We start from the raw sequence: 68124 nt of genomic DNA, 5'->3' as shown, positions 1-68124 counted from the left end.
CTTCCATCCAGGGATGCCATCTTCTCACAACGACCTTTGGCAGGATTGTCACATGGATTAGGTATAACCTCGGCTACCCACAGCACCGGAGATCAGGATCGATCCCGGGTATCTGAACTCATGAAGCAGTGGGTCTACCCACTGCACCACTGGGTCAACCCCTGTTCCAGAGGTGGGAAGACCTCTCATAAAGTCTCAATGATGGAAGGCACAACTTAGGTGGAGTTTTTACAGGAGGGAGGGAGGAACTGTGGTCAGTATAATCTGTGGAGTGATTCATGATATTGGTCTGAACCTCGTCAAAATGGGCTCCTGTTCTCCCTCTAACACACTTCTCCACTCCTTAACGATCCTCAACCAGTGTCTATGATGCCTTCCCATAGTAAGTGTGCAAAGCTGCAGGAGATGCCTCTCAGGGTTGTACTCTGATAATAAATTTACTTTGGACATTGAGCTGGAGTTGGAGCTGGACTGACATTAGATTGTCTGGGACGCTGAGAGCGCCATTGACCAGAGCTTTGGCGAGGTGGTTGCACCCAAGGTGCAGGCTGCAAACAGATAGGTAAGGGGAAGAGACCGATGGTGCTGGGTATCTCTGCGGCCACTCCTCTCAGCAACAAATATCAACAATCCCCATCGTCCAAGGGGTGCCACCTTCTCACAGATACCATCAGGCACGATTGGTACAGGTTTATTAATGTCGCATGTATGGAGGTACAATGAAAAGCTTGTCTTGCATACTGTACACACAGATCAAATCATTACCCACTACATTGAGGTACTTCTCTGTGGATTGTCACCTTGTCGCGGTGGAGAAGCTTGTGTGGTCCTGTGATCCCGAGAGCAATGCTGTCTGGAGCCATGCTCCTGGTAGGGTCACCCATGGTGGTAAGGTCGAGTGTGAGGTCCCTGACAAAGAACAATCCAACCAAGACCTCAACGGTGGAACAGGTGGACGAAGTTACTTTGAACTCAACGGCTGTGAAGGCGGACGAAGGCTGCAACAAATCCATCAGCTCCAATCATCGTGGTTTCCATGCCACTGGAATCAGTTGGTTGATTTGCAAAGTATCACGAGCTTCTTGGAGTGCAACATCAAGTACACGTTAAACAAATACACACACAGGCATCTTCACTCTGTGGGCCACTTCTTCAGAACGAAGACCATCATCCTCGACCTCGAGGGATAGCCACAACATTGAGGTAGAACAAGGTAAAACAGTAACAGGATGCAGAATAAAGTGTAATGGCTGCAAAGTGCAGTGCAGGCAGACAATAAGATGGAAGATCATAACGAGGTAGGTGGTGTACTAAAGATTCTGTCCTATCATGCAAGAGATCCATTTAAAAGTCTGATTACAGTGGGATAGAAGCTGTTCTTGAGCCTGTTCAATTGGTCGTGTCTACAGGAGGTGCTCCCTCAAGAAGGCAACGTCCATCATCAAAGATCCCCACCATCCGGGCTAGGCCACCTTCTCACAGAAGCCAGGAACAGCTTCAACCATTCAGTTCTTGAACCAGCCGGGACAACTCTAATCACCACACCAGTACAGCAACATTATGACCACTTTGCACTAAAATAGAATGTTTTTTTTTGTACTAGTTGTGTTTTCTCATAATAACTGCATGTAATTTTTTTAGATTATGAAGACACGTAGTCCCCTTTTATTGTCATTTAGTAATGCATGCATTAAGAAATGATACATTATTTCCTCCAGTGTGATATCACAAAACACAGGACAGACCAAGACTGAAAAAACTGACACTAGTTACAACAGTGCAACAATACCATAACTTGATAAAGAAGTTCGTAAGCACAGTAAGGTTCAAAGTTTCTCAAATGTCCCACATCTCACGCAGATGGGAGAAGGAAGAACTCTCCCTGCCATGCCGACCACAGTCCGACTCTGAGTCATCCGAAAACTTCGAGCTCACATCAGCTCTCCGACACCAAGTACTGAGCACCATCTCTGTCCAAACGATTCGACGTCCTTCTCGGTCGCCAAAAGCAGGCAAGGCCAGGGATTTTGAGGCCTACCCTCCGAAAGTTTCCCGACCACACAGTAACGACAGCAGCGAACGGGCGTTTCAGAAATTTCTCTAGACATTCCTCTGTGATTTCACGTCCATTCTCCATCAAATCAGAATTGTCCACAGCCCCTGTTTAACAGATACGATATCATTTTTCACCAGAGCGCTGCGCACGCGCGCCATCTTCTCCTCCCTACTTTAATTTATGCTTTTCTTATGACTGCTGCATGTATGATGCTGTTGCATTGTCTAATATTGCACCTGTGCACACATGGGCCTGTACAGATGACAATAAACTTGACTTTAGACCCCTTGGATCCCCGCTGGACAGAGAGGTAGTAACCAAGTGAGTGGCACTGAAATTGGTTCTGAGGCTCAGATGGAATTTGGGAGTTCTGCAGGAATCCCTGAAGGTTGAGTCAGAGGTAAGAAATGCAAATGCAGTCTGAGTATTCATTTCAAGAGTGCTAGAATATAAGAGCAGGGATTGGTGAGGTACTGGCCAGACAGCATGGAGTATTGAGAGCAGTTGTGGCACCTATTTCCAAGAAAAGATGTGCTGGCATTGGAGAGGGTCCAGAGGACATTCAAGAGAATGATTCCGGAAATGAAAGTTGGATGGGCCTGCACTCGCTAGAGTTTAGAAGAATGAAGGGGGATCTCATTGAAACATATTGAATATTGAAAGGCCTGGATAGAGTGCATGTAGAGTAGGTGAGTCTAAGACCAGAAGGCACAGCCTCAAGATACAGGGATGTCCATTTAGAATAGAAATGCAAAGGAATCTCTTTAGCCATGGTGAATTCATCACCATGTACAGTTGTAGAGGCCAGTCATTTAAAGCAGAGGTTTATAGGTTCTTGGTTAGCCAGGGCATCAAAGGTTGGAGGGAGAAGGCAGAAGAATGGGGTTGGGAGGGACAATAAATCAGCCATGGTGGGATGGCAGAAGGTCTCAATGGGCTGAGTGGCCTAATCTGCTCCTATGTCTTATGGTTGGACCAGACTATATTTGGGAAGTTAAACTCTCCCACTAACACTGCCTCATTATGTTTACCTCTTCAAACACTTGCTCCCCCAAACCTCGCTGGCAATCGGAGGGCCAATAACCCCCCCCAATCTTATTCCATACGGCCTCAGAGGATGATCCCCTCTCTAGATCATTGTTATTAAAATTCAAACTTCAAAGTACTTTTTCCTACAAAAAGTAGTGAATACTTTTACCAGTCCATCACAGGTAAAGCGTGTCTACACCGAGTGGTGTCACAGGAAAGCCGCATCCGTCAGAGACCCCCACCACTCAGGACACGCTCTCTTCTCACTGCTGCCATCAGGAAGATGATACAGGAGCCTCAGGACTCACACCACCAGGTTCAGGAATGGTTATTACTCCTCAACCATCAGGCTCCTGAACCAGAGGAAATAACTTCACTTGTCCTATCACTGAAGAGTTCCCACAACCTAAGGACTCACTTTCAAGGACTCTTCATCTCATGTTCTCCATATTTATTACTTATTATTTATTTTGTATTTGCATGGTTTGTGATCTTTTGCACACTGGTTGTCCGCCCTGTTGAGTGCAGTTTTAATCGATTCTATAATGGTTACTGGATTTATTCAGTATGCCCACAAGAAAACAAATCTCAGGAATGTATGTGATGACATATAGGTGGCAGTGGCATCCGTTAGTCTCATGAGACCATGGATCTGTGCCTGGAAGGTCTTGCTTCAGTCTCTCCAGGGCGTAGGCCTGGGCAAGGTTGTATGGAAGACCGGCAGTTGCCCACACTACGAGTCTCCCTCTCCACAACACCTCTCCACAAGGGCCGATACAGCTTAGCACCAGTGTGGTCACAGGAGTTGCCAGAATGAGGTTGAAGGCAACGTCGGGCTGCCTTAGGGACTCCAGCTCGAGATTTGTCCTCAGGGTTTACTCCCGAAGCCTCTCCCATCAGTGGGTATGGCCGCAAGGCAGCGGAGGTTTGAAGTCAGAGTTTTCCCTCTCTTAGATGGACTGCCCTCCCAAGCTGACAAGCTTCATCTACCCGAAGCATTGGTTTTAAGGAGCCAGAACCCGCTTTCGCCCCTTCTCCTGTCGGTAGAAACAGTTCTGCTGGGCTTAGAGGCTAAACCACACGAGAAGGCCAGGAGTTGGACTTGGTTGTCAGAGGCTATTTGAGGCGCATGCCATGACTTTGATAATAAACTTATTTTGAACTCTGAACAATAACAACCCAGGGACCAACAGATAGGTAGTGGGTAAATTACTGGAGCAGGTTCTGAAGGACAGGATCTACCAACATTTGGAGAGACTGGGTCTGATTCAGAATGGTCAGCATGGCTTTGTGCGTGGGGATGATGCGTATCACGAAGGTCCCTCAGGGCAGGCTAGTCTGAAGTCAAATCACATGGGATCCAAGGAAGACCGTGGATTGGATTCATAGTGGTAAGAAGCAGAGGGTCAAAGGTGTGGGCGCCTTGGTAGAGTGACACTATAACAGCTCGGGATGTTTCTGAGATCAGGGTTCAATTCCGGAGCTGTTCACGAGTTTGTACGTTCTCCCTGTGAATCGTGTGGGGTTCCTCCCAAATTCCACAGACGTGCGGGTCAGTAGGTTGAGTCGGGAGGGCCTGTTCTGCACTACACTTCTAAAAAAATGAATAAAAGTTTGTGTGTAGTGATGTGGCTGAGGTGTTCAGTGCTGCGACTTTAGTTGTAAACAATTTAAATATGAATATTCAGGGCATGTGGAAGACAGTGCAGAAGGTAATGAAATATTACATCTGAGGATCGGCAAGTGACTTCCAATTCAGAGAAATAATGAGGTACTGTATTGTGTTTTGGGAGATCAAATCAGAGTAGGACTTGACCCTGGGAAGACCTGTGAGTACAAGTGCATAGTTGGCTGGAAACAACACCACAGGTAGACAGGGTGGTGAAGAAGGTGCCTTGCCTTCTTCATCAGTCAGGACAACGAGTGCGGGGAGTTGGGATATTACGGTGCAGTTATATGTCAGTGAGGCCACGCCTGGCGTATTGTCACCCTGTTATAGGAAAAATGCTAGTAAACTGGAAGAAGTGCAGAAAAGATTCACCAAGATCTTGCCTGAGTTGCAAAGAGAGGTTGGGTAGATATGGACTTTGCCTGGAACGTAGGAGATTGAGAAGTGACCTGACAGCCGTGTATAGATCATGAGGGGCATTGACAGGGCGAAAGCACAGAGTCTCCTCCCGGGGGGGGGTGCTAAAACAAGAAGTTTCAGATCAGATGGGAGATTTAAAAGGGACAATGGAGGGGGCAGCAGCTTCTTCGCACGGAGGGTGGTGCGTAATTGGAACGTGTTACCAGAAATTGTGGTTGAGGAGGGCACGCTCGCAACATTTAAAAGGCATCTGGATTAGTACGTGGATAGGAGAGCTTTAGAAGAGGGTGTCAAAGATGGGACTAGTTCACTGGGCAACACAGTCAGCATGGATAAGTTGGGCCGAAGCGTGTCGGTCCGCGCTGTGTGACTCTACAAGGGCCTCTTCCCCGCAGACGCTGTCTGTTGGCAGAGATTCCTGTTTGGCTGCATGTTTTTCCTATTGTTTTGAGTTTTTTTCCTGTAAGTGTTTGCGTCGAGATAAGGACAGCGAGCCACTGGCGTTGGTAGAGTCCGAGCACAGCGGTCTGGGCAGGAAGCAGGAAGCCGGGAGCCGGGCTGACGGGTGTTTACGACCGGAGTTGGACCCTCGGCCGATGACTCAGAGGTTCCCCGTCAACGCTGTCGGCTCCGATTTATTCCTGGCTTCCTGCCGGTTGCCGGGAGACGATCCCAGTTGCCTGGAAACGTCATGGGACCAACATCTGGCTGCTGTGGAAGCGATGACAGAGAGATGGGGTGGGGGAGAGAGGTGTGACAGAAGGGGGGAGATGGGACGAGTACTGACGGGAGAAACGAGGAAAGGGTAAATGGGGGGGGGGGAAGGAGGGTAATGAGGAGAGGGGAGCAAGGGGAGAAGGCGGAGGGGGGAATCGGAAGAGCAAGAAAGGAAAGGAGAGATGGTAAGGGGGAGACATGGGAGAAAAGAAATAAAGAATAGAGTGAAGAGAGAGCGGGTGTTCGGTGACACTCTCCCCAGTCAAAACCTTTCACCCACAGGTAACACCGCCTGTCTCTCTCTACGTTACATTCCCCTCTTTGTGTAACTGGGAAGTGGCTCCTGTAAATTCTCTTCTTCAATAAAGCAATGCATTTGTTGAAATTTCAGACAGTTTGATCGGCAGGCAATTCTCGGAGTCCTGCTCCGGCCCAACGTTCCCACAGACACCTCCCTATCCAAAGGCTCATCTGCAGGACAATTTCCTGGATGAGGTGGGATCCCAAACCAGCCTTCCACAGTTCTCTGTCAAAGCCCAGTTCACCTCTCCCTCCCATGTATCAGTGGGTTTAGGGAGAGAAGCCGGGAGAAGATGTTCCCATTAGGAATTATTCCCAGCTGTCAGGGTGAATACTACAGATAATCTTTTCCATCGTCCCCACTATATGGGGCACATTCAAAGAGCGCGGGTATGTCCCCGGTGTTTACTGATGCACCATAGAAACCATCCTATCCGGAAGCATCACGGCTTGTTACGGAAACTGCTCTGTCCGAGACCACGAGAAACTGCAGAGAGTTGTGGACCCATTTCAGCACATCACCGAAACCAGCCTCCCCTCCATCGACTCTGTCTACACTCCTCACTGCCTCGGTAAAGTAGCCAGCAGAATCAAAGACCCCACGCACCCCACACATTCTCTCATCCGCGCCCTCCCATCAGGCAGAAGGCATAAAACCTTGGAATTACGTTCCATCAGGGTCAAGGACCGCTCCTGCCCCTCTGTTATCACTCTTGAACGGACCACTCATACACTGAAAGGTGAACAAACATTGACTGTTTAATCCCCTCCACAGATGCTACCCGACCTGCTGAGTTCCTCCAGCATTTTGTGTGAGATTTCCAGCATCTGCAGAATCTCCTACTGGGGCATAGGTCATCGACAGCAGCTCGCCAGAGTCTACTGGCCTGGGCCAGTCTTTCAAGTTGTCCCCAGGTGTGGCCCATTTTCGAGGATCCTTCCTTTCCCAGGGATGAGGTCTCTGGAGCTTCTGTAGTTCTGGCTTTTTAAGGGATGGGGTTGCTAACGCCATGGCCAAACCTCCTGTCACAGCATGGATTGGAATGGTCCGCGGCAGAGGTAAATCTTTCCTCTATAACGCCCAGTCTACTTGCTGTGGCCCTTGAACTTTATTTGTCTGCCTGCACTGCAATTTAACTAACACTTTAGTCTTCATTCTGCTTTCTTTTTCAATACCTCAATGAACAGAATGCCCACTGTTCTCCTCTGCACCCACAGCCGTGTGGCTGGGTACAGCTCAAACACCATCGCAATTTCACTGATGACACAACCAATGTTGTCAGAATTTCACGTGGCAACGAGGAGGCATACAGGAGTGAGATACAGGTTGAGTGTTGTTGCGGCAACAACCTCGTACTCTCAAAGTCAGTAAGACCAAGGAATTGATTCTGGACTTCAGGAAAGTTAAGACGAGAGAATGCACACCAGGCCACCTACAGGGAAGTGGAAAGGATGAGCAGTTTCAAGGTCCTGGGTGTCAACATCTCTGAGGATCTATCCTGAGTCCAACATATTGATGCAATTTCAAAGAAGGCACAACAGCAGCAATTGGAGTTTGAGGAAACTTGGTAAGTCACAAAAGACACTCCCAATTTTCTACAGATGTACCATTGAGAGCATTCTAACTGACTACATCACTGTCTGGTATGGGGGGGGGGCACTGCACAGGATCAAAAAAAGCTGCAGAAAGTTGTAAACTCAGCCAGCTCCATCATGGGCACCAGCCTCCCCAGCATCAAGGACACCTCTAAGAGGTGATATCTCAAAAAGGCGGCATCTGTCATTAAAGACCCCCATCACCCAGGACAGGTCCCCTTCCCATTGCTACCACCAGGGAGGAGATACAGAAGCCTGAAGGCACACACTCAATAATTCAGGAACAGCTTCTTCCCCTCCACCATCAGATTCCTGAATGGATGTTGAACCCATGAACACTACCTCAGTGTATTTCCCTCTCTTTTTGCACTACTTATTTATTTTTATATAAACTTACTGTAATTTATAATTTTTATTACCATGTATTGCACTGCTGTAAGACAACAAATTCCCCAACATATGCTGGTGATATTAAACCTGATTCTGATCTGCCCAGACAGTACACAGACAAAAGCTTTTCGCTGTACCTTGGTACACATAATAATAAACCAATTACAGTATTTCCAGTTAGCATAACCACACGCTAGGCGAGAGTAGATATCGGGCAGCTGGAAAATTACGCTGCAGAGGTAGTAATGGGGACAAGGAAATGGTGGACAAACTGAATAAGTATTTTGCATCAGTCTTCATTGGGGAAGTTCAAGGTGTCAAGGGGCAGAACTGAGTACAATTGTTGTTACTAGGGAGAAGGTGCTTAGGTCACCCGGACCTGATGGACTACACCCAGGGTTCTAAAGGAGGGTCATGCACTTCGACAGAAGGAATAAAAGCATAGACTATTTTCTAAATGGGGAGAAAATTCAAAAATCCAAGTGCAAAGGGATTTAGGAGTTCTCATTTGGGATTCCCTAAAGGTTAATTTGCAGATTGAAGTCAAATGCAATGTTAGCATTTGTTTCAAGAGGACTAGAATATAAAGGCAAGGATGTCAGGAGGGGAGGAGAAGATGGTGGCGCGACACAGCGTGCGTGGCTGCTCTGAAATGATATCGTATTTGTAAGTAGGATGCCGTGCACAATCCTGATTTGATGGAGACAGACATGAGAAGCACGGAGGAACATCTGGAGAAACTTCTGAATGCCCGCTTCGCTGCTGCTGCTACTGTGCGATCAAGAATCTCCAGAGGGGAAGGCCCCAAATCCTCGGCTTTGCCTATTGCCTGTTGCTGGGGCCGGGATCGAAGCGCTCGGCAGAGATGGTGCTCGGTGCTCGGTGTCAGAGAGCTGGTCGGAGGCTCGAAGTTTTGGGACGGACTCAAGAGTCGGCTGCGGTCGGGTGCTTCCAGGATGCTGCATCGGCAAGTTTGCGGCGCTGGAGGTTCATGGCAGGAAGAGTTTTTCCTCCTTCTACCGTCTGCGTGAGATGATGGGACTTTCAAGAGACTTTGAGACTTTTTTTTACCGTGCCCATGGTCTGTTCTTTATCAAATTACGGAATTGCTTTGCACTGTTGTAACTATATGTTATAATTATGTGGTTTTTGTTAGTTTTTTTTTTAGTTTTGGTTTGCCTTGTGTTTCTGTGATATCATTCTGGAGGAACATTGTATCATTTCTTAATGCATGCTTACTAAATGACAATTAAGGAGGACTGCGTGTCCTCATAATCTAATCTAATCTAATGCTGGTGAGGCCTCACTTGGAGTATCATGAGCAGTTTTAAGCTCCTTATTTAAGAAATACGTGCTGACATTGGGGGTTCACGGGAATGAAGCAGTTATCACATGAGCAGTGATACGGACCTGTACTCGCTGGAATTTAGAAGAATGAGGGCGGATCTCATTGAAACCAATCGAATGTTGAAAGGCCTAGATAGCGCGGACGTGGTCGAAATGAGATCACTGGGCGCAAAGAAAAGGCTGGAAATATCAATAACTGTAGCGCTTCTCTTCCTGACAAACTTAACGTATTCTACGCAAGATTCGAACAGAAGAGGAGCATTCCACTCCCTCCGGATGAACCGGACCTGGTGGCATCGAGATTCATCGTCACCAAGGAGGACGTTAGAAGGGCCTTCCTGAAGATAAATCCAAGGAAAGCAACGAGCCCAGATGGCGTCCCGGGACAGGATCTCTGGGCCTGTGCAAGCGACCTAGCAGGAGTGTTTGCTGACATCTTTAACTGCTCCTTGCTTCAGTCTAAGATCCCCTCGTGTTTTAAGAAGGCGACGATAATCCCGGTGCTGAAGAAGAGCAAGGTGGCATGTCTGAATCACTATCGACCTGTGGCTCTGACATCAATTGCTACGAAGTGCTTCAAGCGATTGGTTATGGCACACATCAACCACAGCCTACCGGTCAACCTGGACACTTTGCAATTTGCCTACCGGAGCAACAGGTCAATGGCAGATGCCATCTCTCTAGCCCTACATTCCTCCTTAGAACACCTGGAGAATAAAGATGCATATGTAAGGTTCCTTTTCATTGACTACAGCTCTGCCTTTAATACCATCATTCCAAATAAACTGATTCCTAAGCTCCGGAACCTGGGCCTTAGCACTCAGATCTGCAGCTGGATCTTCAACTTCCTCACAGACAGGACCCAGGCTGTAAAAATAGGGGACAAGCTCTCCTCTGCAATCACTCTGAGCACCAGTGCCCCACAAGGCTGTGTAGTCAGCCCCCTGCTGTACTCACTGTACACCCATGATTGTGTAGCCAAGTTTCCATCGAACTCAATATACAAGTTTGCTGATTTCACCACAATTGTAGGCTGCATCTTGGGTAATGATGAGTTTGAGTACAGAGAGGAAATTAAGAACCTGGTGGCATGGTGCAAAGACAATAACCTATCCCTCAACGTCAGCAAGACGAGGGAATTAGTTGTTGACTTCAGAAGGAGTAGCGGACCACACGACCACATTTACATAGGTGGTGTGCAAGTGGAACAGGTCAAAAGCTTTAAGTTCCTCAGGGTCAATATCACAAATGATCTGACTTGGTCCAACAAAGCAGAGTCCACTACCAAGAAGGCCTACCAGCGCCTTTACTTCCTGAGAGAACTAAAGGAATTTGGCCTGTCCCCTAAAACCCTAACTAATTTTTATAGATGCACTGTAGAAAGCATTCTTCTAGGGTGCATCACAACCTGGTATGGAAGTTGTCCTGTCCAAGACCGGAAGAAGCTGCAGAAGGTCGTGAACACGGCGCAGCACATCACACAAACCAATCTTCCGTCCTTGGACTGACTTTACACTGCACGCTGTTGGAGCAGTGCTGCCAGGATAATCAAGGACACAACCCACCCAGCTAACAATCTTTTTGTCCCTCTTCCCTCCGGGAGAAGGCTCAGGAGCTTGAAGACTTGTACGGCCAGATTTGGGAACAGCTTCTTTCCAACTGTGATAAGACTGCTGAAAGGATCCTGACCCGGATCTGGGCCGTACCCTCCAAATATCCGGACCTGCCTCTCGGTTTTTTGCACTACCTTACTTTCCCTTTTCTATTTATAATTTATAATTTAAATTTTTATTATTTACTATCGATTTGTACTCCAGGGAGCGCGAAGCGCAGAATCAAATATCGCTGTGATGATTGTACGCTTTAGTATCCATTGTTTGGAGACAATACAGTAAAGTGAAGAGGATGTTTCCTTTGGTGGGAGAGTCTAGGATCAGAGGAGACAGCCTCAGAATAGAGGGATGTCCATTTGGAACAGAGGTGAGGAGGAATTTCTTTAGCCAGAGGATGGTGAACCTGTGGAGTTTGTTGCCACAAATGGCTCTGAAGACCAGGTCACTGGGTGCATTTAAGGTGGAGGTTGATAGCGTGTTGGTTAGTCAGGGCGTGAAAGGATATGGAGAGAAGGCCGGGGATGAGGGTGAGAGGGAAGTGGATTAGCCATGATGAAATGGTAGAACAGATTCGATGGGCCAATTGGCCCAATTCTGCTCCTATGCTTCATGGTTTTGAAAGGCAACAGTTCCTCATTGACATAACTTGAATGCAAGATGTATCTTGAACCAGTAGATTTCTGACCAAAATGAGCAACCCTGATGGGCCAAGTTTCAAGAACAGTTACTACCCCTCAACCATCAGGCTCTTCAAAGAAAGGGATTTGCTACACTCATTTAAGGAATCTGTTATATTGTTATTTCAAGCTCGTCATTTATTGCTATTTATATATATCTGCATTTGAAGTTTGTTTAGTTTACAGTTCCTGATGTTTAGTTACCGCTCTATAGATTTGCTAAGTATGTCCGCAGAAAAAGAATCTCAGGGTTGTATTTAGTTACATGTATGGACTCTGGTGATAAATTTTACTTTGAACGTCGATTGATTTCAACCTGGCCTGAGTTCTTGATAGGGTGCAGCTGCCCTCTGCTGGCCCGGCAGCTTAAAGCAGCCCCAGAACCTAAACTAAACAAGACAAACTGTGCAATTAATAATAAAGAGAACATGAGTTGAAAGTACGTCCTAAAATCAGTTCAGAGTAGTGGTGAATGAAGTTATCCATGTCAGTTCAGGAGCCTCATGATTGTAGGGTAATAACTGTTCCTGGATGGGTGCGACCCAAGGCCTGGATGGATGGTGGAGGTCTTTGATGAGGGATGCTGCTCTCTTGTGGCAGCACTCCACGTAAACATACTCAGTGGTAGGGAGGGTTTTGCCTGCCATGGCCTGGGCTGTGTCCACCACTTATGATTGCTGTTTCCATTCCAGGGTATTGGTGTTTCCATACCATACCAGACCTTGAGGTAACCAGTTAGGATGCTCTCCACTGTGTATGTATAGAAGTTTGTCAAGCTTTTGATGGCAAAATGGGTGATTCCAAACCTCAAACTGCCTCCCTTCTGAACAGTGGACCATGTCTACAGTGGCTAGAAAAGCTTGAGCAAGACAACTAAAAGTGAAGAAGACATTTGACACATTCATCAGCCACTGAGTGTAGGAGTTGGGATGTTGCAGTTGTATAAGATATTGGTGAGGCTGCATTTGGAGTATTGTATGCAGCTTTGGTCACCAGCTGTAGGAACGATGCCACTAAGCTGGAACGTGTGCAGAGGAGATTTATGAAGATGTTAGGGCTTGGTCTGAGTTATATGAAGATGTTAGGACTTGGTCTGAGTTTTAGCGAGAGGTAGGATAGGCTGGGACTTTATTCCTTGGAGTGTCAGAGACTTACTGAGGTTATAAAATCACCAGGAGGCATGGATAGTGTGAATGCAGTTTTCCCCCATGTTTGGGAAATCAACATTAGAGGGCACAGGTTTAAGATGAGATGGAAAGAGTTAATAGGACCTGAGGGAAGAATTCTTCCACACAGAAGGTAGTAGGTATACAGCACAAACTGCTGGATGAGGCAGGTACATTAACATTGGAAGGACATCTGGGCAGATACAGTATGTGGATAGGAAAGGTCAAAAGGCAACGCAGCCCAGCTCAGATAGGAGCATGGATGAGTCAGTTCAAAGGGCTTGTATCTGCTGTATAACTCAATGACTTCTTGCAATTCAAGCAACATTCCCTTATCATGACACAGAGGTCATTCAGTCCACAAGCAATGCAATCCCATTGGTCTTGTTCCTCTATAACTCCTGCACCTTTTTCTCTTCTTTCCTTTGATTCTTTTCAACATTTAGTTTCCTGCACTGTGATTAACTCACCGGCCCCCACCCACCCCACATGTCATTTGGATGAGGGAGGAAACTGGAGCACTTGGGGAGTGACCCACACAGTCACAGGGAGAACGTGCAGACTCCACACACACAAAGGGCCGGAGGCCGGAATCAAACCTGCATCCCTGGGAGTGTGAGGCAGTGGCTCTGCGTCACCCCAAAGTACATCCTGAGTATCCCCCTGATGGCACTTCTAGGGGGAGAAGATTCTAGAGATTCATCCCAAGCCTCCCCCTAACCCCCGTGAATAGCTTTCTCCCCATCTCTGCCCTCAATGCCCGACCCTTTATTCTGTGACGGTGCTCCCCGGTCAGCCAGGAGAAACATCCTTCCTAAATCCGAGAACAGCTTCTGCCTCACTGAGATCTGCTGAAGCGTCCCCTCTCTCACATCCGCAGACTTTGAACACTACCCCCTCCCTGTTAGCACAACCTTGGCCAGTCTCTGTACGGTTCAGTTGCTGCATGCTTGTTCATGAACTTGCTGCTGCCTGTGCTGTTTGCTTCATGCCAGCAGGGAATTTCAGTGCATCCTGGTGTAAACTGATCTGAATCCAAACTGGTGCAGTGTTCATCCTGGTGTCGCCGAGCCAGATGACAACTCCCAACCCCTGCAGAGCAGACTCGCTGGTAACGGTGAGACACTGACCGTGCCAGCACTGTTGAGCACTTGCCAGGAGCCGGCCTCGCACCTTCTGCGTCTCTCCCTGGGGACCTGGACCCTCCGTAATGTCCTGCCGCACCTTCAGTCCATGGACCTGTTCTCTTGCTGGAGAGTCCCACATTCCCTCTCCCCCATCCACGCTCTCCACACCAGCTTTGCTGTTCCACACCCCCCCCACCACCACTTTCTTTCCCACCGATTGCCTAGTGCTCCTGATCCACATCGACTGCTGGTGAAACACCTCCACTTTCACATTCTCAGCCACACGTTCCAATCCCTCTGTGGTCTCACCCCCACCCCCCCCGTCCACAAATCCTACACCCCTCCCTGTCTGTGTAACACCCTCCCATCCCTATCAGCTCCTCCCCACACCCCATGGTCCTCCCCAGCTCCTACACCCATCTCTGTCCTGACCTTGTCCTGATCTACACTCCTTCCCATCTAGACCTGCTCCCCATCCCCACAGCTCCACCCTGTCCCCGTCACACACCCTCCAAACCCTTACAGCATTGCTTGTCCCCTACACTCCCTACCTGACCCCACCATCCCTGCACCTCTCGCTGTCTCTCACTGAGCTAAGGAGGGAGAGATGCAAGGACAGGAGATTGAGAGAGAGGAAGGAGGATGAAGTGAGGGTCGAGAGAGGGGGAAGGGGAGGGGACAATGTGACCCCACCCCTTCTATCTCCAGTGAGTGGCAGGGACGGCCTCCAAACCCCACCCCAATTAAGCATCTCACCAACTCTCTGAGACAAGTTAAACCGTTCTTTATTTCAGCAAGGACACTAACAGCGGGGACCAACCAGGGGCTTGGAAGGAGCGATGTATTCCCTCCCCACCCTGTCCCCACCCCCCAAGCACCAGGGCAGGACCTCCCCACCCTGTCCCCACTCCCCAGCACCAGGTCAGGACCTCCCCACTCCCCAGCACCAGGGCAGGACCTCCCCACCCTGTCCCCACTCCCCAGCACCAGGGCAGGACCTCCCCACCCTGTCCCCACTCCCCAGCACCAGGGCAGGACCTCCCCACCCTGTCCCCACTCCCCAGCACCAGGGCAGGACCTCCCCACCCTGTCCCCACTCCTCAGCACCAGGGCAGGATGGAGGCTCAGTTCTTCTTCTTCTTGGGTGTTTTGGTGACAAGTGGGGGTAGGGGGGCCACCTGGTAGAGGGCCGCTGATAGCCGATTCAGGTAGTACAGACCCAACATGGAAAAGATGAAGCTGTGGGAAGGACAGAGAGAGTGAGGTCAACCATAAGGGCCACGAGTCCTGACCATGCTCCACCCCGCTCCCAACCCCAGTTCACCGCGGTATTGCGGTCTTTTTTCTTACACTGCAAGATCCCACCAGTCGGAAGGAGGATGGGGTGAAACAGGAGCAGGTGCACAGACCACTATTCAGCTGGCTGCAGTAGTGCGGGGCAGCCGTTGGGTCCAACTGCCCCACCACCAATCCCACCTCAAGACAACTCTCTGGAGGTGTACACTAGTGAGACAAATTGGCTGCTCGCAGCAACAACCTCGCTCTACATCAGCACCACCAAGAAACTGAGTGCGTACTTCAGGAAGGGGGAAGTCAGAACACACACCAGTCTTCATGGAGAGGCATCGGCAGTGGAAAGGGGTCATCATCTCAGAGTACTAACCCTGGGCCCAACACATCGATGCTATCACAAGGAAGGCACCAGCGGCTCTACTTCATCAGGAGTTTGAGAAGATTTGGTAGGTGACCAAAGATTCCAGCAAATTTCTCCAGATGTGCAGTGGTGAGCATCCTAACTGGTTGTATCACTGCCTGGTGTGCAGGCTCCAATGCAGAGGGTCGCAAGAGGCTGCGGAGGGTTATAGACTGGCAGCTCCATCAGGGGCACAACCCTCCCGTCCATCGAGGACACCCTCAAGAAGCTAGCATCCACCATGAAGGGCCCTCACCATCTGGGGCACGGACTTAAGGTGAGCAGGGCAAGTTCAAAGGAGATGCACAGGGCAACGCTTGTTCCTTTTTGTGTCTGAAATGCACTGCCAGGGGTGGTGGTGGAGAGTTACGATAGAGGCTCTTAGGCACATTAGTGAACAGGGAATGCAGGGATATGGACATTCTGTCAGCAGAAAAGATTAGTTTATCAATTTGGTTATTTGGAGATACAACATGGAACAGGCTCTTCAGGCCCAACATGCCGCACTGCACAGCAACCTACCTATTTAACCCTAGCCTAACCACAAGACAATTTACAATGACCAGCGCATCTCTGGACTGTGGGAGGAAACCCACGCATTCACAGACGGTGCTGGAATTAAACTCCGAACAGGTTTGGCACGGACATTGTGGCCACAGGACTTGTTCCTGTGCTGTGCAATCCAAAGGAATATCTGACTGATGTTTCAGAGCAGTTGCCACTCCTGGTACAAGAACAGTGATTGAAACAGGGTTGGTTAGGAGGACCCTATTATCACTGGTCATTTTCCAACAAAGGTACAAGATACTAGTGTTAGAGTACACTGAGGGTCAAATTCTATCCGTCTCGTTAATCCATCAAGACAATTGATGTAATAGCTCAGCAAATGTACCAGGTGGGAGGCTCCAGCTGCTCCCAATGATTCCTGTCACCGAGGATTAGCACACGGGTGTACTTACCAGGTGGTGACGCAGACTCTGTGAATCAATGCAGAGGCAAACAGGGACAACAGCAGGCACAGTGTGACTGAAGTGGGGGGGGGGGGAGAGAAGGTCAGAGTAAGGTTTGTGGATGGTAGCAGCACTGGCAAACAAGGCTCATAGTAAACCACTGATCTCCAGAAAATGTAAACACTAAACACCCTCTCCGAGACCCCCACCGATACACTCCGAGGCCCCTGTAAATACCAACACACTCCCCAGGACCACTTGTAAATACCAACATGCTCTCCGGGACCCCCCTGTAAAAACCGACCTGCTCCCCGGAACCCCCCTGTAAAAACTGACATGCTCCCCAGGACCCCCTGCAATTACCGACACACTCCGTGGGACCACTTGTAAATACCAACACTCTCGCAGGGAACCCCGTAGCCGCATTCCCCAGGATGATGCGTAGATACCAATACACTCCCTAGGACCAACCCACCCCCCCTTTCAACATTGACACACTCCTCGTGCTTCCATTTAAATACTTTGTCCATCCCATGGTCACTCCCACAGGTATCTCTCAGCCCACGGGGTACAAGGAGAGAGTCTGACACCAGCTCTCCTGCAGTATCTTGTAGCAATCCCACACCCTCCACTAGCAACCGCGAGACCGGGACTTACTTTCAGGGAATATCTTTGCCTGGAATCCTTTGCCAAACACCACACTCTCCAAGTTGTTGAAGGCCTGTGTCAGTGGAGTTAAGGGTACGCTGTGCCGAATTGTCCCACTCACCCAACAATGCCCCACCCTGGCAACGGTACCGCCCCACCCACTCCGAACACTGCAGTACTCAACACCCACTGCCCTTGCCTGGACGTGAATGGGAACACCAGTCAACAGTGGGGTAGGCAAGAGAATGCAGCGCCAGGCCAGGCTCGCCAACCTGTGTGAATGGAGAGTGGGCAGTGGGTGACCTGCTGACACAGTAGATCCACGAAGTGGGAGAGAGATTCGGCAGGAGTGCAGTGTACAGTTCTCTGGGGATTCTGTCAGAGTCATTGAACAGTACAGGCCCTTCAACCCATGATATTGAAATCAACGGATCTGGGGTTGAGAGGGTGAGCAGCTTCAAGTTGATACTATTTGATCAATCACCCCTCCCTCCAACACAGCCCAAAACTCTCCATTTTTCTTAATCCATGTGTCTATCAAAGAGTTTCTTTAATGTCTCTATTGTATCAGCCTCTACCACCTCCCCATGGCAAAGTGATCCAGTCGCACAGCACTCTGTGTAAAACAACTTACTTCTGACAGCCCCCTAAACTTCCCTCCACTCACCTCAAACTGATGTTCTCTGGTATTGGCCATTGCCACCAGGGAAAAAGGTGCTCACTGTCAACTCTGTGTCTCTCATATTCTTGTACACATCTATAAAGTCACCTCTCGACCTTCATCGCTACAAAGAGAAATGCCCTCACTCGCACAACTCTCATAAAACAAGCTCTCTAATCCAGGCAGCATTCGGGTAAATTTCCTCTGCACCTTCTCTAAAGCTTCTACATCCTGCCTATCATGTGGCAACCAGAAATGAACACAATACTCCAGATGTGATCTAATCAGAGATTTATGGAGCTGCAACATTACCTCCCGGCTCTTGAACTCAATCCCCTGGCAAATGAAGGCAAACACACTAAACGTCTTCTTAACAACCCTATCAACTTGCACAGCAACTTCAAGGGATATACAGTGCCTTGAAAATGTATTCAGCCCCACACCTACTTTACTGTCTCATTTTCTAAATTTAAAATATATTGCAGTAGGATTTTTGAATTCATCTACACACATTTTGTATCATGTCAAGTCATAAGAAAACCTGTCAACAATTTACTAAAAATTAAAAACCAAAATTGAGAGGCTGGAAAGGCATTCATTTTGCTTGTGATTCCTATGCTAACTTTCCTCAGGTGCAATACTGTATATCACCTTACCAACTTAGTCATAGTCATACTTTAATGATCCCGAGGGAAATTGGGCTTTGTTACAGTTGCACCAACCAAGAATAGAGTATAAATATAGCAATAGAAAACTATAAATAATTAAATAGTAATATGTAAATTACGCCAGTAAATAAGTCCAGGACCAGCCTATTTGCTCAGGGTGTCTGACCCTCCAAGGGAGGAGTTGTAAAGTTTGATGGCCACAAGCAGGAATGACTTCCTATGACGCTCTGTGCTGCATCTCAGTGGAATGAGTCTCTGGCTGAATGTACTCCTGTGCCCAACCAGTACATTATGTAGTGGATGGGAGACATTGTCCAAGATGGCATGCAACTTGGACAGCATCCTCTTTTCAGACACCGCCGTCAGAGAGTCCAGTTCCATCCCCACAACATCACTGGCCTTATGAATGAGTTTTTTGATTCTGTTGGTGTCTGCTACCCTCAGCCTGCTGCCCCAGCACACAACGGCAAACACGATCGCACTGGCCACCACAGACTCGTAGAACATCCTCAGCATCATCCGACAGATGTTAAAGGACCTCAGTCTCCTCAGGAAATAGAGACGGCTCTGACCCTTCTTGTAGACAGCCTCAGTGTTCTTTGACCAGTCCAGTTTATTGTCAATCCGTATCCCCAGGTATTTGTAATCCTCCACCATGTCCACACTGACTTGCCCAACTTGTTGGTGTAGAAAATTGGAGGATCACTTGTTTTCAATGAAGTCATAAGAACAAATACCGCCCCCCTCTCTGTAAGGTCCAACATATAGTAGATTTTCAAAAGAGCGTTCAAAACAAGCCAGGAAATGATAATGGAGAAGCACAAATCTGGGTAAGGGTACAAGACCATCTCAAAGGCACTGAATATTCCTCGGAGCTTAGTGCATTCCATCGTGAAAAATATGAAACCACACTGCCAAGGTCAGGCTGCCCCTCTAAACTTAGTCACCGGAGAAGAATTGCACTTGTAAGAGAAGCTACCGTACTAACACGCCAAAAATCATTGGGTGAGCTGCACAAGCCAGTGGCTGCAACTGGACATGAAGTTCATGGCTCCACAATCTCCAAGGCCTTGCACAGAAAGGGCATTTATAGAAGAGTGGCAGGAAGCAGCCTTGGCTAAAAAAAATATCCTTGCTCACAAAGATTTTGCAAAGCATCACTTAGAAGATACCGAAAAGATGCGGAAGATGAGACTAAAATGGAACTTTTTGGCCTCAACACTAAGCGGTACATTTGGCATAAATCTCGTACTATGCTTCAGCAAGGTAACACCATCCCTACTGTAAAGTATGGTGGAGGAAGCATCACACTGTGGGGATGCTTTTCAGCAGCAGGGACTGGATTAATGGGAAGACGAATGCTGCTAAATACAGAGAGATCCTGGATAAAAACCTGCTCTCCTCTGCCAGAAAGCTTAAACTGGGGAGGAAGTTTGACTTTCAGCAGAATAACGACCCAAAGCACCCTGCCAGAGCAACCATGGAGTGGCCTCAAATGAAGAAAATTAATGTCCTTGAGTGGCCCGGTCAGAATCCTGACCTTAACCTGACTGAACATCTCTGGCAAGACCTCAAGATTGCTGTCCACCACCGCTCCCCGACTAACCTGGCACAGCTTCAGCAATTTTGCAAGGAGGAATGGGCAAATCTTGCTCCAATTTGCAAAGCTAGTAAAGAGACTTATCCAAAAAGACTACTGGCTGTAATAGCTGAGAGAGTTGGTTCAACTAAGCATTGAGCAAAAGGGAATGAATACTTTTGAACTGCTGACATCTCAGGTTTTCAGTTTTTTGTTTTTACATGCTTTATAATTTTCCTTGCTTTTCTGGACTCTACTGTGAAAAAGGAAACATCTGATTCACAAATAAAAATTCTCAGTTATCTTGATGAAAATCCCTGGTTGTGATACTCATTATGTGAATAAAGGCTTGGAGGCTGAATACTTTTACAAGTTACTGTTTGGATTTGGACACTAAAATCCCTCTGTTACTCCATAATGCTAAGAATTTTGCCATGAATCTTATACTGTGCCTTCAGTTTCAATCCTACAAACTGCATCATTTCACTCTCTTCCAGATCGAACTCCAACTGCCACTTCTCTGCCAAGCTGTGGAACTCATCTATATCCCTTCCCAGGACCCCCTGTAACCTATGACAACCTTTCACACTATCCATAGCACCACCGAACTTTGTGTCATTTCCAAATGTCCCATCCCACTTTTCCACTTCCTCATCTAAGCATTTATAATAAGGATCACAGTTAAGAACAAGGAAACACACATTTCAGGTCAACTAGTCCATGCGAGCCATGATTCCTAGTCCCAATGGGCTAAGCCAGTCCCATTTGCCTGCAATTGGCCCACAAGTGTCTTTTAAATATTGTTCATGTCCCTCCCTGAACCACTTCCTTTAGCAGCTCGTCCCATATACTGGGTGAAGGAGTTGCCCCTCAGGTTCCTACTAAATCTCTCCCCTCTCATCTTAAACCTGTGCCCTCTAGTTCTCCCTTCCTCAACCCCAAGATGAAGACTGGGTGCATTCACTCTATCTCTGCCCCTCATGATTTTATCCTCCTCTATAAGTTCACCCCTCAGTATCCAACACACCAAGGGATACAGTCCCAGACTGTCCAACCTCTCCCAATAAACAGGCCCTCCAGTCTTGGAAGCATCCTTATAAACCTCTGCACTCTTTCCAGCTTAATGACATCTTACCTATCCAAACTGAATACAATACTCCAGCAACGGTTTCTCCACATCTTGTACAAATGTCCCAACTCAATGCCTTGACCAATGATGGCTAGAATGCCAAACAACAACTTCATCAACTTGTGACATTGTATTCTCAGAGAACCATGTGCCTTTAGGAATGGGGTATGAAAGGCAGGTCCACGGAAGAACCAGAAGGGGCGGGGAGGTGGGAGTAGGTGGACTGATGGACTTAGGGGGTACTGGCAACTGACAGCAGGTAAATGTCCAATCCTTGCATCAGTACTGAGATGGTAGGGAGAAGAGATCCAGGAGCAGCGAGATGGATATAAACAGGTGATACATGGATCCAGGTGAGACCAGGGGAAGGTGATGAGCCTTTATTATCAGTTTTTCCTATCATCTACCAATTCCACTCCTCCCTAGCTGGTTCCGCCCATTACCTACCAGACCCTGCTTCACCTCCTTCCCTCCCAACTCTTTATCCTGGCCATCTTTATAGGGAGGCGTGGTAGCATAGTGATTAGCACAACACTTTACAGTGTCACTGATCAGGGTTCCATTCCCGCCACTGACTGTAAGGATTCTGTACATTCTCCCTGTGACCGCTTGGGTTTCCCCAAGGTGCTCCAGTTCCCTCCCATATTCCAAAGGCGTACGGGTTAGGATCAATGTTCCCTCTAATTTTTAGTAGTCAGTGTGTGCAAAAATCTTATGTTGTGCAAATTTTTTTCCTGTGACAAAAGTATGTGTGCACTGAATGCACACATGGGACAGTTTATGTACGTTTACAAAATATTTGACATAAAACTGCACAGAATAACAACAAAATAACATACATATTTAAGTCACTCAGTTATTTTTTCTCTCTCCTGTCTTTGGCATTTACCCATTCTTTGTAAACTCTACCAAGACTAATAGAACTCCCATCCAATTGATAGCTTTGATTCTCATTAACATATCGAAATGACATTCACCTAAACGGTTTCTCAGCTTGTTTTTGAATTGGTTCATTAGGCTAAAACCTCACTCACAGTCCGCACTAGACGCAAGAAAGGTTCTCCCAATGTCCATCAACTGTGCAAGGTCGCAAAACTGTTCATTTTGAAGTATGCCAACATTTGAGCGAAGTTTGAAATCAGTTTGGATTTAGTTTTTTCTTGCACGGAAAATTTGAAATCATTTAACTGTCTAACTATTACAGTATTTTCAGCTAGAAAATCATGATATTTTAGACACAAGGCATTAACTTTTTTATCGCCAAATGTGAAGCCATAATTTGCAATTGTGGAGAAATCAAAAGCTGACCATTCTTGTACCTCATCTTCAGGAAACCTTACTTCTAAATGAACACAAAGACTATAAAAGTCAACAGCGAACTTGTATTTACTGTGACATTTTCTTCATGTTGTTGGCTTTTGATTTCTCCGCAATTCCGCATGTGTGTGACAAATAAAGCAATTTTTAATCCCCTTGGCGGGAGGTATAAAAGCCTGAAGTCCCACATCAATAGGTTCAGGAACAGCTACTTGCCTTCAATTATTCAGTTCATGAACCAACCGGCAGAGCCCTAATCACTACCCCAGCAACAGAACACAACAGACCACCTCTTGCACTAGCATGGACTTCTCTCTGATTGTGCTTTTTGCACTAATATCTTGTCTTGCACAGACTGTTTGCATGGAACTAATGTGCCCTGTACCCACATGCCTGTGATGCTGCTGCAAGTTTTTCATTGTACCTGTAACCTCACTGTACTTGTGCACACAACAAAATTACTCCTGATCCTATCGTCAACCGTTCCTCTGCCTTCACAACTGCTGCCTGACTTGTGAGTTGACCCAGCAGTTCGCTCCAGATTACGCCGATTCCTGCTGTTCAATTCCTTTGAGGCATTTCGGCGCCATCACTAATTCCAACGGGAAGTAGGGGTCCGGTTAAAGGATACAGTCAGGGAGAAGATGAAGAGGACCGACCCCAGGAATCCGCCCAATATGGTCAGCCACTCAGAAGAAGCCAGCTGCCGACTATACATCTGCATCCCGGCAAAGAGCAGGAGGGTGAGGAGGGATGACAGCACAAGTGAGGACTTAGTGCTGACCGCTGGAAGCAAAGAAAAAACCGTTAGCAAACCCATGGTAACCCCAGACTGCACATCAAAAAATCTACCCGGACCCAACACATTAATGCAATCAGAAAGAAGGCATGCCAGAAACTCTATTTCATTAGGACTTGAAGATTTTGAATGTCAGCAAAGACTCTAACAAATATCTACGGACGTACAGTGGAGAGCATTCTGACTGGGGGCATCACTGCCTGGTGTGGAGGCTCCAATGCTCAGGATCGCAAGGGGCTGCAGAGGGCTGTAGCCTCAGTCAGGTCCACCACAGGCACAACCCTCCCCTCCATCAACATCATCTTCAAGAGGCAGTGACTCAAGAAAGCAGCATCCATCACTAAAGGCTCTCACCACCTGGTAATTGCTCTCTTCTTGTTACCACCGTCAGGAAAGAGATATGGGAGCCTCAAGATCCACCGCAACAACTCAGGAAGCTTGACCACCAGATTTCTGAACAGCCCATGGACACTCCTCATTACAGTACACCCTATTTTTGTTGTTTATAGAAACCTTATGATCGGGCTACTGCTGCAAAACAAATTTCAAATCATTTAAGACTGTCTTTGACATTGCTTTTAATTCATACAAGGGTTGTGAGTGTTTAATTTCCCACTCCTAGTTGCCCTTATGACTTGCCTTCTTGACCTGGCAAGATCCTTGAGGTGTCCCCACAGTGCTGTTGGGGAGGCAGTTCCGGGACCTTAACCCAGTAACAATGAAGGAAAGGGCAACGTACATTCAGTGGCCACTTTATTAGGTACAGGAATGGAACACGTTGTGGTCTTCTGCTGCTGTGTTCCACCCATGTCAAGGTTCAATGCAGTGTGCAATCAGAGATGCACTTCTACACACCACTGTTGTACCGTGTGGTTATTAGAGTTACTGTCGCCTTCCTGTCACTGGAACCAGTCTGGCCATTCTCCTCTGACCTCTCTAACAACCCACACAACTGCCACTCACTGGAGTTTTTTTTCATTTTCCCACACCATTCTCTGTACAATCTAGAGACTGTTGTGCATGAAAACTCCAGGAGACCTTCAGTTTCTGAGGTATTCAAACCACTCCGCTTGGCACCAGAATCAGGTTTATTGTCACCGGCATGTGATGTGAAACTTGTTAACTTAGCAGCAGTTCAATGCAATACATAATATAGAAGAGAAGAAAAATTAAGTAAAATAATAATACTAGTAAACAAGTAAATCAATTACAGTATACATATATCAAATAGTTCTTAAAAATGTGCAAAAAACAGAAATACTGTATATTAAAAAAGTGAGGTTCATAGGCATCCGCTAGTCTCGTGAGACCATGGATTTGCGCGTTGGAAGGTCTCCAGGGCGCAGGCCTGGGCAAGGTTGTATGGAAGACCAGCAGTTGCCCATGCTGCAAGTCTCCCCTCTCCACAACACCGATGTTGTCCAAGGGAAGGGCATTAGGACCCATACAGCTTGGCACCGGTGTCGTCACAGAGTAATGTGTGGTTAAGTGCCTTGCTCAAGGACACAACACGCTGCCTCAGCCAAGACTCGAACTCACGACCTTCAGATCACCAGACGAACACCTTAACCACTTGGCCACATGCCAACACTAAAAAAAAAGTGAGGTAGCGTTCCAGGATTCAATGTCCATTTAGGAATCGGATGGCAGAGGGGAAGAAGTTGTTCCTGAATCGCTGAGTGTGTGCCTTCAGGCTTCTGTATCTCCTACCTGATGGTAACAGTGAGGAAAGGGCATGCCCTGGGTGCTGGAGGTCCTTAATAATGGACGCTGCCTTTCTGAGACACCGCTCCCTGAAGATGTCCAGGGTACTTTGTAGGTTAGTACCCAAGATGGAGCTGACTAGATTTACAATCATCCCATGGTATGGCCACATTAGTGGGATTGTATTACAGACCACCCAATAGTCAACAAGACTTGGAAGAGCAAATCTGCAGAGAGATAGCAGGCAACTGCAGGAGACAAAGTTGTGGTGGTAGGGGATTTTAATTTTCCATACATTGATTGGGACTCCCATACTGTTAGGGGTCTAGATGGTTTAGAGTTTGTAAAATGTGTTCAGGAAAGTTTTCTAAATCAATATATAGAGGGACCAACTAGAGGGGATGCAATATTGGATCTCCTGTTAGGAAACGAATTAGGGCAAGTGACAGAAGTCTGTGTAGGGCAGCACTTTGGTTCTAGTGATCATAACACCATTAGTTTCAATTTGATCATGGACAAGGATAGATCTGGTCCTAGGGTTGAGGTTCTGAACTGGAAGAAGGCCAAATTTGAAGAAATGAGAAAGGATCTAAAAAGCGTGGATTGGGACAGGTTGTTCTCTGGCAAAGATGTGATTGGTAGGTGGGAAGCCTTCAAAGGGGAAATTTTGAGAGTGCAGAGTTTGTATGTTCCTGTCAGGATTAAAGGCAAATTGAATAGGAATAAGGAACCTTGGTTCTCAAGGGATATTGCAACTCTGATAAAGAAGAAGAGGGAGTTGTATGAAATGTATAGGAAACAGGGGGTAAATCAGGTACTTAGAAAGAAATCAGGAGGGCTAAAAGAAGACATGAGGTTGCCTTGGCAGTCAAAGTGAAGGATAATCCAAAGAGCTTTTACAAGTATATTAAGAGCAAAAGGATTGTAAGGGATAAAATTGGTCCTCTTGAAGCTCAGAGTGGTCGGCTTTGTGCAGAACCAAAAGAAATGGGGGAGATCTTAAATAGGTTTTTTGTGTCTGCATTTACTAAGGAAGCTGGCATGAAATCTATGGAATTGAGGGAATCAAGTAGTGAGACCATGGAAACTGTACAGATTGAAAAGGAGGAGGTGCTTGCTGTCTTGAGGAAAATTAAAGTGGATAAATCCCCGGGACCTGACAGAGTGTTCCCTCGGACCTTGAAGGAGACTAGTGTTGAAATTGCGGGGGCCCTGGCAGAAATATTTAAAATGTCGCTGTCTACGGGTGAAGTGCCGGAGGATTGGAGAGTGGCTCATGTTGTTCCGTTGTTTAAAAAAGGATCCAAAAGTAATCCGGGAAATTATAGGCCGGTGAGTTTAACGTCGGTAGTAGGTAAGTTATTGGAGGGGGTACTAAGAGACAGAACCTACAAGCATTTGGATAGACAGGGGCTTATTAGGGAGAGTCAACGTGACTTTGTGCGTGGTAGGTCATGTTTGACCAATCTGTTGGAGTTTTTCGAGGAGGTTACCAGGAAAGTGGATGAAGGGAAGGCAGTGGATATTGTCTACATGGACTTCAGTAAGGCCTTTGACAAGGTCCCACATGGGAGGTTAATTAGGAAAATTCAGTCGGTAGGTATACATGGAGAGGTGGTAAATTGGATTAGACATTGGCTCAATGGAAGAAGCCAGAGAGTGGTGGTAGAGAATTGCTTCTCTGAGTGGAGGCCTGTGACTAGAGGTGTGCCACAGGGATCAGTGCTGGGTCCATTGTTATTTGTAATCTATATCAATGATCTGGATGATAATGTGGTAAATTGGATCAGCAAGTTTGCTGATGATACAAAGATTGGAGGTGTAGTAGACACTGAGGAAGGTTTTCAGAACCTGCAGAGGGACTTGGACCAGCTGGAAGAATGGGCTGAAAAATGGCAGATGGAGTTTAATACTGACAAGTGTGAGGTATTGCACTTTGGAAGGACAAACCAATATAGAACATACAGGGTTAATGGTAAGGCACTGAGGAGTGCAGTGGAACAGAGGGATCTGGGAATACAGATACAAAATTCCCTAAAAGTGTCGTCACAGGTAGATAGGGTCGTAAAGAGAGCTTTTGGTACATTGGCCTTTATTAATCGAAGTATTGAGTATAAGAGCTGGAATGTTATGATGAGGTTGTATAAGGCATTGGTGAGGCCGAATCTGGAGTATTGTGTTCAGTTTTGGTCACCAAATTACAGGAAGGATATAAATAAGGTTGAAAGAGTGCAGAGAAGGTTTACAAGGATGTTGCCGGGACTTGAGAAACTCAGTTACAGAGAAAGGTTGAATAGGTTAGGACTTTATTCCCTGGAGCGTAGAAGAATGAGGGGAGATTTGATAGAGGTATATAAAATTATGATGGGTATAGATAGAGTGAATGCAAGCAGGCTTTTTCCACTGAGGCAAGGGGAGAAAAAAACCAGAGGACATGGTGAGGGGGGAAAAGTTTAAAGGGAACATTAGGGGGGGGCTTCTTCACACAGAGAGTGGTGGGAGTATGGAATGAGCTGCCAGACGAGGTGGTAAATGCGGGTTCTTTTTTAACATTTAAGAATAAATTGGACAGATACATGGATGGGAGGTGTATGGAGGGATATGGTCCCTGTGCAGGTCAGTGGGACTAGGCAGAAAATGGTTCGGCACAGCCAAGAAGGGCCAAAGGGCCTGTTTCTGTGCTGTAGTTTGTATGGTTCTATGGTCAAAATCACTTAGATCACATTTCTTCCCCATTCTGATGTTTGGTCTTATAAACAGCTGAACCTCTTGACTATGTCTGTATGCTCTTCTGCTGATTAGATATTTGCATTAATGAGCAGGTGTACTGCTGTCCCTAATAAAGTGGCCACTGAGTGCATTTCAGAGTGTGTGACTAAAAGAGCCACTTTCAGGTTGCCATGTTCCCTGAGCTTCTGCTACCCTTCTCCTTCCAGCTGGTGGGCGTGGTGGGTTTGGAAAGTGCCACCGAGGGAAATCTTTGCGGCACTGCGTCCTATCAGGGGTGGTGTGCCTGAGGTGGGACATGCAATACTTTCGCCGGCACACGGCATGCAGTGCGGCTCCTCAGACCTTTAAACTCCACGCTTAACAAAAATGTACGCAATGATTATCTTTACTGCCAAGTGAAGCAGCAAATGGTTTTTCTTACAAGCCGCGAGCAGGGAGATGTTTTCACAGGAGAAAACATGACAGAAGATGACACATTTCGAAATCCTCACAGACCTGATGTACACATTTGGTATTTGGATAGTAAACAGTTACAGTAACAATACTATTTAGAAATGACTTGCCGAGTTGCTTCAGCATTTTGTCTGCGTTGCTCTGCATTTCCAGCAGCTACAGAATCTTTGGTGCACTGTTTTTCAGCGCTGACTGTTCATTCCCTTCCATTGACGCTGCCTGACTTGCTGAGTTCCTCCAGCATTTTGTGCGTCGAGACCATTCATCAGGCAGTGCTAAGAATCTATCTTATTGTACTAGGGAACCTTTCAATACTGTTCTAACAGTGGGAATGTGGCTGTCTTGTTGGTGTGTGCTCTCAGGCTTTTGTACCTTCTGCCAGTCCGGGGAGAGAGAAGAGAGATGTCTGACGTAGGATCTTTGGTTATGCTGACCGCTTTACCAAGGCAGTGAGAAATACAGATATGATCGTCCTTGTTACTCCTGATTCCAGAATCTGCCCTCGTGTCTGCCTTGTTCAGTGAGATCATGGCTCCACTGCTCCCTACCTCTTCGTGTTTTCATCACCCTCCACCCACCCCAATTCATGGCTCTGGTCTCCTTCAACCTGCAAGTTCCAAGTCTGGCCCTCACTAACTTGACCTCACTCTGCTTCACTTCTTCCTGCCCATGAAATGCTGGGGGAGGGAACTCAGCAGGTCAGGCAGCATCAACGGAGGGAAATAAACAGTCAACTTTTCAGGCTGAGACCTTCCATCAGGACAGGAAAGGAAGGGGGCAGAAGCCAGGGATAAGGTGGGAAGAGGGGGGAGGGGAGGGGGGGGAGGAGTACAAGCTAGCAGGTAAGGGATAAGGCGTGAGGGTAGGGCTCTGGATTGAAGTAAGTGGATAGACAGAAGAATTGACGGCTGAAGAAATCTAATAGGACAATGAACCTTGGAAGAAAGGGGAGGAGGAAAACTAGAGGAAGGTGTTTGGCAGGTGAGAAAAAGGATGAGAGGTGAACTAGAAAGGGGAATGGAATAAGAAAGAAGGAGGGGGTGAGAAATTACTGGAAGTTAGAGAAATCAATGTTAATGCTAACAGGTTGAAGGCTACCACCTGAATTGTTGCTCCTCCAACCTGAGTGGCCTCAGTGCGCTGGTAGAGGAGGCCACGTACAAACAAAAAGGGCCAAGATGCTCACCAGAGTAGTCCCCCCGATCTGCACCGGGTGTAGATGAGGCCACATCAAATAGATGAACCCAGCAGGCCCAAGAGGTGTCACCTCACCTGTAAGGACCGTTTGGGGCCTGAATGGTGGTGGGGAAGGAGACGTAGAGGCAGCTGTAGAAGTTGTCATGCTTGCAGGGATGAGTACCGGGAACCAAGGAGAGGGATGAGCGGGCAAAGCAGTCACCCATCCCCATGGAACGCGGAAGGGTGGGGTCAGGAAGAGAAAGATGTGCTTATTGGTAGGACCCTGTTGGAGATGGTGGAAATTATGGAGAATAGCATGCTGGGTACAGAGGCTTGTGGAGTGGTAGGTACGGACAAGGTCATCCCTTTCCCTTTTATGGCGACAGGAAGGTGAGGTAATGGCAGATGGAGGAGCACAGGTGAGTGCAGCGTCCATAGCTTATCTGTGAGAGTCAGTAGGTTTGCAAAAGATGTCAGTGGATTGTCTGCCTCCAGAGACGGAGAGATCGAGTGAGGGCTTAGAGACCTATCCCACCCCCTGCCCTTTCATTCTGGTTTCTGCTCCCCTCCTTTCCAGCCCTGACGAAGGGTCTCAGCCTGAACCACCAACTGTCCGTCCCCCTCCATTGATGCTGCCCGATCTGTTGAATTCCATCAGTATTTTGTGTGCTCCAGTATCTACAGAATTTATGGAGGAAGTGTCAGAGATGGATCAAGTAAATTTGACTGCAGGATGGAAGTTGGCGTCAAAAGTGGTGACACTGGAGAACTCAGCATGGGCGCAGGAAGCAGCGTTAGTGAGGTGGTCATTGTAGGGAGGAGAAGTTAGTCTCACCTATTACCTGCCTCCTTCCCCTCCCCCCACCTTCTTATTCTGGATTTCACCCCTTCCTGATGAAGGGTCTCGGCCTGAAACGGCGACTATTTATTCCCCACCTGACGTGCTGACATTATAAATTATGTTTATTATTTGTCGCCCCTTATTTAGCCCCCCCTCCCCCACCTCTGGTTCAGCCCTGTTACCGGTTCGCTCAACCCCCTCAGCCCGGGCACTCGGAGCGGCCCAGACTCCGAGCCTCCTACACAATGCCTGCCTCCCTCCCTCCCTCCCTCCCTCCCTCCCTCAGTCCCTCAGTCCCTCAGTCCCTCAGTCCCTCTCCTCACACTCACCCATTGCCTCGGCCGCGACTCTACCCGGGGGAGGGGGGGGCGGAGCTTGAGCACGACCCCCACGTGACCTCCCGCGCCACGTCGCGCTTCGTCTTTGGCGGCCACTCGCGGCTTCACGGCAGGCGCATGCGCGCGGATTGCGTGGGACAGGCCTGTTGAGGAGTGCGCAGGCGCAGGAGGCGGCGACCATCTTGATGAGGGCAAAGCCGACGTCGTGCCCCGTCCGATTGTTGTCAGTCCTGCAGGGTCTCGGCCCGAAACGGCGACTGTACTCTTTTCTATAGATGCTGCCTGGCCTGCTGAGTTCCTCCAGCATGTTGTGTGTGTTGCTTAGATAATAGGCATGGTGTTCATGTGATGCTGGATGCCTTTGAGGCCCACTGTCTGCATCTCTTCTGAACCTTCCCGATCACTAACAGTTTAAGCTGGGCCAGCCCTATGGACGCTACAGTCAAGGACGCACAACAGCTCCTCAGAGGGTTTAAAGAATCTTTTCATGCCCCCGAAGACCCTCACCAATTTTTATAGGTGCACCATAGAAAGCATCCCATCAAGATGCGTCACAACTTGGTATGGCAAGTGCTCTGCCCATGACCACAAGCAATTTCAGAGAGTTGTAAATGGATATCTGTCCATCACACAAACCAGCCTCCCCTCCATGGACTCGGCCGACACTTCGCGCTGTCTCCGCAGAGCAGCCAGCGTAATTAATGACTCTCCCACCCTGGTCATTCTCTTCTCCTCCCTTTGGGAAGAAGATAAAAAAGTTTGAGAACGCAAGGTTCAAGAGCAGCTCGTATCTTGCTGGAATCAGACTCCCTTTCATGCAATAAAGATGAACTCTTAATCTCACATCGTGCTTACCTGCTCTGCACTTCCGGTATCTGCGATCCTATCTTCTGCATTCCGTGTTCTGCTTGTCACCTGGATGTATGGTGTGATCTACCTGGATGGCAAGCGAACAAATTACTTCCATCAGACCATTAGACATAGGAGCAGAATTAAGTCATTCAGCCCTTTGAGTCTGCTCTGCTGTTCCTGGCTGATTCATTTTCCCTCTCAACTCCATTCTCCCCATAACCTTTTATTGTATTTACTAATCAGGAACCTTTCAATCTCTGCTTTAAATATATCCAATGGCTCGGCCTCCACAGCCCTCTCACTCCATGCCGGCACACACGATAATAATAAAATGCAATCCGGGTCATATTGCGATCAAGGAACGTGTTTGTAGACCAGATATTGAACTTTTTACTGACAACGTGTCCTGACGAAGGATCTCGGCCCGAAACGTCGACTGTACCTCTTCCCAGAGATGCTGCCTGGCCTGCTGCGTTCACCAGCAACTTTGATGTTCCAGCATCTGCAGAATTCCTGTTGTTTGAACTTTTTACTGTTGGACTTCGGCCATGTTCCACTGGGATACAACACTGGGCAGCATGGGAGGTCGTTCCTGCCTGTGGCCATTGAACTTTGCAGCTCCTCCCGTGGAGGGTCAGACACCCTGAGCCAACAGGCTGGTCCTGGACTTATTTTCCATCTGGCATAGTTTGCATATTGTTGTTTGATTGTTTGTGATTTTTGTATTGTTATATTTATGTTCTATCCTTGGTTGGTGCGGTTGTAACGAAACCCAATTTCCCTCGGGGACAATAAAGTATACCTATTGATCTATCTAAACTAGTCTTAGATCACCTCCAGCAGGGAATGGAAAGATCCCATCAGTACTGCCGTCGCAAAATCCGCCAATACCACTGGCAGGGTAACAGAACCAACATCGTCGTCCTCTCCCAGCACCAACGTGATAATCCCACTCGGTCAAGTTCAACTTTGGATCATTGAACAGTTCTGTACTCTGTCACAATGCAATACCGAGGAGAAGATGGTGCATCTGTGTTTGAAAGATCTTCTTAAAACTCCCTTGATAATCTTCAACATGTTCACTGACTCCAGCTCATCCTGAATCTGGAACGTGGTGGATGCAGGTTGCGTTGTGGCCTTCACAGAGAAACAGGTAAATAACTTTTACAGCTTGATTACAGGCCTTTCCAGCCCAATGAGTCCGCCCCACCCATATGGTGAGGAAAGATTTCCAAGGCCAGCTGTGTGGAACTAGGGAGTTGTTCCAGCCGAATGGCCTGCTTCTGTGTTGTAACCCACTTGTTAACGGAAGGCGTTGAGGCACGGAAGGCCACAGGCCCATGCAGGTAAGTGAGGTGAGTATAGATTAGTACAATGGTTGGCATGGACATGGTGGGCCTGAGGGCCCAATTTCTGTGCTGTACCACTCTCTGAAGCTCAGAGTAGCAGCAAAAACCCTTCCCATGGTCAGACAGAGTGGAAGGAGCACACCTCCTCTCAGACTACCTGTTGTTGCCTCCCCTCCCTGTCAAAGGCCCGCTTCCCCTTCCCCTTCGTTGCCAGAGTTTGAGCACGTTGGCTTTATCTCTCATCTCAGAACTGGCCTAACAAACAGACAGACATACTTTATTGATCCTGAGGGAAATGGAATTTCGTTACAGTTGTACCAACCAAGAATGGAGTATAAATATAGCAATATAAAACCATAAATAACTAAATAATAATATGTAAATTATGCCAGATGGAAATAAGTTCAGAACCTCTCTGATGCTAATCAGCCTGAATATTAGATTCTCAAACCACACTGCCACCTTTTTCCTCTTCCTCCCATTTTTCCTTTCTCTCACTTCATTCCACCTGCCCATCTTCGCCCAAATTTCCCATCACCTTTCTCCATTGTTAGTGGTCTATAATTCCCAGGGTTATCCCCATTTCCTTTCTAGAACAAAACTGCACTTGTCATCTTTAATCCTGATATTATTCCTGAGGCCAGTGAGGATGCATAGATCATCGTCAATGCCCTAGCAATCAGTTCCCTTCGTAACCTGCTGTATATACTGTAAGGCCCCGGGGACTTATCTATCCTAATTCTTTTCAGAAGCTGCAACACTGGTTCTTTCTTAACTTGCACACACTCCGGCACATTGCCCTGTTCTGTGCTGACTACACGTTTGTCAAAGCCCCTCTCCCTGGTGGACACTGAAGCAGACGATTCATTAAAGATCCCTCTTACCTCCTCCACCTCCAGGAATATGTTTCCTCTTTCATTCCTGAGTGGTCCTACCATCAGTCCAGTCATCCTCATGTACAGTGTGTGTAGAACACCTTGGGGTTTTCCTTAATCCTACTCACTTCTTGTATCCCTTTCTCATCCATTCTTAAGCTCCTTCCTGGTGACCTTGTAACTCTCAAGAGCCCAATCTGATTTTTGCTTCTCACATTTAAGTGTGCATCCTTCCTCCTCTTGACTCTCTTGTTAATCATGGTTCCTTGACACTACCATCCTTTCCCTGCCTCGATGGGACAAACCCCTCCAGACCCCATGCAAGTGCTCCCTCCACATTTCCATTGTGCTTCTTGAGAACATCTGTGGCAAATTTGTGTTGATACCATTGTAGCCCTTCCCCAATTAAATCCTTTCCCCATATCGTCTGTCTTTATCCTTGTCCATTGCAAATGTAACGCTCAGCTATCTTGGCTCGTATATGTCTGGGGGAAATCCCGCCCAGCACCTGCCTCAACGCTTCCCACGGAATCGGTTGCTGCACCACTGCCACCCGAATCAGTCCCAAACATCAATCATCAGCCAGCACACCCAGTACGTTTTACCAAGAGCACTTCATAGATATTACTGAGTCTATGAAGTTAATATAAATTCCATACAGAAAAGGAAGTAATGGAAAAAAAAGGCGCCAGGCTTATCAAAGTCCAAGTTCTTCGTGCACAACCGTTGGAGATCAATAAATTCCTGATGACCACCCAGATCCTGTCAGCTCACGGCTCGGGACCCCCCCCACCAAAAAACCCCCGTTCCCAGTCATATGAGACAGCATTATCACCCGAAAAAACAATAACATGAACACCAATTGGTGAACAGCACCCTGCTATCTGTATTAACCCAAGCAACTGTCTCGCTACAGACTTTCTCAGCATTTAACATCACAAAGAAGCCATTTTAATTAGCCTACGCAGTAACATAAGAGACGAAACACCCTTACACAAAGCTAAAGGTCAGGGAGTTGTGGTCTCTGTCTCCGAAGTGCCTACTGAGAGATTAGTCACTTCACCTGGTTCATTACCCAGTAGGGCCTCCCCTTTAGTCGTTCTGTCCCGTACTGTGTCAGAAATCCTTCCTGTACACACCTAACAATCCTGCCCCACCTAAACCTTTTGAACTAAGGAGCTACCAATCAACGTTGGAGAAGATGAAGTCACCCATGACAACAACCCTGTTATTTTTGCAGCTTTTCAAAATCTGCCTCCTGATCTGCTCCTCCGTGTCACTGTTGTATTAGGGGGGAGTCTATCGAATACCCCCAGTAGAGTAATTACTGCCTTCCTGTTTCTGACTTCCACCCACACTGACTCTCCACTCACCTTCACAACGGAGCAGGTGAGAAGGGCTCTGGGGAAACTCAGACATGGCAAAGCATTGGGATCAGATGGTGTTGTAGTAGTAGTAGTAGTTATGGGGTGTCAGGGAGGGGTAGCAGCTCTGGTGGGGGAACATATCGCGTCCTTTTCAGGGCGGTTAGTCCACCTTTGGTCCCCACCTGGCACTCAGCTCTCACCTGTGGCTCCCCGTAGCTGTTTGCATGTGACAGCAGCCACACCCCGGGCAACGGCTTCGACAAGCCGGCTAAACCAGGTGAGGGTAGCCGACGGGTCTCAAACCCTCAGTGAGATAGGGAGTTGTCTATCCCAGCATGTGAAGACAGACTCCGGCGGATTGAGCGGACGAGACCAGTGAAAGGTCCAACGGTCAAGAAGACGGTCTCTGCGAGCGTCGTGGAACGTGTAGAGCAGGACAAGACACAGAAGACGTCCTGGTCATCCACTGCGCCCAGTCCCATCTCCAGCCGTCTCGACTCTGTCTTGCCACTGGATCCAGATGGGAATTCGGAAGAGAGAGTGAGGCTGACGCTGCGCAACTCTCCCTCCCTTACATCCAAATGACGCGCTCGTCTCGACATCATCATAATGGTGTCGAGGTCCTCATCGACGCCAACGATGGACAAACAAGCAGTTATACTTTATTGATCCTGGGGGAAATTGGTGTTCGTTACAGTTGCACCATAAATAATAAATAGTAATAGAACCATAAATAGTTAAATAGTAATATGTAAATTATGCCAATAAATTATGAAATAAGTCCAGGACCAGCCTATTGGCTCAGGGTGTCTGACCCTCCAAGGGAGGAGTTGTAAAGTTTGATGGCCACAGGCAGGAATGACTTACTATGATGCTCTGTGCTGCATCTCGGTGGAATGAGTCTCTGGCTGAATGTACTCCTGTGCCCACCCAGTACATTATGTAGTGGATGGGAGACATTGTCCAAGATGGCATGCAACTTGGACAGCATCCTCTTTTCAGACACCACCGTCAGAGAGTCCAGTTCCATCCCCACAACATCACTGGCCTTACGAATGAGTTTGTTGATTCTGTTGGTGTCTGCTACCCTCAGCCTGCTGCCCCAGCACACAACAGCAAACATAATCACACTGGCCACCACAGGTCTTGGAGGAGTGTGCTGAATAGCTGTGTGGAGTTTTCCAGTGCATTTGCAGTCTAAGTCTCAGCCCAGAAAGGGTCCCGACTGTGTGGAAAACATCATGTCTGCTCCCAGTACCCAAGAGGGGCCACCGAAAGTCTTGGATGACTACCGTCTAGTAGCCCTGACCTCACACATCATGAAGACCCTGGAGAGGCTGGTCCTGGTTCATCTCCAACCCCTGCAGTTTGCCTACCAGGAGCACATTGGAGTTGACGATGCTGTCATCTACCTGCTGAACAGAGCCTACTCTCATTTGGATAAGCAGGGTAGCACTGTGAGGATCATGTTTTTTGATTTCTTAAGTGCCTTCAATACCGTACAGCCCTCATTGCTGGGGTAAAGCTCCGTTCAGTGTAGTTTGGCACTCCCATTGTATCCTGGATAATGGACTACCTGACTGGCAGACCACAGTTTGTGCAACTTCAGAGCTGTGTGTCAACACTGGGGCCTGAAAGGGGACTGCATTGGCTCCTTTCCTGTTTACCCTGTATACATCAGACTTTAAATACAACACTGAGTCATGTCTTCCGCAGAAATTCTCTGATGGCTCAACAATAGTTGGGTGTATAAAGGGAGAATGGGAGGATAGATACAGGTCCCTGGTGGAGTGGTGGAGGACTTCGTCAAAGAAAGTAAGACTTAGTCACTGAAAGTAAGCATGCAGTCACTGAACATAAGCATGCAAGTACAGCAGGCAGTGAAGAAAGCTAATGGCTTGTTGGCCTTCATAACAAGGGGAGTTCAGTATAGGAGCAAAGAAGTCCTCCCTCAGTTGTACAAGACCCTGGTGAGACCACACCTGGAGTATTGTGTGCAGTTTTGATCTCCAAATTTGAGGAAGGACATTCTTGCTATTGAGGGAGTGCAGCGTAGGTTCACGAGGTTAATTCCTGGGATGGCGGGACAGTCATATGTTGAAAGATTGGAGCGACTGGGGTTGTATACACTGGAATTTAGAAGGATGAGAGGGGATCTGATTGAAACATATAAGATAATTAAGGGATTGGACACGCTAGAGGCAGGAAACATGTTCCAGATGTTGGGGGAGTCCAGAACCAGAGGCCACAATTTGAGAATAAGAGGTAGACCATTTAGAACGGAGTTGAGGAAAAACTTTTTCACCCAGAGAGTTGTGGATCTGTGGAATGCTCTGCCTCAGAGGGCAGTGGAGGCCAGTTCTCTGGATGCTTTCAAGAAAGAGTTAGATAGAGCTCTTAAAGATAGCGGAGTCAAGGGATATGGGGAGAAGGCAGGAACAGGGTACTGATTGTGGATGATCAGCCATGATCACAGTGAATGGTGGTGTTGGCTCGAAGGGCCGAATGGCCTACTCCTGCACCTATTGTCTATTGTCTATAAATGGTGCAAGCTGAATCATCTGCAGCTCAACATGAGTAAGACAAAGGAGATGGTGATGGACTTTAGGAAGAGCAAGCCTGCATTGCTTTCTGTTACTATTGATGGTGAGGGCCTACAAGTACCTGGGGCTGCACCTGGATGACAAACTTGAGTGGAGCACCAACACAGAGGCTGTGTACAAGAAGGGCCAGAGTCGCCTCTAGCTCCTGAGGTCCTTTGGAGTATGCAGGCCTCTCCTTCGCATGTTCTACCAGTCTGTTGTCGCCAGTACAGTCTTCTATGTGGTGGTGTGCTGGGGCAGTGGCATCAACATGGGTGATGCCAACAGGCTCAATAAACTGATTAGAAAGGCTGGCTCTGTTATAGGAGTCAAACTGGACATACTGGAGACTCTGGTAAAACAAAGAACCCTATGGAAATTCTTGGTAATTCCAAACAGTGTTTCTCACCCTCTGCATGCCACCTTGGCTGAACAGAGGAGCACTTTTAGTAATAGACAAGACAACTGCACTGCTCCAAAGAGCGCGGTATGAGGTCATTCTTGCCTTCAGCCATTAGGCTCTATAATGAGTCAACCTATAGCTGGGGAAGTGATGACCCCTCCTGGTAGACTGTTTGTGGTAACTTAGTTCTTTATTGTTTCAACTTCTCTTCTAATATTGTCTATCTATGCACTTGTAATGCTATTGTGACACTGTAATTTCCTTTGGGATCAATAAAGTGTCTATCTGTCTATCTATCTATCTTTCTGGAGGTGTTATACTATCCCTGATGAGCAAAGTCATTCCTCACCTCTTCTACCTCCCTCCCTATCCCTCTGGAAACGTCTAAATATCGAAACATCATACATTCAATCCTGCCCTTGGTAAGCAAAACGCTTAATACGATTCCTCCTTGGTATATGCCGAAATAAAATGGAAGTCTGTCAGACAAAGTGCTGTTAACTTGGAGAAGAATTATTTTGGAAAATACAAGGGAACCCGTTCACAACAATATTTTGAGAGAGTCAAGGAAGGTCAAGTCTGCAGCCATAATAGTAGAAGGTGGTGAAAAAGATATTTTTTTCTGGGAAAGGCAAGATCATTGTGCAGGTACAGATACCAAATGCATGAAAAACGACAAGTGGAAGGGCTTTTGAAGGGTATAAAAGGAGCACTGTCTTGGTACAAGAGGAGTGAGTTTTGATCATTGCTGCTGGCTAGTACTCAGAGAGGGAACAGTATGTTGTGTTTGAGTTAGTGAGAGTGAGAGAGAAGACAGGTTGTGTGAAAGTCTGTCGGCATTCCACAGATCAGCTCATTTAGAGGGTGATAAGTATTTTGATTTCTGTACTGCTATTGGTACAGTATAAACATTTGTTTTTGCTTTCTGTATTGTATTTGTGCTGGTTCTAATAAAGTGTTTTCTTGTGGCCTGAACACGTGTCATCTCCTTTGTCTGCAAATCCATACAGTGCCTATGAAAAGTATTTACCATTTTGAGAAGTGTTCATGTTTTATTGTTTTGCAACATTGAATCAGAGTGGATTTAATTTGTTTTTTTTTGACACTGATCAACAAAAACAAATTCTTTAGTGTCAAAGTGAAAACAGATCTCTACAGAGTGATATTAAAAATTATTTACAAATATAAAACACAAAGTAATTGATTGTATAAGTATTCACCCCCTCCCCTATAATATGACACACCAAATCAACCCTGGTGCAGGCAATTGGTTTTAGATGGCACATAATTAGTTAAATGGAGATCACCTGTGTACAGGGGGAACAGGGCTGAACTGCTGGGCCTTGATGCGTGAATGTGGTTTGGAACTTGTTGAGGGAAAGAGAGTGAGGAAGGAACGGGAATTGCTGGGAGGGGGTCGTGTGGGTCTGGTAATGGCGGACAAGATGGGGGGGGTGTTGAGGGAAAGAAAGTAGAGAAGGAACGGGAATTGCTGGGAAGGGGTTGTGTGGGTCGGTAATGGCGGACAAGATGGGGAGGGGTTGAGGGAAAGAGAGTGGAGAAGGAGAGGGGTAGAGACTTGGGACCAGAGGTAGGCAGCTGGGGAGAGATGGATTCTTGTGAAGGGAGAAATAAAGGGAATGCGGAGATGGTGAGGGGACAGATGAATGAAAACCGAGACAAAGGGAATAGAAACATAGAAAATAGGTGCAGGAGTAGGCCATTCGGCCCTTCGAGCCTACACTGCCATTTATTATGATCATGGCTGATCATCCAACTCAGAACCCCGCCCCAGCCTTCCCTCCATACCCCCTGACCCCCGTAGCCACAAGGGCCATATCTAACTCCCTCTTAAATATAGCCAATGAACTGGCCTCAACTGTTTCCTGTGGCAGAGAATTCCACAGATTCACCACTCTCTGTGTGAAGAAGTTTTTCCTAATCTCGGTCCTAAAAGGCTTCCCCTCTATCCTCAAACTGTGGCCCCTTGTTCTGGACTTCCCCAACATCGGGAACAATCTTCCTGCATCTAGCCTGTCCAATCTCTTTAGGATCTTATACGTTTCAATCAGATCCCCCCTCAATCTTCTAAATTCCAACGAGTACAAGCCCAGTTCATCCAGTCTTTCTTCATATGAAAGTCCTGCCATCCCAGGAATCAATCTGGTGAACCTTCTTTGTACTCCCTCTATGGCAAGGATGTCTTTGCTCAGATTAGGGGACCAAAACTGCACACAATACTCCAGGTGTGGTCTCACCAAGGCCTTGTACAACTGCAGTAGTACCTCCCTGCTCCTGTACTCGAATCCTCTCGCTATAAATGCCAGCATACCATTCGCCTTTTTCACCGCCTGCTGTACCTGCATGCCCACTTTCAATGACTGGTGTATAATGACACCCAGGTCTCGTTGCACCTCCCCTTTTCCTAATCGGCCACCATTCAGATAATAATCTGTTTTCCTATTTTTGCCACCAAGGTGGATAACTTCACATTTATCCACATTAAGTTGCATCTGCCATGAATTTGCCCACTCACCCAACCTATCCAAGTCACCCTGCATCCTCCTAGCATCCTCCTCACAGCTAACACTGCCGCCCAGCTTCGTGTCATCCGCAAACTTGGAGATGCTGCATTTAATTCCCTCATCCAAGTCTTTAATATATATTGTAAAGAACTGGGGTCCCAGCACTGAGCCTTGCGGTACCCCACTAGTCACCGCCTGCCATTCTGAAAAGGTCCCGTTTATTCCCACTCTTTGCTTCCTGTCTGCTAACCAACTCTCCACCCACACCAATACCTTACCCGCAATACCGTGTGCTTTAAGTTTGCACACTAATCTCCTGTGTGGGACCTTGTCAAAAGCCTTCTGAAAATCCAAATATACCACATCCACTGGTTCTCCCCTATCCACTCTACTAGTTACATCCTCAAAAAATTCTATGAGATTCATCAGACATGATTTTCCTTTCACAAATCCATGCTGACTTTGTCCGATCATTTCACCGCTTTCCAAATGTGCTGTTATCACATCCTTGATAACTGACTCCAGCAGTTTCCCCACCACCAACGTTAGGCTAACCGGTCTATAATTCCCCGGTTCCTCTCTCCCTCCTTTTTTAAAAAGTGGAGTTACATTAGCCACCCTCCAATCCTCGGGAACTAGTCCAGAATCTAATGAGTTTTGAAAAATTATCACTAATGCATCCACTATTTCTTGGGCTACTTCCTTAAGCACCCTGGGATGCAGACCATCTGGCCCTGGGGATTTATCTGCCTTCAATCCCTTTAATTTACCTAACACCACTTCCCTACTAACATGTATTTCGCTCAGTTCCTCCATCTCACTGGACCCTCTGTCCCCTGCTATTAAAAGAATAAAAGAATAAGAGATGATAGTGGAGAAAGCTCTGAAAGTGAGGAAGATGAACAAGTTCAGAGAGAAGGTGGTGTCATAATTAGGTTTAATGAGAAGGCTCAGGGACATATGAAGAAAATTAACCCATTTGTGCTAACAACAACTCTGGCAAATAAGATAGGGGAAATAGTATTTGCAAAAGTCCTTAATGATGGCAACTTATTGGTAAGATGTGCGAATGAGGAACAACTTGAGAAAGCACTCAAACTAAAAGAGATAGGAAAATGCAAGGTGGAATACACAGGGAGGGTGGGAGCACAAAATAGTGGTTGTAAAGGAGTGATCACGGAGGTACCAGTTAGTATAAATATGGAGGAGTTAAAGAGGAATATCAAAGGAGGAAAAGTAATGAATGTTCAAAGACTGAAAACAACAAAGGAGGGAGTGAAAAAGGAAAGTGAATCAGTATTGATTGAATTTGAAGAAAAAAGAGTGCCGAGGAAGATGTTCCTGGGTTTCATGAGTTACCCAGTAAGGGTGTATGTGTCAAAGCCATTGAGGTGCTATAATTGTCAAAGGTTTGGACACATAGCTAAAAACTGTAAAAGGCAGAGGAGATGTGCTAGATGTGGGGGTGATCGTGAATATGGAAAGTGCGGAACAGGGGTGCAACCAAAATGCTGCAATTGTGGAGGAGCTCATAATGTGGCATATAGTGGGTGTGAGGTTATGAGACGGGAGAATAAAATTCAAGAAATAAGAGTGAAAAGAAAGATCACTTATGCGGAAGCTGTAAAAATGTCAAGAGAACAGAATAATGTTCCTAATGAACAGGGAGCAATAGGGATACGAGAGATGCAACAAAGAACAAATGACAGGATTTATGTAGACAAAAAGGCTCTAGTAACATTCATTGCAGGAGTGATTAATAGTACTGCTGAGGTAAAGTCAAAAAGTGACAAAATTCAGCTGGTGGTAAAAGCAGCAGTAAACCATTTAGGGTTAGTAGGACTGACATGGGAGGAAGTGAGGGAGAACCTCAGTAATCAGTCAAGCCAGGAAGTGTCATGAGTTGGTTAATACTAATTATGGTGATTCTTTTACAATGGAATGCAAGGAGCTTACTGACCAATAGCCAGGAATTCAAGCACTTCATTAAAGAAATGGTTGTAAAACCGGATGTAGTGTGTATTCAGGAAACTTGGTTGAAACCAACTTTAGACTTTGCAGTATATGGGTATACAATGATAAGAAAAGATATAAATCTAGGGGGAGGAGGGGGTTCTGCTATGTTAATCAAGCAAGGTATACCATATAGGGTACTGGAAAAAGATGATCAGGAATACATAGTGGTGGAAGTGTGGGAGGAAGTGGTTATAATTAACTACTACAATCCATTTAAAAGGTTGGATTTGGACAGCCTATTAAGGATACAAGGACAAAACAGACATAAGGTAGTGTGGTGTGCAGAGTTTAATGCTCATAGCACAATATGGGGGGATCAGATTACAGATCCAAATGGAAAGGTAATTGAAGATTTGATGGAAGAAAGGGATTTGGTGTGTATGAATGATGGTAGTGGCACAAGGATAGATATAACAACAGGAACTGAGTCAGTGTTAGATATTACGTTAGTGTCTAATACCTTGGCTGGCATTAGTAACTGGGGAGTTTGGACTGCTTCGACAGTAGGCAGGGATCACTACCCAGTTTTGTGTTCAGTGGGTGAAAGAGTTGAAGTAAGACCAGGTGGCGGAACCCCAAAGTGGGTGTTTGAAAAAGCTGATTGGGGTAAGTTCCAGAAGTTGAGTGAAGAAGGGTTGACAAAAATTGATATTTCTGGAAATGTAGATGAATTAAACAGTCAGGTGACTTCAGCAATTATCATGGCAGCAGAAGGATCTATACCCAGGAGTAAAAATAGGATGAGTAGAAAACTGGTACCATGGTGGACAGAGGAATGTTGTCAGGCTGTAAAAAACAGAAATAGAGCATTCAGGCTAGTTAAAAGAACCCATAATATGCAGCATTTGGTTCAATATAAGAAAGCACAGGCAGTGGTGAGAAGAACTATACGTCAAGCTAAAAGGGCAAGTTGGAGGAGTTTTTGCGACAAGGTAGGAAGAACAACACCTGTGGGAGAGATATGGGGAATGATTAAGAGGATGGGAGGAGATAGAAGGGAATGGGAATATCTAGTAATGATATCTGAGGAGGAAACAGCAGTCTCCAGTAGGGATAAGGCTGAGGTCATGGCCAAGTCATTTGTACAGATACACAGTTCAGAAAATTTGTCTGAAGAAGGGAGAAGGAGAAGGGAAAGAACAATGAACCAACACCCAGGTGTGTTAAACAGGAGGGAAGGAACAGATGATATAATTGATGATCCATTTACGTTAGCAGAAATGGTGAGAGCAATGAAGAGATCGAGACCAACCTCCCCAGGGAAAGATCTGATATGCTCTGTGATGCTAAAAAATCTAGGAGAAGGAGCGCTCTTGAAGCTGCTGCATTTTTATAACAGAGTGTGGGAGGAGGGAAGATTACCAAGTGCATGGAAAGAAGCAGTAGTAATTCCAATAAGGAAGCCTGGCAAGGATCTGTCAAAACCCACTAGCTACAGACCAATAGTATTAACATCAAATATATGTAAGGTAATGGAAAGGATGATAACAGAAAGGTTATCGTATGAGCTTGAGAAAAGAGGAATGCTGGCAAGTTATCAGAGTGATTTTAGAAAGGGAGGGAATTCCATGGACTCAGTGATAAGGTTAGAGACTGAAATAAGGAAGGCCCAGGCAAATAAAGAATTGGTAGTTGCAGTGTTTTTTGACATTGAAAAAGCCAAAATGATGTGGAAGGAAGGATTATTAATTAAACTGCACAAGATGGGGGTTGGTGGGAGAGTTTTTAATTGGATTAAAGATTTTTTGTTTGGTAGAAAAATTCAAGTTTGGATTGGATCAGAATTATCAAAAGTACATAGTGGAAAATGGCACACCTCAAGGTAGTGTGATTAGCCCGTTACTTTTCATCATTATGATCAATGATATCTTCACAAAGGTACCGGTGGATATAGGCAGGTCACTGTTTGCGGATGATGGGGCCTTGTGGAAAAGAGGCAGGAACATGGAGCATATAATCAGGAAACTACAAGAAGCAATTGATGAAGTGGTAGAGTGGGGTTATGATTGGGGATGTAGATTTTCAGTAGAAAAAACTCAATCTGTATTTTTTACCAGGAAAAGAATTGAGGTAGGGAAGAAGTTAAGAATGTATGGGATTGAATTAGAAAGGGTTGGATCGTTTAAATTTCTGGGAGTTATATTTGATTCACGGTTAACATGGGCAGACCATATCAGGAAAGTTGAGGAGAAATGTAAAAATGTAATAAATGTGATGAGATGTTTGACTGGTAGGGAATGGGGAGCAAGTTGTTCAGCTTTGAAGAGAATGTATGTGGCTTTAGTAAGATCTATATTGGATTATGGAAATATAGTATATGGATCAGCAGCTCGGTCTCTTATAAGGAAACTGGATGTGATTCAGGCTCAGGCCTTGAGAGTGTGCAGTGGGGCTTTCAAAACATCACCAGTATCAGCCCCATGGGTAGAAATGGGAGTAATACCTTTGGAACTAAGAAGGATGCAATTGATGGCAAACTACTGGGCTAACTTGCAGGGGCACAATGATTCTCACCCTACTAAAGGAGTGTTGCAGGAGTGCTGGGAAAATGGGAGGTTTCAGAGGGATACCTTTAGTCGGGTAGGGAATGGTATTGCTAAAGAATGTGGAGTGTTTGATCTAAGGATAAGTCCTTCGGTAGTTTATCCGGTTGTAGCTCCATGGAAGCTTTTATGGCCTGACATAGACTGGCATTTATTAGAGGTAAAAAGGAAAGGAAAATATAAAACTGATTTGGTAAATGCATTCGACTGTCATGAGATGGAAAAGTATAGTGATTATACTCACATTTATACGGATGGTGCGAAGGAACCTGAAACAGGAGTGACAGGGTTTGGGGTGGTCATACCAGCAAAAGAAATTGGAATCAGCAGAAGAACATCTAATAAGTTAGGAGTGTTTACAGTGGAGATGCTGGCAGTGTTGGTTGCGTTGCAATGGGTGCAGAAAGCCAGACAAGTCAAAGTGTTGATATGCTCAGATTCATCCTCCGTTCTAGCAAGTTTAAGGTCTTTTCACACAAACAGTCGGCAAGATGTACTTTATGAGGTCCTTCAGTTAGTTACAAGAATTGCAAATCAGGGAGGTCAGGTAAAATTTCTATGGGTTCCAGCACATGTAGGGGTGAAGGGGAATGAGAGGGTGGATGAGTTGGCAAAGAGGGCGTTAAAGAAAGAAAATATAGAAATGCACATTAGTATCAGTAAAGAGAGGTTAAGTGTGTAATCTGGGAAAAAAATCAACCAAATGTGGCAAGAAAGATAGGGCAGGGAGAGGAAAGAGAGGCTTGTATATCAAATACAAAAAAGTGTTGCAGGTGCTAGTGGATACAGAAGAGAGGAAACTGTGTGGACTAGGTTAAGGCTGGGACACTGTGCATTAAACAAAACATTGAAAATGATAGGGAAACACCAGACAGGATTGTGTGAGGAATGTCAGGAAGAGGAGTCAGTAGAACATGTAGTTCTGAGTTGCAGGAAGTATGGGATACAGAGAGAGATGATGAGAATTAAACTAAGGGAGTTTGGGGTGCAGGAATTCACATTAAAAGGGTTGCTGGGCATGGGTGAGAGAGCACAGGTTAGGGTATTTTTAGCTTTCTTAAGGGGTACAGGGGTTTTGTATAAGATATGACGGATAAACAGGAATAGGGTACTAGGATGGCCAAAGATGGGAGGATAAGGTGTAGGTTAGGGTGTGTGTGTGTGTGTGTGTGTGTGTGTGTGTGTGTGTGTGTGTGTGTGTGTGTGTGTGTGTGTGTGTGTCTGTGTGTCTGTGTGTGTGTGATTGGGTGAAGGGATTTAGAATGTAAGTCTTGTGCACATTCCGGAGCAGAAAGTGGCAGTAATGCACCATTAAGCTGGGTGCCAACCGCCATAAAACAAGACACAGACAGACCTGTGTGCAGTCAAGTTGTTTCAATTGATTGTGGTAAAAATACACCTGTATCTGGAAGGTCCAACTGCTGGTGAGTCAGTATCCTGGCAAAAACTACACCATGAAGACAAAAGAACACTCCAAGCAACTCTGCAAAAATGTTACAGTATTTGAAAGGCACAAGTCAGGAGATGGACACAAGAAAATTTCCAAGTCACTGAATATCCTTAGAGTACCATTGTTAATCATCAAGGAATGGAAAGAATATGCACAGCTATAAACCTGCCTAGAGCAGGCTGTCCTCAAAAACTGCGTGACTGTGTAAGAAGGGGAATAGCAAGGGAGGCCACCAAGAGACCTGTGACAACAAGCTTGAGTGGCTGAGATGGGAGAGGCTGCGCATACAACAACTGTTGCCCGGGTGCTTCACCAGTCACAGCTTTATGGGAGAATGGCAAAGAGAAAGTCACTGTTGGGGCGGGGGGGGAGAAAAACTCACTTGAAATCTCGGCTAGAGTTTGCCAGAGGGCATGTGGGAGATTCTGAAGTCAGCTGGAAGAATCTGATTGTGTGATGAAACCAAAATTGAGCTTTTTGGCCATCAGACTATGTTATAGCATACATCATCAAACGTGCACCATCCCTACCGTGAAGCATGGTGGAGGCTGCATCATGCTGTGGGGATGCTTCACTGCTGCAGGCCCTGGAAGGCTTGTGAAGGTAGAGGGTAAAATGAATACAGTAAGATACAGGGAGATCCTGGAGGAAAACTTGATGCAGTCTGCGCAAGACCTGTGACTTGGGAGAAGATGTGTTTTCCAGCAAGACAATGACTCCAAGCATAAAACCAAAGCTGTACAGGAATGGCTTAAAAACAACAAAGTTAATGTCCTGGAGTGACCAAGTCAGAGTCCAGACCTCAATCGAATTGAGAATTTGTGGCTGGACTTGAAAAGGGCTGTTCACCCACAATCCCCATGCAATCTGAAAGAGTTTGAGCAGCTTTATAAAGAAGAAAGGGGAAAAATTTCGGATTCCAGATGTGCAAAGCTGATAAAGACCTATTCACACAGACTCGAGGCTGTAATTGCTGCCAAAAGTACATCTAAATACTGACTTGAAGGGGGTGTGTAATTTTGCAATCAATTATTTTATATTTAATAATAGTAATGTTTAGACCAACTCATATAAATTTGTTTTCATTTTGACACAAGTCTTTTCTGTTGATCAGTGTGTTTTTTAAAAACAAGCAAATTTAAATCCACTGTGATTGAATGTTGTAAAACAATAAAACAATAATAATTTTAAAATAATTTTTGTTTACACCCTTGTGTCAGCAGATCTCTGTAAAGGGTGCAACATCGTAATTTCATGTTACTACCCCTGCTCTAAGGTTGTCAGCCTTCTCACATTAAATACAATCAACTGAATACCCATGCAATGCATTTATGTCCTGTTCACCAGCTATCCTCACTCCTCTCTACAAGTTACATCTGCTGGACCTTTATACCAAATGCCTCATCATCTGACCTAACACTCCGATTACCATTCCCCTCCCAATCTAGTTTAAATCCTCCCTGACAGATTTGCTGAACTTGCTTGTAAATATGCCAGCAAGGACTTTAGTCCTTCTGGAGTTTAGATATCTAATGTATCTTTCGTGCAGGTCAAACCTCTTGGCAGAGATCCCAATATCCACAAATCTGAAACTCTGCCCCCTGTACCAACTCTTTATCTGTTCTATCATCCTATTCTTGTTACAGTCACAGAGCGCGGTGCAGGCAGGCAAGAAAATACAAGCGTCATAATGAGGTAGATGGAAAGTTAAGAATCCATTTTACCTAAGGTACCAAGGAACCATTAATAGTCTTGTAACAGCATTTTCTGCTCTGAATTTACAATCGAACATCAAAAGAATGTGAATGGCACAGATGGTGTTAACCAGAAGAGAGGCATGCTACTGTTCTGAAGGAGGTGTACATTTTTGTTAACTAAGGGGACAGTACAAGGCCTGCATTGTGGGGTCTAAAATTGCCGGACACCTGCAATGTGTAAATATTCAGGGGGCCAGGCAGCATGTGTGGAGTGAGAAATGGATTTTGTTTTAGAGGTTAATGATCACTCAAATGGAAATGTCAGTTCTGAACCAGACTGCGAAATCTGAAACCTCTGGGGACTGTGTGACCTACTCCCATTGGTGTTTCTTACATTCTTAAAGCCGGCACGCAAATCATGATGAATAGAGCTGTCAAGATAAGAACAATAAAACTTTTAACAGATACCAAAAGTGGAGCTCATTAACCAGACTGAGTTCAAGATTATTTATTGTCAGTTGTGGGTACATGAGTGTAAAGGAGAACAAGATGATTTACTCCAGATCTGAAGCAGCATTAAGAACAATAAGTGTAAAGCACAATTTTTAAAACCATAATGAGATTAACTTGTATACCTAGACTAATTTTACGTAGGTAAAGCAACACTAGTTACAGGAGTTTCTGTACACAATGTGATTCTATTTTTATTTAAAGATACACTGTACAGCAGACCCTTCCAGCCCAATGAGCCACATCACCCAGCAACCCACCTATTTAACACCAACCTAACCACAGGACAATTTTAAACACAAAATACTCTGCAGATGCTGGGGTCAAAGCAACACTCACAACACGCTGGAGGAACTCAGCAGGTCGGGCAGCATCCGTGGAAACGATCAGTCGACGTTTCGGGCCGGAACCCTTCATCAGGACTGTAGAGGGAGGGGGCAGAGGTCCTATAAAGAAGGTGGGGGGAGGGTGGGAAGGAGAAGGCTGGTAGGTTCCAGGTGAAAAACCAGTAAGGGGAAAGATAAAGGGGTGGGGGAAGGGAGGCAGTGGGGTGATAGGCAGAAAAGGTGAAGAAGGAATAGGGGAAAACACAATGGGTAGTGGAAGGAGGCGGAACCATGAGGGAGGTGATGGGCAGCTGGGGGAGGGGGCAGAGTGAAACTGGGATAGGGGAAGGGAGGGGGAGGGAATTACCGGAACTTGGAGAATTCTATGTTCATACCAAGGGGCTGGACACTACCTAGACGGTATATGAGGTGTTTCTCCTCCAATCTGAGTTTAGCCTCATCACGGCAGTAGAGGAAGCCATGTATGGACATATCTGAATGGGAGTGGGAAGCAGAGTTGAAGTGGGTGGCTACAGGGAGATCCTGTCTGTTGTGGCGGATGGAGCGGAGGTGCTCTACGAATCGGTCCCTCAATCTGCGTCGGGTTTCACCGATGTAGAGGAGGCCACACCGGGAGCACCGGATGCAATAGATGACCCCAACAGACTCACAAGTGAAGTGTTGCCTCACCTGGAAGGACTGTTTGGGGCCCTGAATGGTGGCAAGAGAGGAGGTGTAGGGACAGGTGTAGCACTTGCACTTACAAGGATAAGTGCCGGGTGGGAGATCCGTGTGGATCAGGGAGTCGCAGAGGGACCAATGTTACAATGACCAATTAACTTACTAACTGGTGCATCTTTAGGATGTGGGGAGAACCCAGTGCACCCGGAGGAAACCCACGTGCTCACAGGAAGAAAGTAGAAACTTTCTTACCGCGGATGCTGGAAATGAACTTGGACTCTCATGCCCCAAGCAGTTAGAGTGACACTATTACTGCTATGCTACCGTGCCTCTGACAGGAAATGATAAAGTAGTGGTGATGGGGGTTGGTTAATGGGGGGAGGTGTTGATCAGCCTGAAAGCTTTGGGGGAAGTAACTGTTTTTGAGTCTGGTGGTCCTGGTGTGGATGCTGTGTAGCCTCTTTCCTTCCGGGAGAGGGACAAACAGTCCATGAGCAGGGTAGGTGGGATTCTTCATGAGACTGCTAGCCTTTTCCTGACACCTTTCTGTAGGCGCTGTCCAGTATTATGCAAAAGTCTAAGGCACATATACAGTGCCTATAAAAGGTATTCACCCCCTCTCAGAAGTTTTCATGTTTTATTGTTCTATAACATTGAATCACATGGATTTAATTGGCTTTTTATGATTATGAGGACACGCAGTCCCCTTTTATTGTCATTTAGTAATGCATGCCTTAAGAAATGATAAAAATGTTTTTCCAGAATGATATCACGAAAACACATGACAAACCGACTTAAAAACTAACAACAACCACATAATTACAACATAGTTACAACAGTGCAAAGCAATACCGTAATTTGATAAGAACAGACCATGGGCACGATAAAAGTCTCAAAGTCTCTCGAAAGTCCCATCATCTCACGCAGACGGTGAACCTCCAGCGCCGCCAACTTGCCGATGCAGCATCTCGGAAGCATCCCACCACAGTCCGACTCTGAGTCCCTCCGAAAAACTCCGAGCCTCCGACCACCTATTTGACACCGAGCACCGAGCACCATCTCTGCCGAGCGCTTCGACCGCGGCCCCGGCAACAGGCAATAGACAAAGCCGAGGATTTGGGGCCTTCGTCTCCGGAGATTCTCGATCGCACAGTAGCAGCGGCAGCGAAGCGGGCATTTCAGAAGTTTCTCCAGATGTTCCTCCGTGCTCCTCACGGCCGTCCTCATCAAATCCAGATTGTGCACGGCCCCTAGTTACACATATCGACGCATATTCATTCGGAACGGTGGCGCGCACTGTGTCACGCCGCCATCTTCTCCTCTCCGTTTTTGACACTGATCAACAGAAAAGACTCTTTTGTGTCAATGTGAGAACATATTTCTACAAATCGGTCTCAATTCCAACATTACCTGCAAGGAGTTTGTATGCATGGGTTTTCTCTGGGTGCTCTGGTTTCCTCCGACAGTCCGAAAACATACTGGTTAGTAGATTATTTGTCCCGTCGTTAGGCTGTGGTTAAACTGGGGGTTGCTGGGTAGCAGGGTTCAAAGGGCCGATTCCACACCGTATCTCAATAAATAAATTAATAAGTGAATCTCTGCTCTTCAAAGACCTTTCTTGACTGGGCTGTCTGTCCTTGCCTGGACATTATGCTGCAAATTCCACAAATGTAAGAAGGGCTCTGTCGCCGTGACAGTGATTACAGTTGTGCCGGTTGGTTCGTGAACTTGATAGTTGAAGGGAAGCCTGGTGGTGTGGGACTTCAGGCTTGACTCTACCTGATGGGAGTTATGTGAAGATGGCATGGTGGGGATCTTTGATAAATAAGTGATGCTGTTTGCCCCTACAGCATAGACAGTGAGCTCAGGGTCGTTGTCTATGTAAAAAGATTTCTCCTTGCACCAACATCCACCCCACGGGGTAGTCCATACACCACATTTTAAATCTGTGTTCCCTTGAATCATCAGCTAGTGAATCAAAATCAGAATCTATTTTATTATCAGTGTTTTACATGATGTGGGCACATGGCCAGGTGGTTAAGGCATTGGACTAGCGACCTGAAGGTCATGAGTTCGAGCCCCAGCCAAGGCAACGTGTTGTGTCCTTGAGCAAGGCACTTAACCAGCCGTCCCCAATCACCGAGCCGCGGACCAGTACCGGGCCGCAAAGCATCTGCTACTGAGCCACGAGGAAATGATATGATTTGGCGATATGAGTCAGCTGCATCTTTCCTCATTCCCTGTCACACACTGTTGAGCTTGAACGCACGCGAGGTCATTACCCGCGCATCATCTGTGTCAGCGCGGGAAGGAGATCAACTCCTCGAGCTTGCAAATGACGGTGGGCTGAAAAGTATGTTTGACATAACATCTCTGCCGGCATTCTGGATCAAAGTCAAGGCTGAATATCCTGATATAGTCAGGAAAGCACTGAAAACGTTGCTTCCATTTCCAACGTATCTCTGCAGTGAATGCAACGAAAACCAAATTGCGGAATAGACTGGACATAAGGAACCCCCTTCGAGTATCGCTGTCTCCCATCACCCCTCAATAGGACCGTCTTGTTGCAGGGAAACAAGCCCAGGGCTCCCACTGATTCAGCGATATTGGGGTGTTGCAATGATTTTATATGTTCATATGGGGAAAATATGTGCTGCGTGTTTAATATCCAAATGTTACTTAAAATGTAACAATGCTATTGACTTATAAGTGACTTATATAACCATATAACAATTACAGCACGGAAACAGGCCATCTCTGCCCTTCTAGTCCGTGCCGAATGCTACTCTCACCTGGTCCCACCGACCTGCACTCAGCCCATAACCCTCCGTTCCTTTCCTGTCCATATACCTATCCAATTTTTTCTTTAAATGATAATATCGAACCTGCCTCTACCACTTCTACTGGAAGTTCGTTCAACACTTACTTCAAGCTCCCCTGATAATTGACTTATCACTATATTCATGCGAGGAACATATGTGCTGTGTGTTTAATATTAAATTCTTTAGATAAACCCTTTTAGAAATGAAATTGAGTGTATTAGCCACTTATCACCGATATTCCAGTCGTGATTAACACCCCCCCGAACAGAATCACCAAAAACAATTTGTAGAAAAAAATTGGCAAGTTCACGCATGCACACACAGATACCTGCGCAAGGCTTCATGGTCATTGTAGTCTTTTCTGGGTAAACACAACGTATTTGACTGCTACTCTTGTCCGTTGGCAACCCTCCCCCCCTCCCCCCTCCCGGGTCGGCCGGTCCGCAAGAATATTGTCAATATTAAACCGGTCCGCAGTGCAAAAAAGTTTGGGGACCCCTGCACTTAACCACACATTGCTCTGCGACGACACCGGTGCCAAGCTGTATGGGTCCTAGTGCCCTTCCCTTGGACACCATTGGTGTCGTGGAGAGGGGAGACTTGCAGCATGGGCAACTGCCGGTCTTCCATACAACCTTGCCCAGGCCTGCGCCCTGGAGAGTGGAGACTTTCCAGGTGCAGATCCATGGTCTTGCAAGACTAGCGGATGCCTTTATTATTATTACAGGATGTCAAATTTGTTGTTCTGCAACAGCAGTGCAAAGACATAAAATACAATCTTTAAAAAATCATATTTTAATAACAAATTTAAAATTAATAATTTAATATTTAATAAAATTAGTTTATTTAATGTTGTAATTTTTTAAATTACAAAATGAAATTTAAAAAAGGAATCACAGGATAGTATTCGTGGACTATTCAGAAATCTGATGGCAGAGGGGAAGAAGCTGCTCCTGAATCACAGAGTGTGTGCCTTCAGGCTCCTGTACCTCCTATCTGATGGTAGCAGTGAGAACAAGGCATGACCTGGATGGTGAAGGTCCATCGTGATGGATGCCATCTTTTTGAGGCAACACCCACCTCAATGGTGGGGAAGTATGGGGGGGATGTCTGAGATGGTTTATTTTTCTACACACAGAGGTGGATGCATAAAATCTGTTGGGGCTTCCCACTCCCTTCCCTCTCCCTTCTCCTTTTCCCAAATATGATTCCCTTCTCCCTGCCCCCTTCCCACTCTCGGTCCACAATAGAGACCCATATCAAAATCAGGTTTATCATTATTCACGTATATCATGAAATTTGTTTTTATGTGGCAGCAGTACAGTGCAATACATAAATTTTATATGGGGTGGTGGTAGAGGCTGATACATTAGGGACTTTAAGAGACATTTAGGTAGGCATATGAATCTGAGGGAAGTGAAAGGATATGGATATTATGTAGGCAGACAAGATTAGTTTAGTTGGCCATTGGATTACTAATTTAATTGTTTCAGCACAACATTGTGGCCAAAAGACCTGTTCCTCTGCCGTACGGTAATGTTCTATATATTGCCTTGAGATTCATTTTCTAGCAGGCATTCACTGAAGAACCAGGAAACACAACAGAATGGATGGAAAAACTACACATAAAGACTGGCAAACAACTAACGTACAAAAGAAGACAAACTGTGCAAATAGAAAAATAGGAATAACAAGTAAGTAAATAAATACTGAGAACACTGGTTGTCCGTCTGTGTGGGTGACGAGATACAATCTGGGGGAGGTGCTGGGAGTGTGGGGAGAATAACTAGCATCATTGTAAATGGGTGGTTGATAGTCAGCATGGACTTGGTGGGCTGAATGGCCTTTTTCTGTACTATAAGTCATTTAGCCTATGTAGATTGATTAGAGATGGCCAGCGGAGATTTGTTAATGGTAAATTGTGCCTAATCAGTGGTAGTGTTTCCTAGTGAAGTCATGCTGGGTTAATTAAGTTGATAGCAGTATATGTGGCTTTCCAAAGGAACTTGACAAGGTGCCATGTATTAGAGACTGCAGATGCTGGAATCTGGAGCAACACACAAACTGTTGGAGGAACTCGGTGGCAGTCTGGATGGAGAGTCGTGATCTGAAATGTCAGTTGTCCACTGTCCGTTTCCCTCCACAGTTGCTACTGGATCACTAGTGTGGCAAATGGCATCACAGGTAGACAGGGTGGTGAAGAAGCCCTTTGTGTGCCGACCTTCATTGGTCAGGGCACTAAGTATTGGAGTTGGGATGATATGTTGTAGTTGTACAAGGTGCTTAGTGAAGCCATATCGTACACAGTTTTTGACCACCATGCTATAGGAAAGATGCCATGAGCTGGAAAGAGTGCAGAGGAGATTTATGTGGATGTTGCTGGAACTCGAGGGACTGAGTTATGGAGACGGGGAGGTCAAGCAGGTTGGGACTTTTTCCATTGGAGCATAGGAGAATCGAGGTGTATAAAATCATGAGGGGTATAGATAGGATGAATGCATACAGTCCTTTTTTTATTCCCCCCACCCCGCCCCAGGGCTAGGCAATCTCAAACCAGGAGGCCCAGGTTTCAAGTGAGAGGGGAGAGATTTAATAGCAATCTGAGGGGTTACTTTTTCACCCATATGGAATGAGCTGCCAGAGGAAATGGTTAGGGGCACACTCGTGAACAATATTTAAAAGACACTTGGACAGGTACATGGATGAGAAAGGTTTAGCGGGATATGGGCAAACACTAGCAAACGGGTCTAGCTTAGATGGGAATCTTGGACCAGATGAACAGAAGGCCTGGTTTCCATGTTGTGAGACTATGATTCTGAGATGAGCTGTGCAGGCACTCTGAGATGTCAATGCAGTGTGTAGTGAGACTGAGGATGGACAGGCAATAGTGGGACAAAATTGCAGTCAGTGGGATGAGGTGAAGTGTAACATGGGGGCAAAATGGATAAGGGCGATAAATGCAGTACTGAACGTCTTGTATTTGAATGCACACACTATACAGAATAGGGTCGATGATCTTGCAGCACAGTTAGAGATCAGCAGATATGGTGTAGCGGGTATCATAGTCGTGGCTGAAAGAAGATCATAATTGGGAGCTTAAGATCCAAGAATACACCTTGTATTGAAAGTGCAGGTAGGGAGAGGGAGTAGTGTGGCTCTGTTGGTTTAAAAAGTGAAATCAAATCCTTAGAAAGATGACATAGGATCAGAAGATGTAGAATCCTTGTGGGTAGAGTTAAGAAACTGCAAGGGTAAAATGACCCTCATGGGAATTGTATACAGGCCCTTGAACAGTAGCCAGGAGGTGGGATATATATTTCAAAGGGAACTTGAAAAGGCGTGTGATAAGGGTAATGTTACAATATTTTTTGGGAATTTCAGTATGCAGGTAGATTGTGAAAATTAGGTTGCTGTTGGATCCCAAGAGAGAAAATTTGTAGAATGCCTACGAGATGGTTTTATAGAGCATCTTGTAGGTGAGCCGACTGGGGAAAGGCAATTCTAGATTGGGTGTTGTGTAATTAACCAGTTTGGATTAGGGAGCTAAGGTAGAGGAACCCTTGGGAAGGAGCGATCCTGACATGATAGAATTCATCCTGCAGTTTGAGAGTCAGATATATCAGTATCACAGTGGAGTAAAGGGAATTTTGGGTGGTGGGATGGAGATGCGTCTCTACCAAAGGAGGTGTAAGGTGCTCCTTCCCTCTGCTAGCCTTCAGGCCACCCTTGGACAAGGCGTAGCACCTGCTCAGCCCCCCAGTCAGTGTCACATGAAACCATGGGAGCAGGTGGTGGATGGTCGTATGAACAGCCGGTGCATATCACAAGTCCTGGTTACGTGACCACTGATACCAGGCAGACAATCTCTGAAGAGCCATTGATAATGGTTGGGGTCACCCATCTTGTAAAGACACTGCCCAGAAGAAGGCAATGGCAAAACACTTCGGTAGATTTACCAAGAACAATTAAGGTCGTGAGACCATGATCATGTGACACGGCAATAATGACGGTGAAAGGGAATTACAGAGGCATGAGAGAGGAGTTGGCCAAAATTGACGGGAGGGGACACTACCAGGGATGGTGGCAGAACAGCAATGGGTGGCGTTTCTGGGGGCAATTCAGTAGGTACATCCCAAAGATGATGAAGGGAGGACGAGACAACCGCCAGTGACAAGGGAAGTCAAAGGCGGCGTAAAAGCAAAAGAGAGGGCATACAATATGTAATATAGGAAATATTAATGGGATGTTAGAGGATTGGGAAGCTTTTAAAAACCATCAGAAGGCATTTTTAAAAAACACTCAAGAAAAGATGAAATATGAAGATAAGCCATTCAAAAATGTCAAAGAGGATACCAAAAGTTATTTTTCAGATATATAAAGAGTAAGAGTAGGGTGAGTGGATATTGGACAGCTGGAAAAACTGGAGAGGGGACAATGAAATGGCAGACGGACTGAATTAGTATTTTGCATCGGTCTTCACTGTGGAAGACACCGGCAGTATGCCAGAAATTCAAGAGTGTCAGGGGGCGGAGGTGAGTGTCATTGCAATTTCTAGGGAGAAGGTGCTTGGGAAGTTGAAAGGTCTGAAGATAGAAAAGTCACCTGGACCAGATAAACTACATCCCAGGGTTCTGAAAGAGGTAGCTGAAGAGAATGTGAAAGCATTATTAATGATCTTTCAGGAATCTGTAGTTCTGGAATGGTTGTGAAGGACTGAAAAACTACAAATGTCACTCCACCCTTTAAGGAGGGAGGGAGGGAGGCAGAAGAAAGGAAATTACAGGCCAGTCACAAACACGAGAAAGTCTGCAGATGCTGGAAGTCCAAAGAAACGCACACAAAAACGCTGTAGGAACTCAGCAGGCCAGACAGCATCTGTGTACAAGAATAAAGTCGATATTTCGGGCTGAGAACCTTCTTCAGGACTGAGAAGGATGGGGGATGATGAATAGGCCAGTTAGCCTGACTTCAGTGACTTGGAGGATATTAGAGGCCATTATTAAGGATGAGTTTTCGAAGGATTTGGAGGTGCATGGTAAAATAGGCCGAAGTCAGCATGTTTTCCTTAAGGGGAAATCTTACCCAACAAATCTGCTGGAATTCTTTGAGGAAATAACAAGCAGGATAGAGAAAGGAGATCCAGTGAATGTTGTTCGCCTGGATTTTCAGAAGGCCTTTGACAGGGTGTCACGATGAGGCTGCTAAACAAGATACAATATTAAAGGCAAGATATTAGCATGAGTAGAAGATTGCCTATTGACAGGAGGCAAATAGTCGGAATAATGTGTGTCAGATTGGAGGATGGTGTATAGCAGTGTGCCTCAGGGATCTGTACTGGGTCCAATGTTGTTTGTCATATATATTAATGATCTGGATGATGGGGTGGTAAATTGGATTAGTAAGTATGCAGATGATACTAAGATAGGTGGAGTTGTGGATAATGAAGTAGGTTTTCAAAACTTGCAGAGAGATTTAGGCCAGTTAGAAGAGTGGGCTGAAAGATGGCAGATGGAGTTTAATGCTGAAAAATGTGAGGTGCTACATTTTGGTAGGACTAATCAAAGTAGGACATACATGGTAAATGGTAGGGCATTGAAGAATGCAGTAGAACAGAGGGATCTAGGAATAATGGTGCATAGTTCCCTGAAGGTGGAATCTCATGTGGATAGGGTGGTGAAGAAAGCTGTTGGTATGCTGGCCTTTATAAATCAGAGCATTGAGTATAGGAGGTGGGATGTAACGTTGAAATTGTATAAGGCATTGGTAAGGCCAAATTTGGAGTATTATGTACAGTTCTGGTCACCGAATTATAGGAAAGATGTCAATAAAATTGAGAGAGTACAGAGGAGATTTACTAAAATGTTGCCTGGGTTTCATCTCCTAAGTTACAGAGAAAGGTTGAACAAGTTGGGTCTTTATTCTTTGGAGCGTAGAAGGTTGAGAGGGGACTTGATAGAGATGTTTAAGATTATGAGGGGGATAGATAGAGTTGACGTGGATAGGCTTTTTCCATTGAGAGTGGGGGAGATTCAAACAAGAGGACATGAGTTGAGAGTTAAAGGGCAAAAGTTTAGGGGTAACATGAGGAGGAACTTCTTTACTCAGAGACTGGTAGCTGTGTGGAACGAGCTTCCAGCAGAAGTGGTTGAGGCAGGTTTGATGTTGTCGCTTAAAGTTAAATTGGACAGATATATGGACAGGAAAGGAATGCAGGATTATGGGCTGAGTGCAGGTCGGTGGGACTAGGTGATAGTTAGAGTTTGGCAGGGACTAGAAGGGCCGAGATGGCCTGTTTCCGTGCTGTAATTGTTATATGGTTATAAAGGGGGCCTGTTCTGGCTGGCTGCCGGTGATAAGTGATGTACCACAGGGGTTGGTAGTGTGACTGCTTTTTTTGATATTGTATGTCAACGATTTGGATGACGGAATTGATGGCTTTGTGACCAAATTTGCAAACAATAGAAAGATAGGTGGAGGGGCAGGTAGTGATGAGGAAACAGGGAATCTGCAGGAGGACTCGGACAGATTGGGAGAATGGGTGAAGGAATATCATGGAGGGAATTGTATGGTCATGCACTTTGGCAGGAGGAATAAGGGCATTTTCTATTTTCTAAACAGGGAGAAAATTCAAAAATCTGAGGTGCAAAGGAAATTGGGAGTCCTTGTGCAGGATTCCCTAAAGGTTAACTTGTAGGTTGCGCCAGTTGTAAGGAAGGCAAATGCAATGTTGGCATTTAATTTGAGAGGACTAGAATGTAAGAGCAAGGATATGACACTGATGCTTTATAAGGCATTGGTCAGGCCACACAGAGTATTGCGAGCAGTTTTGCATCCTTTATAATAGAAAAGATGTGTTGGCATTGGAGAGGGTCCAGAGGAGGTTCACGAGAATGATTTCAGGAATGAAAGGGTTAATGTATGGGGAGTATTTGATGGTTCTGGGGCTTACATGAATGGGGGGGGGGAATCTCACTGAAACTTATTGAATATTGAAAGACCTAGCAGAGTGGATGTGGAGATGATGTTTTCTATAATGAGGGAGTCAAGGACCAGAGGGCGCAGCCTCAGAACCTAGGGATGTCCAGTTACAACAGAGATGAGAGAATTTCTTTAGCCAGAGGATGACGAATTCATTGCCACGGATGGCTGTGGAGGCCAAGTCATTGGGTACATTTAAAGCAGAAGTTGATAAGGTTCTTGGTTAGTGAGGGCATCAAAGGTTCCAGGGAGAAGGCAGAAGAATGGTGTTGAGAGGAATAGCAAATCAACCATGAAGGAGTGGTCGGCAGACTCGATGGGCTGAGTGACCTAATTCTGCTCCTTTGTCTTGTGTACAGGTACTACATATTGAAAGATTCCACCCACCTGCTCATGGACTGTTAGTCCCTGTCCTCTCAAGTAGGAGGGCTAAATATCTACCACGCTAGGACCACCAGACTCAAAAACACTAAAGCAGATTAACACCTCCACCGCATCACCACCTCTCATTTCCCATCGGAATCACCTTCTGTAGGAACACTCTTGTAGCTAGTGCACTTTATGTGTGTACGGTCAATCTATGCAGCTACATGCTATGTTATGTATTTATGTTTGTTGTGATTTTTTATTATAGTGTTTTTTTTTGCTCGACATCTGAGCCAGAGTAACAATTATTTCATTCTCCTTTTCACTTGTGTTCTGGAATTGACATGAAGCAATCTTGAATCTTGAATTTATGAGTTGGAACCGAAGGACCCGTTTTTCACTGTGTGCTGCAGAGTTCCTCCAGCAGAGTTTTGTTTATTGTTGCTCGTGAAGTTTGTCTTCTAGGTTGAAGCCCACAGCATAAAATAAACTAGGTTAGATAACAAGAAGAAATGTATCAGTAAACATTTTTTCATCCTTGGAGGAAACTATACAGTGAGATAATTAGAAATTGGACCACTGCTTTTCTTAAGATGTCTTCATGAATTGGTGTACAGGACATATGGGATTACACTTTTCAAATATGGAAATGACAAAAGTTGAGTCTGCAATGAAAAGACACACTATACTCAGTGGCCACTTTGTTAGGTACACCTGCTAGTTCAATTGCTCAATTTAACAGCAGAGAATGTATACAGCCTGAAATTCTTACTCCTTACTGACATCCATAAAACAGGAAAAAACCCACAAGAATGAATGACAGAAATATCAGAAACCCAAACCCTCACTCCACCAACCCTACACACAAGCAGCAGTAAAAGAATCGACACTCCCCACACTGACACCAGCAAAAGCAACAACCCTGCCCCCACCCTGCAAGCAATAGCAAAGCCCCCCAAAGAGACCTCGTTCTAGAGTCGATCAGAAACTACAGTCCAAAGCTTCAAAGGTCTAATTTAATGTCAGAGAAATGTATACATCCTGAAATGCTTTTTCTTTGCCAAACATCCATGAAAACAGACTTTCAGTTACTCCAAAGACTTCGTGTTTCACCCAGTATTCGACATCCCACAGGTTCTCTCTCTCCCTAATAAGAGAGAAAGATGTGTCTCTATTTTCCCAGCAAACAGGGAAACAACTCGCTGGTTTACGATGTTAAAAGTCCATTCTCGAGCTCTGTACCTGAAGATCGCAAAGATCCCAGGTCTTCAGGCCCACAGCAGTAGATTTTCCGAATCCCCTGACGACACACGGGTCTCCTGCCGTGACACCAACCCAACACTTTGGAATCTCAGATCGGCTCTCTTCCACTAGCAAGGGAGAGAGGGGTCACTCCTGCAACAGCGGGAGTGGGAAACCAGCAGTTTACTGTTTTGATGTTTCAATCTTTCTTGTTGCTTCTTCAAGTCCCCCGTCGCTTCTCTAAGTCCCTCAACTTGAGATATTAATGCAAATATCTAATCAGCTAACCATTTGGCAGCAACTCAATGCATAAAAGCACATAGAAATGGTGAACAGGTTCATTTGTTGCTCAAACCAAACATCAGAATGGGGAAGAAATGTGACTTTGACTGTGAACCCAGACATGGTGGTTTGAGTATCTCAGAAACTGCTGATCTCCTGGGATTTTCACACACAATAGTCTCTAGAGTTTACAGAGAATAGCACAAAAAAACCAAAAAACAACATCCGGGGAACGGCAGTTCTTGAGAGCAAAATTGGAGAGAGGTCGGAGGAGAATGGCCAGATGTCTTTGAGCTGACAGGAAGGTGAAGATAACTTAAGTAATCACTTGTTACAACAGTGGTGTGCAGAAGAGCACCTCTGAACACACAACCTTGAAGTGGATGGGCTACAGCAGCAGAAGACAACACAGCGTTCCACTCCTGTGGCTACTTTAGGTACAGGAGGTAGCCACGAGAAGATTAACTGGCAACAGAGAGACTGGCCCCCTGTAGAGCAGAAACCTCTTACCCCTCCTGCCCAGCCAATCTAGTCCTATTGATTAGTAAGTGCATCGAGGGTTACAGGGAGAAGTGGATTGGCTGTTTCACTTGTAATAAGTGGGCACTGAGAGTAACCTGCAGATGTAGGAAGCTGGAGCAACAGGCAAACTGCTGGAGGAATTCAGCAGGTCAGGCAGCATCTGTGGGTGGGAGGGGGAATGGGGATAGTCGTCATTTCGGGGTCCAGATCTTGCATCCCTTTTGAAATGCCAATGATCCCTTGCCTTGACAGATGAAGGGCGGAGAGCATCTGGTTGTGTCGCTGCCTGCTGAGGAGGATCGTAGGAGGCCACAGAGGGTTGTAGACCCGGCCGGCTCCATCATAGACACAGCCCTCCCCCCATCAAGGACATCTTCAAAAGGTGGGGCCTCAAGAAGGCGTCATCCATCACTAAAGACCCTCGCCACCCGGGACATGCCCTCTTCTAATTTCTAACATCGGGGAGGAGGTACAGAAGCCTCAAAAACTACACTCACTGATTCAGTACAGCTTCAAAGTTCAAAGTAAATTTGTTATCAAATTACACATGTGTCACCATATACTACCCTGAGATTCATTGTCTTGCGGGCATACACAGTAGAATCAATGAAAAACTACACAAAGACTGAGAAGCAACCAATGTAAAAAAGAAGAAAAATTGACAAATTTTAAAAAAGTTAATAAAAAAACCATCAGATTTCTGAACAGTACATGAATTCATTATTCCTTTTTTGACACTATTTATTTGTAATGCCCTGGTTCATAGGTTTACCATAAGACAAAGGAGCAGAAGTAGGCCATTCAGCCCATCGAGTCTGCTCTGCCATTTTATCATGAGCTGATCCATTCTCCTATTTAGTCCCACCCCTCCGCCTTTTCACCATAACCTTTGATGCCCTGGCTACTCAGATACCTATCAATCTCTGCCTTAAATACACCCAATGACTTGGCCTCCACTGCTGCCCGTGGCAACAAATTCCATAGATTCACCACCCTCTGACTAAAAAAATTTTTCGCATTTCTATTCTGAATGAGCGCCCTTCAATCCTTAAGTCATGCCCTCTCCTACTAGACTCCCCCATCATGGGAAACAACTTTGTCACATCCACCCTGTCCATGCCTTTCAACATTCGAAATGTTTCTATGAGGTCTCCCCTCATTCTTCTAAACTCCAAGGGATACAGTCCAAGAGCAGACAAACGTTCCTCTGTGTTAACCCTCTCAGGCTGAAAAGGGTTCGTCCGAAAGCTAACTGCGAAGAACATCAAAGGTCTGCTGAATCAGATTTGCATATTCTCTCTCTCTCTCTCTCTTTCCCCATCCCCAACGGCACAACAGCGATTACTGCGAACTGTACTAAGCTGAGCTGAACTCTGTGTCACTTAAGACTGATCATTTTACCCCTAGACTGCGATAGAGCTTGGTTGATTCCTATTACCCTAGTTCTGTGTACATGTGTGTTTATCATTGCTAACCTGTTGCATTTATATCCTTACGATTAGAGTACTGTGTTACTTATTTCTTTAATAAAACTGTATTAGTTTCTGTTAAACCAGATTCCAACTAAGTGGTCCATTTCTGCTGGTTTGGCAACCCAGTTACGGGGTACGTAACAACTGTTATGCTGTGGGTATTTTCATTTAGCAGCTCTGCAAGAGCTGTCTGTTCTGCTTTCAGCCTGTTTGGGTTATTGTTGCAGATGATGGTTGGTGTGGAGTGTATGCCATCCAGAACTGGGGGAAGGCTTTTTTGGTAAGGGACACTGAGGTTGGTCTTGTGGCTCTTGTTTGGCGGGAGATTTAGAGAAGACACTGTGGAGAACCAGTCATAGCATACGATCCGGTGGGAGACCTGTTTGTTTGAGAAGGATTGCGAGCGACGTTCGGAAGGTGGTGTGTGCTTCCACGTAGACCGAAGGACCAGTACATGAGTGACCAAGAAGTTCAAGATGAGCGCCAACTTGTGTACATTTGACTTATACTTAATTGTCGCCAAACAATCGATACTAGAACGTACAATCATTCAGCGATATTTGATCCTGCGCTTCCCGCTACCTGAATTACAAATATAAAATATTTAAAATATTAAAATAGTAAAAATGAGTAAATATTAAAAATTTAAATTATAAATCATAAATAGAAAATAGAAAAATGGAAAGTAAGGTAGTGCAAACAAACCGAGAGGCAGGTCCGGATATTTGGAGGGTACGGCCCAGATCCGGGTCAGGATCCGTTCAGCAGTCTTATCACAGTTGGAAAGAAGCTGTTCCCAAATCTGGCCATACGAGTCTTCAAGCTCCTGAGCCTGCTCCCGGAGGGAAGAGGGACGAAAAGTGTGTTTCATTAAAATGGTCCCTTCTCTTTTTCAAAGTTGCTGGTGAATGCAACAGGCCAGGCAGCATCTCTAGGAAGAGGTGCAGTCGACGTTTCAGGCTGAGACCCTTCATCAGGACTAACTGAAGGAAGAGCTAGTAAGAGATTTGAAAGTGGGAGAGGGAGGGGGAGATCCAAAATGATAGGAGAAGACAGGAGGGGGAGGGATGGAGCCAAGAGCTGGACAGGTGATTGGCAAAAGGGATATGAGAGGATCATGGGACAGGAGGTCCGGGAAGAAAGACAAGGGGGGGGGAACCCAGAGGATGGGCAAGGGGTATAGTCAGAGGGACAGAGGGAGAAAAAGGAGAGTGAGAGAAAGAATGTGTGTATAAAAATAAATAACAGATGGGGTACGAGGGGGAGGTGGGGCATTAGAGGAAGTTGGAGAAGTCGATGTTCATGCCATCAGGTTGGAGGCTACCCAGACGGAATATAAGGTGTTGTTCCTCCAACATGAGTGTGGCTTCATCTTTACAGTAGAGGAGGCCGTGGATAGACATATCAGAATGGGAATGGGACGTGGAATTAAAATGTGTGGCCACGGGGAGATCCTGCTTTCTCTGGCGGACAGAGCGTAGGTGTTCAGCAAAGCGGTCTCCCAGTCTGCGTCGGGTCTCGCCAATATATAGAAGGCCACATCGGGAGCACTGGACGCAGTATATCACCCCAGCCAACTCACAGGTGAAGTGTCGCCTCACCTGGAAGAACTGTCTGGGGCCCTGAATGGTGGTAAGGGAGGAAGTGTAAGGGCATGTGTAGCACTTGTTCCGCTTACACGAGGTCAGGTGACCAAACATTTTGAAAAGCTCAAACAGATAAATAGAGGGATAGCTCAAGCGAAGCGGCCAGTAGAAAGTGGCCAGAGCGTGAGTGGGCCAGTGAAGGAGTGGAGCTTTGAGGCTTCGACGAGAAGAGGCAGAGGACAAGCTAGCTCGCAGTTAGTTTTTACAATGTCTTCTGAGACAGTGATGTGCCTCTCATGTGAGATGTGTCAGTCCTGGGGGAACGCCCCTCTCCCGCAGAGTCACATCTGCCAGAAGTGCATACGGCTGGGCGATCTGGAAGACCGTGCAAGGAATCTGGAGCAGCAGCTGGATGACCTTTGACTCATAAGGGAGAATGAGGCAGTCATAGATGACAGCTACAGGGAGGTAGTCACACCTAGGCTGTTGGAAACAAGTCATTGGGTGACAGTCAGAGGGGGGAAAGCGAAGGTGAGCAGACAGGTAGTGCAGAGCACCCCTGTAGCCATTATCCTGAATAATAAGTTTACCATCCTGGATACTGTTGGCGGGGACGACCGACCAGGTGTGAGCCACGGTGGCGGGGCCTCCGGCACTGAGTCTGACCCTGTGGTGCAGAAGGGTGGGATGGAGAAGAGGAGAGCTGTCGTCATTGGAGACTCTATAGTCAGGGGAGCAGACAGGAGATTTTGTGGGCATGAGAAGGACACCTGCATGGTTTGTTGCCTCCCGGGTGCCAGGGTCCGGGATGTCTCTGACCGGGTGCACGACATCCTGGTACGAGAGGGAAAGCAACCAGAAGTCGTGATACATGTTGGTACCAACGACATTGGCAAGAAGAGGGATGAGGTCCTGAAGTGTGAGTTTCGGGAACCAGGCAGAAGGCTGAAGAACAGGACCTCAGGGGTGGCGTTCTCAGGATTGCTGCCAGTGCTACGTGACAGAGATGGTAAGAATTGGAGGAGATGGCAGTTGAATGTGTGGCTGAGGAGTTGGTGCAGGGAGCAGGGTTTTAGATTTTTAGATCATTGGGATCTCTTCTGGGGAAGGTGGGACCTGTACAGATTGGATGGGTTGCACCTGAACTCGAGGGGGAGCAATATCCTTGCAGGTAGGTTTGCTAGCATGGTTTGGGAGGGTTTAAACTAATTTGCGAGGGGGATGGGACCCAGAGCAATAGAGCAGTGAAAGAAGTGTGTGGAGTAAAGCCAGTCTAACATACAGAGAGGCTTTGAGGAAAGAGAAGCAGAGTAAACGGTGTAAAGACAGTAAGGTAGAAGGGCTGAAATGTGTGTACCTCAATGCAAGAAGCATCAGGAACAAAGGTGATGAACTGAGAGCTTGGATACATATATGGAATTATGATGTAGTGGCCATTACAGAGACTTGGCTGGCACCAGGGCAGGAATGGATTCTCAATATTCCTGGATTTCAGTGCTTTAAATGGGATAGAGAGGGCGGAAAAAGGGGAGGAGGGGTGGCATTACTGGTCAGGGATACTATTACAGCTACAGAAAGGGTGGGTAATGTAGCAGGATCCTCTTTTGAGTCAATATGGGCAGAAGTCAGGAACAGGAAGGGAGCAGTTACTCTACTGGGGGTATTCTATAGGCCCCCTGGTAGCAGCAGAGATACAGAGGAGCAGATTGGGAGGCAGATTTTGGAAAAGTGCAAAAATAACAGGGTTATTATCATGGGTGACTTTAACTTCCCTAATATTGATTGGCACCTGATTAGTTCCAAGGGTTTAGATGGGGCAGAGTTTGTTAAAGTGTGTCCAGGATGGATTCCTGTTGCAGTACGTGGACAGGCCGACCAGGGGGAATGCCATACTAGATCTAGTACTAGGTAATGAACCGGGTCAGGTCACAGATCTCTCAGTGGGTGAGCATCTGGGGGACAGTGACCACCGCTCCCTGGCCTTTATAATTATCATTGAAAAGGATAGAATCAAAGAGGACAGGAAAATTTTTAATTGGGGAAAGGCAAATTATGAGGCTATAAGGCTAGAACTTGCAGGTGTGAGTTGGGATGATGTTTTTGCAGGGAAATGTACTATGGACATGTGGTCGATGTTTAGAGATCTCTTGCGGGATGTAAGGGATAAATTTGTCCCGGTGAGGAAGATGAAGAATGGTAGGGTGAAGGAACCATGGGTGACAAGTGAGGTGGAAAATCTAGTCGGGAGGAAGAAGGCAGCATACATGAGGTTTAGGAAGCAAGGATCAGATGGGTCTATTGAGGAATATAGGGAAGCAAGAAAGGAGCTCAAGAAGGGGCTGAGAAGAGCAAGAAGGGGGCATGAGAAGGCCTTGGTGAGTAGGGTAAAGGAAAACCCCAAGGCATTCTTCAATTATGTGAAGAAAAAAAGGATGACAGGAGTGAAGGTAGGACCGATTAGAGATAAAGGTGGGAAGATGTGCCTGGAGGCTGTGGAAGTGAGTGAGGTCCTCAATGAATACTTCTCTTCGGTATTCACCAATGAGAGGGAACTTGATGATGGTGAGGACAATATGAGTGAGGTTGATGTTCTGGAGTATGCTGATATTAAGGGAGAGGAGGTGTTGGAGTTGTTAAAATACATTAGGACAGATAAGTCCCTGGGGCCTGACGGAATATTCCCCAGGCTGCTCCATGAGGCGAGAGAAGAGATTGCTGAGCCTCTGGCTGGGATCTTTATGTCCTCGTTGTCCACGGGAATGGTACCGGAGGATTGGAGGGAGGCGAATGTTGTTCCCTTGTTCAAAAAAGGTAGTAGGGATAGTCCAGGTAATTATAGACCAGTGAGCCTTACGTCTGTGGTGGGAAAGCTGTTGGAAAAG

The 68124-nt window shown here is 46.2% G+C and overlaps 1 protein-coding gene across 2 annotated transcripts; it reads right to left on the bottom strand.

The window, feature by feature from the left end:
• Window positions 1–15143: 15143 nt before the first annotated feature.
• Window positions 15144–30893, bottom strand: krtcap2 (keratinocyte associated protein 2). 2 transcript variants are annotated; one of them, XM_072281330.1, is made up of 5 exons: window positions 28549–30139; window positions 23384–23538; window positions 17408–17471; window positions 16760–16826; window positions 15144–15346 (listed from the first exon to the last, which is right to left on the bottom strand). In XM_072281330.1, exons 1-5 carry the CDS (start codon window positions 28583–28585, stop codon window positions 15232–15234), a joined length of 438 nt encoding a protein of 145 aa, XP_072137431.1. In that variant the 5' UTR covers window positions 28586–30139; the 3' UTR covers window positions 15144–15231. The 2 variants fall into 2 exon arrangements, with proteins under 2 accessions (XP_072137431.1, XP_072137442.1); XM_072281341.1 differs by lacking the exon at window positions 28549–30139 and adding an exon at window positions 30788–30893 and having other exon boundaries at window positions 15145–15346.
• Between the last annotated feature and the right edge of the window lie 37231 nt (window positions 30894–68124).

This window comes from Mobula birostris, chromosome 2 (genome assembly GCF_030028105.1).
Source record: "Mobula birostris isolate sMobBir1 chromosome 2, sMobBir1.hap1, whole genome shotgun sequence".
NCBI classification, from domain to species: Eukaryota; Metazoa; Chordata; class Chondrichthyes; order Myliobatiformes; family Myliobatidae; genus Mobula; species Mobula birostris.
Note: the sequence above shows the minus strand (reverse complement) of the source record. Positions and strands in the feature narration are given on the sequence as shown.

Coding starts and splice junctions, on each gene's coding strand:
- krtcap2 (XM_072281330.1), bottom strand. CDS start 28,585: ATGCAGAGCAACGCAGACAAAATGCTGAAGCAACTCG. Junction 23,539..28,548: donor CAAAATGCTGAAGCAACTCG/GCAAGTCATTTC, acceptor CTTTGCTTCCAG/CGGTCAGCACTAAGTCCTCA. Junction 17,472..23,383: donor TCTTCATCTTCTCCCTGACT/GTATCCTTTAAC, acceptor CCACTGACACAG/GCCTTCAACAACTTGGAGAG.